The sequence below is a fragment of the Scyliorhinus canicula genome, chromosome 15 (assembly GCF_902713615.1).
Source record: "Scyliorhinus canicula chromosome 15, sScyCan1.1, whole genome shotgun sequence".
In the NCBI taxonomy this organism is placed as follows: Eukaryota; Metazoa; Chordata; class Chondrichthyes; order Carcharhiniformes; family Scyliorhinidae; genus Scyliorhinus; species Scyliorhinus canicula.
Genome location: NC_052160.1, coordinates 64676992 through 64748347, shown reverse-complemented (window position 1 = coordinate 64748347; position 71356 = coordinate 64676992). Strand labels below are relative to the sequence as shown.

General features: G+C 44.9%; 3 protein-coding genes and 1 non-coding gene across 4 annotated transcripts; 2 read left to right on the top strand and 2 right to left on the bottom strand.

Annotated features, from left to right (window-relative positions):
- The first annotated feature begins 11247 nt into the window (after positions 1-11247).
- On the top strand, positions 11248-31056 carry rnf151 (ring finger protein 151). Its single transcript, XM_038820891.1, has 7 exons — positions 11248-11422; positions 16541-16686; positions 18514-18610; positions 22269-22662; positions 23612-23749; positions 28366-28603; positions 29869-31056. Exons 1-7 carry the CDS (start codon positions 11384-11386, stop codon positions 29936-29938), a joined length of 1122 nt encoding a protein of 373 aa, XP_038676819.1. The 5' UTR covers positions 11248-11383; the 3' UTR covers positions 29939-31056.
- A 7998-nt stretch (positions 31057-39054) lies between these two features.
- On the bottom strand, positions 39055-39188 carry LOC119979164. The gene has a single exon (XR_005463666.1). It is a non-coding gene; the product is annotated as a small nucleolar RNA ACA64 (small nucleolar RNA).
- An 805-nt stretch (positions 39189-39993) lies between these two features.
- On the top strand, positions 39994-45465 carry rps2 (ribosomal protein S2). The gene is made up of 8 exons (XM_038820436.1): positions 39994-40018; positions 41703-41834; positions 41956-42045; positions 42148-42255; positions 42585-42758; positions 43194-43353; positions 44279-44370; positions 45343-45465. The coding sequence occupies exons 2-8, from the start codon at positions 41706-41708 to the stop codon at positions 45421-45423; spliced, it is 834 nt and encodes a 277-aa protein (XP_038676364.1). The 5' UTR covers positions 39994-40018; positions 41703-41705; the 3' UTR covers positions 45424-45465.
- A 2789-nt stretch (positions 45466-48254) lies between these two features.
- On the bottom strand, positions 48255-62975 carry ndufb10 (NADH:ubiquinone oxidoreductase subunit B10). The gene is made up of 4 exons (XM_038820619.1): positions 62757-62975; positions 53839-53977; positions 50299-50438; positions 48255-48501 (listed from the first exon to the last, which is right to left on the bottom strand). Exons 1-4 carry the CDS (start codon positions 62902-62904, stop codon positions 48404-48406), a joined length of 525 nt encoding a protein of 174 aa, XP_038676547.1. The 5' UTR covers positions 62905-62975; the 3' UTR covers positions 48255-48403.
- Positions 62976-71356: the final 8381 nt, after the last annotated feature.

The following is a 71356-nucleotide window of genomic DNA, read 5'->3' as shown; positions in this document are numbered from 1 at the left end:
GTCACAGAGCCAACAGACTGGGTCAGTTCCATGGTCTGCATAAAGAGGCCGCCAGGGGAGCTTCGCATTTGCATTGACCCGAAGAATCTAAACCGCAACATCATGCGGGAGCATTACCCGATACCAAAACGTGAAGAGTTGACCAGTCAGATGGCTCATGCCAAATTCTTTTCAATTCAAATTCATCCAAACTCTGGATGCCTCCAAGGGTTTTTGGCAAATACAGCTGGATGCGTCCAGTCGCAAGCTCTGCACGTTCAACACCCCGTTCGGTCGCTACTGCTACAACCGGATGCCTTTTGGTATCATCTCTGCCTCATAAGTATTTCACCGCATCATGGAGCAGATGATGGAGGGCATCGAGGGGGTGCGAATATACGTTGACTACATCATTATCTGGTCCACAATGCCCCAGGAACATATCGCTCGCCTCAAGAAGGTATTCCAGAGAATTCATGAACATGGTCTCCAGCTCAACAGGGCCAAGTGCTCATTTGGTCGATCGGATATTAAGTTTCTCGGTGACCACATCTCGCAGCAGGGCGTGCGGCCAGATGCCGACAAGGTCTTGGCAATCAATGCCATAAAGACCCCGGAGGACAAGAAGGCGGTCCTCCGCTTCCTCGGGATGGTCAACTTCCTCGGGAAATCCATTCCCAATATGGCATCCCACACCATGGCCCTCCGCCATCTCGTCAAGAAATCAACGGAATTCCAGTGGCTGCCCACGCATGAAGCAGAATGCTGTGAGCTGAAAGCAAAGCTCACCATAGTCCCGGTTCTAGCGTTCTTCGACCCAACCAATGAAACCAAGATATCAACTAATGCAAGCCAGGACGGCATTGGGGCGGTGCTCCTTCAGCGAGATGACTCCTCATCCTGGGCTCCAGTTGCGTATGCCTCCAGTGCCATGATACCCACTGAGCAACGGTACGCTCAGATTGAGAAGGAGTGTCTGGGCCTCCTGACAGGGATAGTCAAGTTTCACGACTACGTTTATGGCCTGCCAAAATTCACGGTGGAAACGGACCACAGGCCTCTAGTCCACATAATCTAGAAGGATTTAAATGACATGACACCTCGGTTACAGCGCATTCTTCTTAAGCTACGCCGCTACGACTTCGAATTTGTCTACACTCCAGGCAAAGAGCTGATCGTTGCAGACGCCCTATCCAGGTCCATTACCACACCGTGTGAACAAAGTGACTTCATCTGCCACGTAGAAGCGCAAATGCAGTTGTGTGCCACCAACCTCCCAGCCTCTGACAAACGGGTGGTCCAAATTCGTGAGGAGACGGCCAAGGATCCTCTGCTGCAGCATGAGATGCAGCACCTTACCAATGGCTGGCAGAAGGAACTGTGGTGATTGTAGATCTGAGTAGATGCAATACAACTGAGCAAGCACTAGATGGAGCACGGGAGAGCTACATGTATACACAGGGACAGAAAGTAAGGACACACTTCACGGAAGGCAGAACTCGTAGCAGGACACAGACACACAAGCAGGCAGCATTTGAGGTAGCCGTAAGTTAAGCTCTGAAGAGAGAACAAATTCACAATAAAGCATCTTCTCCAACTTTGAGACTACGAGCTTTATTAAGACACGAGGAACAACACTTGGTACCAAGAGTGGCTTCAGACGCTTACTACAGGACAACTCAGCTGCAGACACAGAAAGAACAAAATGGCATGGAAATCTCCTACTGGACATTCGACTTGGGAAGACATCGCTAATTCGAGGATGTGGCTTGGATACCCACCTCAGCTGGACCCGACCGGCAATGTAAGAAATGTCTGGAAAATGTTTAAACAATAGTTCGATTTATATATCATAGCTAATGATGTAGCAGCAGCCTCAGACGGAATTAAAATAGCAATGCTCATCGCAGGACATGAAGCTAGGAAAGTATATAACGGATTTAAATACTCAAAAGATGAAGACAGCAACAGCTTACAAACAAAACTAAACAAATTTGAAGAGTACTGTATGAAATTTGAACAGCACGGTATGCTCAGAGGCCAAACTGCACAGAGACTGAGTGATGCAAAACTCTACAAAAAGAAAGGGTTCAGTCATGAAATCGCGAGTGAAAAGTACAGATCAAAAAGAAATAACTTGAATTTTTCACAAAGCCAAAATGCTGAAATCCAGTCCAAATCGAAAGGAAAAGGTAACTTACAACTTTTAGAACATAGAACATAGAACAGTACAGCACAGAACAGTAACTTCAGCCCTCGATGTTGTGCCGAGCAATGATCACCCCACTCAAACCCACGTATCCACCCTATACCCGTAACCCAACAACCCCCCCCTTAACCTTACTTTTTTAGGACACTACGGGCAATTTAGCATGGCCAATCCACCTAACCCGCAAATCTTTGGACCGTGGGAGGAAACCGGAGCACCCGGAGGAAACCCACGCACACACGGGGAGGACGTGCAGACTCCACACAGTGACCCAGCTGGGAATCGAACCTGGGACCCTGGAGCTGTGAAGCATTTATGCTAACCACCATGCTACCGTGCTGCCCACTTTTAGAAAGAAAAAACGCTGAAATCCGCGATAAAATGGCGTCGGACCACATTTTGCAGTCTCGGGCAGACAAAGAACTACAAACTGCATCTGCGCATGCGCAGGAAACGGAAGCCGCGCATGCGCAGTTGCAATCACCCGTTTTGCGTTCTGCGCATGCGCAATGCGCGCATGCGCAGTTAAAAGAAGTTTGTGTTGCTGATCCTTTACTGTGCGATTTTGTGTCCAATGCGGCAGTCTCAAAACGTTTTGGTCGCGGATCGTTATGCGCATGCGCGACACAAAATCGCACAGTAAAGGAAGGCCGAATTGCGCATGTGCAATTGATTCCTACGCATGACGTCACAAGCGTCATGACGTCTGAACATCCGGACCACGCCTACTTAAAAGGGAAATGCCCGAAAATTGAAAACAAAATACTTAAAGCGGTAAAACCAAACTTTCTTGCCTCAGAAGACAAAAAAAGCCTGAACTTAAACCAGCAGTTAAAAACAACTCACACAACACCCTGGAAAAAGCAATCTGCACCACCCAAAGTGAAGAGAACAAAAAGAAATCAAAAACAACAAAAGATGATTTGTTTTTCGAAGATCACTACTCAGACATGGCTGAGTTATTCGGATATGCTGATCACAGCATCAGCGACACGGTCGCAAAGCTCAACATGAATCAACCCGTGGTAGATGAATCCAACCATGATGATATGGTTTTCGAAGAATACTACTCGGACATGGCCGAGTTATTCGGATATGCCGATGACAGTATCAGCGACACAGTCGCAAAGCTCAACACGAATCTACTCGTGGTAGATGAATCCAACCAAGATGATTTAGTTTTCGAAGAATACTACTCAGACATGGCTGAGTTATTCGGATATGCTGATCACAGCATCAGCGACACGGTCACAAAGCTCAACACGAATCTACTCGTGGTAGATGAATCCAACACCATGGTGCCATGGCAGATCGTCGATACATTGGATGACAGCAATACCCAAGATGAAGACGATGCCACACAGAGAGCACAGAAAGACTCCACAGGGCGAGCGATGACAGGCTCCACAGTGTGAGTGATGAAATACTCCAAAAGGGAAGCAAGCAAACACTCCCTGGCGAACACCATGCATGAACAAGACCAGGAATGTCAACCCGCTGTATCTGAGCAACCGCAAGCAGACTATGAAAGTCTACCAAGCTCACATAATCAAAAAAAAGACACTGTACATCTACCCACTGCATGCGAAAACAGTGACAAGGTGATCACACTTGACATACAGGAGGTACAGGATCACAGCGAGACTGACAGTTCTCAGCTTGTCTGTACAGAAGCACAGAGTCGGGCCACCCAAGAGTCCAGTGAGACAACATCAACAGAAACCATGCAGATTTTGACTCCAGAAGAGGAGCACCAACAGTCCAGTGAGACAACATCAACAGAAACCATGCAGATTTTGACTCCAGAAGAGGAGCACCAAGAGTCCAGTGAGACAACATCAACAGAACCATGCAGACTTTGATTCCAGAAGAGGAGCACCAAGAGTCCAGAGAGACCACGTCAATTGTAATCATGAAGATTTTGACTCCTGAAGAAGAGCACCAAGAGTCCAGAGAGACCGCGTCAAATGAAATCGCGAAGAATTTGACTCCAGAAGAGGAGCACCAAAAAAGCAAAGATGAGGAATCAAATACACCACAAATGACTGATGTCACCAGCATCAATGCAACATCAGATCATTCTCACCATTCTCGAGACGAAACGTTCAATGACTCAAATTATCCACACGGGACACTCATTGAGCATAACAAGAAAAACAAAAGCCACAAGAGGCACAGCAGAAACGAGAACAACAACAGCAAGAACAAAAGCAACATGAAGCGCGACAAGAACAACAAAAATCACAAGAAGCACTGAAGAAACAAGAACAACAGCAGCACCAACAAAAACTACAAGCACAACGACAAAAACTACAAGAACAACAAAACCAACAAGAAGCATAACAAAGATAGCGACAACTATTGCTAGTTGTCAACGAAAACAACAAAGACAGGAACGACAGAAACAACAGCAATGAAACAACGGCTTGTACAAAATGGTACAACTCTGCACATGAAGGACAATGCCACAGCACACTGCAAAACAATGACAAGACTACAAACATGCCATGGGATGACAACGAATCGCACAAACTCACATCTGCTCCAGAACAAGCAAGCACACCAGCGTTCAAGGCAGATGAAATAATAAATCGATACCACAAGCACAAAGAAAAAGTCCATGTCAGTCAACATCAGTAGTTCGACCATGCAAAAAACCATGGGATGACGTATTGGTTACTTAAAATAACAAGGAACACCAACAACATTCACAACGGAGTTGCAATATCAATATCACCACGTCAACAACAACAAAAGAAAAAAAACTCTGAACAAATTCATCAAGTTTAGACTCATAAATGTTTTTATTAAGATTTGACTCATAAATATAAATTGGCTTTGTAAAATATGCAATAGCACCATCACTTGTATAGATACACATAACATAAGTAACTGTTTTGTACAATTTTCTTTAATGATGTACAGAAAATATGTAAAGAAAAAAGGGGGGATGTGGTGATCGTAGATCTGAGTAGATGCAATACAACTGAGCAAGCACTAGAGGGAGCAAGGGAGAGCTACATATATACACAGGGACATGATGTGAGGACACACTTCACGGAAAGCAGAACTCGTAGCAGGACACAGACACACAAGCAGGCAGCATTTGAGGTAGCCGTAAGTTAAGGTCTGAAGCGAGAACGAATTCACAGTAAAGCATCTTCTCCAACTTTGAGACTACGAGCTTTATTAAGACACGAGGAACAACACACCTCTGCTGCAGCATGTGATGCAGCACCTTACCAATGGCTGGCAGAAGGAACAATGTCCCCAGTTCAGTAACGTAAAAGACGACTTGATGGTGGTGGAGGGAATCCTTCTGAAACGCGACAGGATCGTAATTCCTCAGAGCATGCGGGCTATGGTGCTGGGCCAACTCCATGAGGGTCACCTTGGGGTCGAGAAATGCCGACACAGGGCTCAGGAAGCGGTCTATTGGTCGGGCATCAGCCAGGACATTGCTAACACAGTCCTCAACTGCCCCACCTGTCAGAAGTTTCAACCAGCTCAACCCAAGGAAACGCTGCAACAGCACGAGATTGTGACCTCTCCGTGGTCCAAAATAGGTGTGGACCTTTTCCACGCCAAGGGGCGTGACTACGTACTCCTGGTCGGCTACTTCTCCAGTTACCCAGAAGTGGTGAAACTGTCCGACCTCACGTTGAAGGCGGTAATCAAAGCCTGCAAAGAAACGTTCGCCAGGCACGGGATACCGCTCACGGTAATGAGCGACAATGGTCCATGCTTTTACAGCCAGGAATGGTCTGATTTTGCACAGTCCTACAATTTCTGTCACGTTACCTCCAATCCCCACTACCCACAATCAATCGGGAAGGCCAAGAAAGGGGTCCATATTGTAAAGCGGTTGCTGTGCAAAGCTGCAGACTCAGGCTCCGACTTCAACCTGGCGATGCTGGCATACAGGGCAACTCACTGTCCACTGGGTTGTCTCCAGTGCAGATGCTCATGAATTGCACTCTGAGGACCACAGTTCCAGCCACCCATGTTCCAGACCTTGACCACCTCACTGTCTTACAGAAAATGCAGCAGTCACGGGCCCAACAGAAGGCCACATACGATGCTCATGCCACGGATCTACCCGAGCTGGCCCCTACTGATCATGTTCGTGTCCAGGTGCCTGAGGGCGGCTGGTCAGCTACAGCTGTTGTGATCAAACAAGTGGTCCAAAGATCGTTCCTTGTCCGCATAGCTGATGGCTCCCTGCTACGGCGCAACAGACGGGGCATTGTGAAGAGTTCCACGACCGCTACCTGACAGAAGTGCCACACCGCCTACGATGCTTCCTCCGGATGTACCCTGCCACGAGGCCACCGATCTACCAGCAATCCTGCCGGCCCCCGTGACCATCGCGATGGCAGCGATCCCGCCTATCCACGTGCAGGCGGCTCCTGATCCACCTCTGCGGCGATCTACAAGAATTTGTCGCCCACCACAAAGACTGAATCTGTAGACTGAACTTTTGTACGTTTTGTGACTTCAATGAATTAACCGCTTTAAATATTGTTTTGTTTGCCATGTATCTGCACTATCGACACCTTCCCATGTATATACGTTCATTTAGACACGTTTTGTGTATCGTCAGACATATGTACATATATATATCGCACGCACACCTTCGTATTTATTTATCTAAAAAAAAAGGGAGATGTCATAATATCCACTCATGTATATAATGAGGTGCAGGCAGGCCGTGATTGGCACATAGGATAACCAGTAAGCACACAACACAATGCAGCCAATCACCAGAGAGGACACTACCACTATAAAGCCAGAGGGCACTAGGTTTCCCGCTCTCTCTGGACCCAGCCACTGAGACAGTCAGAGTCCACGTGCTAGCCAGTGCAAACACCATACGGTAGCTAGTAAGTCTGGTCAGGCTACTACAAGGTCACCAGTCAGTTCAGTATAGTGTCGACCCACAGCTGAATATGTTTATCAGTTCTATCGTTGAATAAAACAGTGTTGGATCTTCTCCAGTGTTAGACGTCTGCTTCTAGCTTCCCTGCATCAAGTGCAGTCCACATCGAACCAACCTGCTTAACACATCAAACTCCTTCCCACCACTTTAAACGGCAACTCCCCCAGTCTCCTCTCCTGCCCCCTCGCCTGGATCACAAAAACCTCACTCTTCAATTTGTACCATGAGAACCGGCCAAATTCCCCTAAGATCCGCATAATCTTTCCCATCCCCCTAGCGGGTCAGAAATGTACAGGAGTAGGTCGTCCGCATGCAATGAAGCCCTGTGCTCCACCCTCCACCCGCCTGGACTAGCCGCTTCCAGTCATTTGACGCTCTCAGCGCCATCACCAATGACTCTATAGCCAAGGCAAACAACAGTGGGAGAGTGGACATCCATGCCTCGTCCCCCTGCTCAGGCTAAAATAGTCCAAACTGACTCGGTTAGTCCGCACACTCGCCACCGGAGCCTGGTACAACAACCGGACCCCGTCTACAAAGCCCTGCCCAAACCCAAAACCCCCCCAGGACCTCCAACAAATACTTCCACTCCACCCGGCCGAAGGCCTTCTCCGCGTCCATAGTGACCATCACCTCCACCTCCCTCTTCTCGGAAGGCACCATGATGACATTCAAGAGCCTTCTAATGTTGCCCGTTAACTGCCTACCTTTGACAAATCCCGTCTGGTCCTCCCCTATCACCCCCGGTATACAATCCTCTATTCTTGAGGCCAGTATCTTGGCCAGCAATTTGGCGTCCAAATTTAGCAGGGAGATTGGCCTATATGACCCGCATTGTTCTAGGTTCTTCTCCACCTTCAGGATCAATGAGATCGAAGCCTGTGACATTATTGGGGGAAGAACACCCCGCTCCCTTGCCTCACTAAATGCCCTCACTAGCAGCGGACCCAGCACCCCAGAAAATTTCTTATAAAATTCCACTGGGTATCCATCCAGTCCCGGGGCCTTACCCAACTGCATTGTCTCCAATCCCTCTAATACTGCTACAATCCCGATCGGGGGTCCCAGCCCCTCCACCAACCTTTCCTCCACCTTCGGAAACGCCAAACCCTCCAAGAATTGCCTCATCTCCTCCACTCCAGCTGGGGGCTCCGACTCATACAGCCAACTATAAAATTCCTTGAACACCCCGTTTACTCCTGCTGGATCCAAAATTCTGTTCCCCCCTATATCCTTCACTCTTCCTACCTCCCTTGCTGCCTCCCTTTTCCTGAGCTGGTGTGCTAGCATCCTACCGGCCTTCTCCCCATGCTCATACACCGCCCCTTTCGCCTTCCTCAACTGCCCCACCGCCTTCCCTGTGGATATCAGACCAAATTCCATCTGCAGCTTCTGCCGCTCCTTCAACAGCCCCGCATCCGGGGCTTCCGAGTACCTTCTGTCCACCTGGAGTATCTCCCTAACCAACCTGTCCATCTCTGCCCGTTCCACCTTCTCCCTATGAGCCGTACCGAAATCAACTCCCCCCTAAATACTGCCTTCGGTGGCCCCCCATACTGTTGTTGCCGAAACCTCCCCTGTGCCATTTATCTCCACATAATTCTGGATGGCCTCCCTCACCCGCCCCCACACCTCCTCATCCTCTAACAGTCCTTCATCCAATCTCCTGTGCGGGCGCTGGCCCCCCTTCTTGCTCACCCGTAAATCCACCCAGTGTGAGACATGGTCCGACACACTACAATTGCCGAATACCCAGTATCCACCATCCCGCCAGCAAAACCCTGTTCAAAACGAAAAAATCAATCAGGGAGTACACTTTGTGTACATGGGAGAAAAAAGAAAATTTCTTCACTCTTACTCGTCCGAATCTCCACGGATCTACTCCCTCATCTGGGAGGGGCTGGTTTAGCTCACAGGGCTAAATCGCTGGCTTTTAAAGCAGACCAAGCAGGCCAGCAGCACGGTTCAATTCCCGTACCAGCCTCCCCGGACAGACACCAGAATGTGGCGACTAGGGGCTTTTCACAGTAACTTCATTGAAGCTTACTCGTGACAATAAGCGATTTTCATTTCATTTCATCTGTTCCATAAACAATTTTAGTTCCTTCACTGCAGCTGGCACCCTCCCTGCCCTTGAACTCGACCGAAACAATCTCGGATCTATAACCGTATTCATGTCCCCCCCCCCCCCCCCCCCCCCCCCCCCCCCCCATGATCAGTCTATGTGAGTCCAGATTTGGAATCTTCCCCAACACCCGCCTCATAAACTCCACGTTTATGCATAGACATTCCCTCCAGCTTCCCACTCACCATAACGTACCTATCCCCGAGTCCGCCACTATGCTCCCTACCTCAAATGACACCCACTTGTCAGTTGTCTCAAACCCCTCATTGGGTGATGAGGTTTTATCTCTGATTTTTCATATTTATTTCTTTACTTTTCTTTTCTTATTCAAAACTTCAAAACACTGAACGATTGTGGTGAACAAAAGGCTCTTGTCATAGGTACAATCATTATAAAGAGTGAACCGGGGCTTCCTTGGAGAGCTCAGCTACTGAAGAACATATTTATTTGTAGAAAGTTGCAAACGTTAATTTTAAGATAGAATAAGCCCATACATTTTGTTCCTGCCGAAGTCTGACACTGCTTCTGTGCATGTGCACGAGGTGCTCCCCTTGTGGCACAAATAAAGGCAGCCTATTACAAAAGGGTGACCCCCTCGATGATCTCATATAGTTCAGTGACGCTGCTTGGGTATTCCCACGGTTCTGGCCAATTCCCAATACGTAGACCTGACATGGGATGTAGCCAACATGTCTGCTATAGTTTCTCCTCCCATTGTACAGGCCAATAACTGATGTTAGCACAAATTCAAATTCTGATGATCACATCGAGATGTGATTAACTATAGGACTCAGGCATGTTCTAATACTTATCTTTGCAAAAATTATTTTTTATTTTATTAGTGATTCTGTATGTCGCTATGACAAAGTGACACTGAGTCTGAAAGCTGTATGAAGAACCTTCCTTCATTGCATACCAGATACGTGGAGGTAGAAAGTATTTTTTTCTATTAGCAAATATGATAAAGAATTCTTGTCAAGAATAATATATATGAACTCCAATGCATGGTGGTGGGTTTGTTATTGGATTTTGTTATTCTGGGATTTTACCAGACTGAACTTCTTTTAAACAATGATAACTATTAATAATGGTATGTCTAATTGTGAAGGTTTTTTAAAAAAGTAGAATAAAAATCTATATTTTTATATTAATATTTCTACATTAGAAATAAAACAGTTCTTCATCTTCTGTCCAAGTAGCTATTAAAGAAAACACATTTCAGCCCTGAAGCAGATTTTTTTTAAAAACATGGATCAAAGCAAAATGTACCCCAAAGGTTTTCTATGGTTCTCGCCCAAAAAGCTGTTGAGGCTGGGTCAATTGAAAATGTAAAAACGGAGATTGACGGATGTTATTAAAGAACCAAGGCAGGTAAGATACAGATCTGTCAGGATCTAATTGAATAATGAACAGGCTCCATGGGTTGAATTTATGGAATCCCTGCAGTGTAGAAAGAGGCCATTCAACCCATCAAGCATACACCCTCTGAAAGAGCACCCCACCTCGGTACACTCCCCTGCCCTATCCCCATTACCCCACCTAACATGCACACCTTTGGACTGTGGGAAGAAACCAGAATATCCGGAGGAAACCCATGGAACACGGGGAGAAAGGGCAAACTCCCACAGACAGTGACCCAAGGCCAGAATTGAACCCAGGTCCCTGACACTGTGAGGCAGCAGTGCTAACTACTGTGCCACCGAGCCACTTGTCCCTACATTCCAATGAAGATGAGGACTGATTTTAAATAAGAAGCGCTTATTCTTTTTTCAAAAGTGCCTTTCACTGCACTATGTTTCCAGTGCAATCCACACAGTGCAGGGCATTCACTGCAGGCCTATTCAACTCTGCTGTTTGGAACCAAATTCCCATTCATCCATTATCATTTCAGTGCACTCCATGGCCTTCTGTATTGTGCTTACTTTTGATAGACAGCACAAAGCACACCCTCCAGGGTCAGCGTCACAACGGGATGGTAAAGTGTCCGGAGGCAGAGCTTTGTTGGGTGGAGTTTTGCAGCAGATCCCACCTGACAGTCCGAGATGTGATTGGAGGTTGGGGCGTGACCATCCGATTGGGCGGGAGGAAAAAGGATATATTTGCAAGTGGCTGTTTGATACACGGTGACTGAATGTGGAGCAACATGGAGGGGAGTGGAGAAGAGTCGCAGGTACAATTCTGTAGAATAAGTTGCACCAACAATCGATATGTCTAGCCTGTTAATCATTCAAAGTCATGCCTCCCTGCCCCTTTTTGCTCGATACTGAGTAACTTTCTGCCCCTCCCAATGTTACCTTTTGGGGGGAACTTAAAGCAAGGTCTGTAAAGGGTTTTTTAAAAACCGCGTGAGGCCTGGTGTTTTGACACATGGAAGACTCCTTCCATTTGCATAAGCTTCAATTTCTAAGTGTTCCAAAGCAAAAACTTTTTCAAAGGCAGTTATTGAGGGTAAGTAGTCGGGTAAGATTTTGATTTTGTTAACTTGAGGGGTAGAAAATTACAGATTGTCATGCTCTCTGTTTCCCCCTCTCACTATTTTGTGTTACAAATTCGAATGTGTCCCCTGGAATTATAAGGAACTCTTGATTTGCCTCCTTTGGACTGTTCACATGAGGTGCCTTTTACTGGTGTGCCCAGAGAAAGCTCAATGTTACTTCTTTAGACCCCCCCCCCTCCCCCCACTAGGGTAACCACGAGCAGTGTATTGGGGATCTGCCAGATTTTCCCGTTCTTGTATCAATTTTTGAATTTGAATATGCGATTTGGTCCAAATCTACTCTGAATATGCATGTGAATGATTCGTGCTCTTGGAGTGGATTTGTACCCTTTGGGATAAGGGATGTGCTTTATAGGCATCAGTTTCAGAACTCAATCCTTCAGCATTTCCAAAATCTCTTGAATTTGGGTATGTTTTCAACAGGAATAAGGACTGAACGTTCAGCCTGAGCAAACCTGTTGAAATAACTGATCTACCATTCTGCTCCTTTAGCTCTGCTTTTTTTTTAACTGCCTGCCATTTTGTTTCTGTTGCATCTTAAGTTTGTTCCCAACCAGTCACACTGAAATCATGTGCCTTTTATTAATTACCAAGAATAAATTTGAGCAATGGAAGGAAAGTTAACTTTCCCACATGGCCCTGCCACAGCTCTGACAGACATTGATCACTGGTAGGAGCAAAACCTTCAAATCCCTACAGTGCAGAAGGAGGTCATTTGCCAGAGTCTACACTGATGCTCTGAAAGAGCATCCTTCCTCTGACCCTGTCCTAGCCCTGTAACCCCACCTAACCTACCTCAGACCCTGTCCTAGCCCTGTAACCCCCACCTAACCTACGCACCTTTGGACACTAAGGGGCAATTTTAACATGGCCAATCTACCCTACTGTACTGTGGGAGGAAATCAGAACACTTGAAGGAAATCTATGGAAACACTGGGAGAATGTGCAAACACCACAAGTCACCCAAGATTGGAATTTAACCTGAGTCCCTGGTGCTTTATGGCCGAAATGCTAAAATCCAAGTGTCGATTGCAAAATGGTTTGATTGCTGTTTTGGTTTGATTGTTGGTAGATGATGGGTTGGCAGAAAACAACTTGACAAGTCATTGAACTGTGCGTAGTTATTATCTGTTGCCTACAATTGGATTCCAGCTCGCTCCAGCCAGGACTCCAGCTTGCTCCAGCGAATCACTTTCCCATTGTGATTCTAGCATCTCAACCCAGCTTTGCCAATGACCTCAGAACTTCCTCATTGCTAAATGTTCCTACTGCAAAATTGTGCACCTCTCCATGATGAGGAATGCACCAAAGTAGTCTACAAGGATCACCAACACTGGTTGGTAACTCTTATTAAGAGGTGTCATGGTTTGCTTGCCGATGGGGGATGAGCTTGGATTGGATTTTGTTTTGTCATGTGTACCGAGATATAGAGAAGTATTTTTCTGCGAGCAGCTCAACAGATCATTAAGTACATGGGAAGAAAAGGGAATAAAAGAAAATACATAATGGGTCAACACAAGGTATACAATGTAACTACTATAAGCACTGGCATTGGATGAAGCATACAGGGTGTAGTGTTAATGAGGTCAGTCCACGTTGGGTTCATTTAGGAGTCTGGTAACAGCAGGGAAGAAGCTGTTTGAGTCTGTTCGTGCCTGTTCTCAGACTTCTGTATCTCTTGCCCGATGGAAGAAGTTGGAAGAGTGAGTAAGCCCGATGGGAGGGAACTTTGATTATGCTGCCCGCTTTCCCCAGGCAGTGGGAGGTGTAGATGGAGTCCATGGATGGGAGGCAGGTTTGTGATGGACTGGGCTGTGCTCACGACGCTCTGAAGTTTCTTGCGGTCCTGGGCCGAGCAGTTACCATACCAGGCTATGATACAGCCAGATAGGATGCTTTCTATGGTGCATCTGCAAACGTTGGTAAGGGTTAATGTGGCCATGCCAAATTTCCTTAGTTTCCTGAGGAAGTATAGGTGCTGTTGTGTTTCCTTGGTGGTAGTGTCAATGTGGGTGGACCAGGACAGATTTTTTTGGAGATGTACACCCCTAGGAATTTGAAACTGCTAACCATCTCCACCTCAGTCCTGTTGATGCTGACAGGGGTGTGTATAGTACTTTGCTTCCTGAAGTCAATGACCAGCTCTTTAGTTTTGCTGGCATTGAGGGAGAGATTGTTGTCGCTGCACCACTCCACTAGGTTCTCAATCTCCCTCCTGTATTCTGACTCATTGTTATTTGAGATCCGGCCCACTATGGTCGTAGCATCAGCCAACTTGTAGATGGAGTTGGAACCAAATTTTGCCGCGCAGTTGTGTGTGTGTGTGTGTGTGTGTACAAGGAGTAGAGTAGGGGGCTAAGTACGCTCAGCCTGTAAGAAAGGTCATTCTGGCTTCCTGACTCTTCTAAGGCAGTGTCCATGTCTGGGTGGCTCTGGAGGGAGAACATTTAAAAACAAAAACAAATTTTAAATTAAGGGGCAATTTACTGTGTCCAATCCAACTACCTGCACATCTTTTGGGTTGTGGGGGCAAAACCCACGCAAGCATGGGAGAATGTGCAAACTCCACACTGACAGTGACCCCGGGTCGGGATCGAACCTGGGACCTTAGTGCAGAGGCAGCAGTGCTAACCACTGTGTTGCCCTAGAGGGAGAACATTAGAACAGAGTAGGCTATTTAGTGATTGAAGCTTATTCCATCATTCTGTGAGATCTCACTTTTAGACCATGTTCCCTAGGCCTAGACTCCCCAACTAGCAATCTTAAGTTTTGATAAGATAACCTCAGAATACAATGCTTGTTTGTGTAAACTCTCCTTGGTAATTTAACACCCTGGAGTCTCTGATCAATCTATTTTGCTCCGTAGCCAGTTTATCCTACCTAAGGTGTGGCACCCCATCACTGAACACAGCACTCCAGGTGTTACCTAACCAGAGCTTTTTAGAGTTGTAGCTCGATTTTAAAAATTATGCTACAATTTGGAAAATGTTGTTTTTGGTTCTGGCTACGTGACTCAGTCCAGCTCAGCTGTGACTGTATCACATGATGTGGGTGCTTGGCAATGCCAGCTCAGGTGAGCACCTCAGATATTTTCATCCTACCATCTGATCTTCAGAAACTTCTGAATTGAGCTTCTTGCCATGATGCTGATACAAGTCCAAGTTTCATGTGTAGAATAAAGTGGACCAGACTATTGTTTGGTAGGCAGACTTATTCCTGTTAATTCCCACTCTGATGTTAATTCTGCCAAAGGCTACACTTGCTTTGACAATTCCTGCATGTGTCTCATCAATACAGATGGCCCCAGAACGTGTACTGCTGAGATAACTGCTTCATAGGTCATGGACTGAAACCATGTGCAGAAAATAGGGCTTTCCTGGGGCAGCTTGGTACATTACTTCTAAGCTTGCTACTGAACTAATTAGTTGCTTAATTAATTGCCTTGGGAAAGGTGGAGAAATTCTCCTTTTTCTGGTTGCTAGGGATCAGTTCAGCCTTCAAAATGGTGTCACATCTCAACCCCCCAACCCACTTCCACCCTCCCGACTCACTCTTAACTCCCCTACCCAAGCGCACACCACTTTCTCTCCTTGCACTCTGTGATCGGCAAAGTTAAAAGAATCAAAATGGCATCGCAGTGGGAAAATGTTTGGGAAGCACTGGGTTAGAAGATTATCCATCATCCAGGACATGTGTGAGCATGCCGGCTTGGAATTGTTAAATCATTGTGGTGAATTCCTCAGGGCAGCTTGGATTTTGAAATATTTCTCATCATCAAAGCAGTTAATGACCAGTTGAGGCTCAATAGAGGTGCATGTGAAACACCACTAATCACATACTGTCCATTGTCTCTCCTATTGCTCAGCCAGTTTCCTCACTAGGCCAATAATTTATCTTAAACTTTAGTTACAGACCCTTATGAGGGACCTTATCAAATGCCTTCTAGAAGTCTATATAAATAATACCCATAAACATTCCCTTGACAACTGTCAGCTCTTCTTTTTTTTTAAAAAAAAGAATCAGTACGATTCATCAGATTTGACCTGCCTATTATAAATCCACACTGGTTCTCTAACCAGCTGAAAATTAATTTATAGACTCTAATCATTTAGGCTACCTGGTTTCTTCTCTCTTTTTATAAAAAAAATAGTAAAGTGATCTGCACCATGAAGTAGTAGCTCCTGAACTGAGAATTTTTTGAATATTATCATTCTCACATTTGCAATGTTCTCACCACTTCCTTCAAAATCCTGAGGTGGGTGCCTGCTGTTATTATGCTGTGGTAATGAGTGCCTAAGTCAATATTCATGTCCCTTCGAATGTCAAGTGTGCTGACCTCTTCCTCCATGGTATACAATCATAGTAATTATTTAACAAGTTCTACGTATCCTTTTCGCTTGCAGCAATGTCATTTTAAGAATATTGCTCCGGTTCACTCCCCGCCCTCCTGTATATCTTCAAAATGGCCCCAATCTTGTTTGCACAATTTTTACAAAGCAAAAAAAATTCCATTCAGGGCTCATCAAATTGCACACCTGAGGAAAATGGTATTGAGAAAGAGCAATTGATCCATATTGAGGAATCTTCATTTAGTGTTATTGGAGGTGAACCGCCAGAAGCAACCAATTTCCTGACAATTGATGTATTTGTGAGATTGCAATTTCAACATTTTTCCGTCTCCTATTGAAGGGGGTGGGGGGAATTGTTATTTTCCTTGCCTTCCTTTTCCGACGACTACAAGTTGGAATGAAATGTGAAATTCAAATTTTCATTGTGTATTTCTTGATTCAGGATTCTGGATACGATATTGAGCTGTTTGAAAATGCCCCTGACCCTGAATTCATCTGTACCATCTGTCATGGTGTGCTCAAACATCCTATGGAACTTGGCTGCCAGCACGTCTTCTGCAAAAGCTGCATCACGAAGTGGCTTACAGAGTAAAGACTTCTTGCTATTTAAAAAAAAAAATATATGCACAGTTCCTAATGTATTCCAATGGGGTGTAAAGTTGTAACTAGAGACTTCTGTATGAAATTCTGTTTTTGAAACTTTTGAAAGTGGGGGTTTGTTATAAACTTTGGTTGAAAATAATGAAATACTGTTTTCACTAAAGTTTCTATTGCTGAACTTCGATGCATCTTGCATTTATATTAATTTAATTGAAATATCTAGAAATATTTTCAGAAGCTGCTTTTTAAGAGTACACTGAGTTGTGTTATAAGATACTTGCTGTGAGTTTGCAGTCAAATAGAAAACTGCTGGTATTTGTGGGGCCGTTTTGTATTTAAACATCTTTCCTTTCTTGCATCCACCCCACAAACAAAACAGTTCAAAATGGAATCATCCTAAAAATATTACTTTTGGGGTTTTAATCCATGTACGACTTCCACAGTGGAATATTTTTAGACTTTGGCACATCCATCAACTCCAACATGATGCACGGTGCTTTTCTCTGTACTTTGGACAATATCTATGGTGTAATCCACTGAAGAATATAAGCATGAGATCCGTATTGAAAACGGTCTTTGCAGCTTCTTTGAAAGCTCTGTGCTATGGTCTTATCTACTAGAATCAGATTCTGGATTGTTCCATTCAGGAGGTGGGAGAATTATTTCATATCTGATTGGATTTGGATTCAAGGTCAAATAATACTCTTCTAAGTTGTGCAGTTCCCCTCATCAACATTTAACAGTAAATCACATATTAATAGGAAATTGTCTTTTTTCCAGTAGATACGCATCTTCCATTTCCTTTCTTGAGCATTTCCCCCCCCCCCCCCCCATACAATTTAATGGTTTTAAAGTAAATCTAAATCGCCTGTATGAGTATTCTCTCCAGCCCCTTAGATGTTTATGATGCAGAGTGTAAGCTCCTGTTAGTATGGCATGCTTCCCTAAATTTGCTGATTTGGAGAGAACGGGTTTGGAAGGAGAAGCAATCATAGAATCCCTACACTGCAGAAGAAGGCCATTCTGCCCATTTGAGTCTGTACTGACCCTCTGGAAGAGCACCCTACCTAGGCCCACCCTATCCCTGTAACCCCCACCTAACCACATCTTTTGAACCCTTGGAGGAGCAATTTAGCATAGCCAATCCACCAAACCTGCACCTAACTGTGGGAGGAAACTAGAGCACCTGGAAGCAACCCACAGACACTGGCAGGAAACCCACACAGTGGGAGAATGTGCAAACTCCAGTCTCCCAAGGTTGGGATTGAACCTGGGTCCCTGGTGCTGTGAAGTAGCAGTGCTAACCACTGTGCTGCCCCAACATACTCTTCAACTTTGCTTCCAGCCTTGGGGCATGGGATAATAAGTTGTCTTTGGTTTATTGCTAAGCAGTAAGTGCTGCATTAGACACAACTAGGTACAGTTTGTTTATCCTTACAAATGAATTAGTATAATAATTCTCAAATAGGAACTGTCTAGCTGGAAGAGGCAGTTTTGCTTATTCCATTTCCTAAATGTAGCATCTGTCTGAGGGGAGAGAGAATGAGAAGGATAAATGGATGGAGGAGGCAAGATTTCTTTTTTGCCATGTAAAATAACTAAGATTGGGTGAGGACTGTAGTACATTAGTAGCATGCGTTAGAATGTATTTTACAAGACTTGGTGTTAACTGAATTTTGTGCCTCATATATAAAACAATCCAAACAAATGGTTTGCAAATTATATAATAGTTCTAGGTGTCCTGTGGAATAATGGGCTATCTGTGGGTCAACTGGTAAATGTTTATTTTGCTTAATGTAATACAATTCTCTTCAGGAAGCAGGAATGTCCTTATTGCAGGAAGAAGGTGCGAAGTGTGGCTCGATCTGTGCTACCGATGATCCACAACATGATTGATCGGTTGATCATGAAGGTAAACTATGAGCATTAAATTTACACGTGCTTAAGCTTAAAATCTGACCCAATTGAAGGCAGCCCAGTGCACAGCACTGTAATTGGTTTTTGTCCTATGATTTCTCCTCTGTTTCTCAACTCTGCAGTGGTGAAAATGCTGAGGAAATTTGCCATCGGGTAGGGGGTGCAAGTAAGAAACTTGGTATTCTGCTATCAGTTTGGTTTGCACCATAAGGGTTAAGAACAGGTCTTCAGATTGTCTCTTTTATTTGGAAAGCAATCCTAACCCTTTCAGACTGCAATTGGTGCTCTTTCAAAAGCATATCATAGAATGTAGCACAGTAAGAAGTCTTACAACACCAGGTTAAAGTCCAACAGGTTTGTTTCAAACACGAGCTTTCGGAGCGCAGCTCCTTCCTCGGGTGAATGGCGAGGTATGTTCCGGAAACATTTATATAGACAAAGTCAGAGATGCTGGACAATGCTGGGAATGCGAGCATTTGCAGGTAATCAAATCATTGCAGATCCAGGGAGAGGGATAATCACAGGTTAAAGAGGTGTAAATTGTCTCAAGCCAGAACAGTTGGTGGGATTTTGCAAGTCCAGGCCAGATGGTGGGGGGTGGATGTAATGCGACATGAATCCAAGATCCCGGTTGAGGCCACACTCATGCGTGCGGAATTTAGCTATAAGTTTTTGCTCGGCAATTCTGTGTTGTCACGTGTCCTGAAGACCGCCTTGGAGAACACTTACCCGGAGATCAGAGGCTGAATGCCCTTGACTGCTGAAGTGTTCCCCGACTGGAAGGGAACATTCCTGCCTGGTGATTGTCGCACGATGCCCGTTCATTCGTTGTCGCAGTGTCTGTATGGTCTCGCCAATGTACCACGCTTCAGGACATCCTTTCCTGCAGCGTAAGAGGTAGACTACATTGGTCGAGTCGCACGAATATGTGCCGCGTACCTGGTGGGTGGTGTTACCACGTGTAATGGTAGTATCCAAGTCGATGATCTGGCATGTCTTGCAGAGATTGCCCTGGCAGGGTTGTGTGGTGTTGTGGTCGCTGTTCTGAAGGCTGGGTAATTTGCTGCAAACAATGGTTTGTTTGAGGTTGCGTGGTTGTTTGAAGGCCAGTAGTGGGGGTGTGGGGATGACCTTGGCAAGACACGCGACAACGCAGAATTGCTGAGCAAAAACTTGTAGCTAAGTTCCGCACGCATGAGTGTGGCCTCAGCAGGGATCATGTCGCATTACATCCACCCCCCCCCCCCCCCCCCCCCCACCATCTGGCTGGACAAAATCCCACCAACTGTTCTGGCTTGAGACAATTCACACCTCTTTAACCTGTGATTATCCCTCTCCCTGGATCTGTAATGATTTGATTGCTTGGAATGCGAGCATTTGCAGGTATTGTCCAGCATCTCTGACTTTGTCTATATAAATGTTTCTGGAACATACCTCGCCATTCACCTGAGGAAGGAGCTGCGCTCTGAAAGCTCGTGTTTGAAACAAACCTGTTGGACTTTAACCTGGTGTTGTAAGACTTCTTACTGTGCTCACCCCAGTCCAACGCCGGCATCTCCACATCATAGAATGTAGCAGCACAGAAGGAGGTCATTTGGCCTTTCATGCATGTAGCAGCTCTTTGAAAGTATTATCCAATTTGTGATCCCTCCTTGCTTTTGCCTAACCACTCCCACAAAGTTTTCCTTAAGGGGAGAAATGGTGGTGTAGTGGTACAGTCACTGGACTAGTAACCCAGATAATGCTCTGGGAACATGGTGTTTGAATCGTGCCACCCGGCAGCTGAAGGAATTGAAATTTAGTTAATATATTGAATGTAAAATCTGCAATTAGAAGACAATGGTTGTCTATGAAACTTTTTTTTTCAAAAAAAAACCTACCTGCTTCGCAAATGTCCTTTAGGGAAGGACACTACTGTCCTTGCCTGTTCTTGCCTCAAGACCCACAGTAATGCAGTTGACTCTTAACTGCCCTCTGAAATGACCAAGCAAGTCATTGAGTTCAAGGCAACAAATGTTGTCTTTTCAGCAGTGCCCACATCCTAACGAAATAATAAATAAATGTGTCCAATTCCATTTTGAAAAGTGAGGTTTGAATCTTTCCATCAAACTGTGCATTTCACATCACAGCTTGGTTGTCATCTCCCTACTTGTTTCTCGCCTTTTAGCTTTCCTCTTACCTGAGCGCACAAACTGACACTTTGTTGTTGTAGTAGTAGTAGAGGACGTGCCATGCTGGTGTATGTTCCTCGTTTTCTCTGCCCCCTCTCTTTAAAGTAAGCAATTTATCATTGTTCCTTGTATTACAACAGTTACGATGGCTGGCATATGAAAGTGTCATATAAATGCAACTTCTTAGAAACGAGGGTGCCATTTATTCAGGTAGGGAATCTGGATGGGAACCCTGGATTCCTTCCCACCCTGTCACCAATTTAGGCCTTTAATTAGTCAGTGGGGGGGGGGGGGGGGTTGGTTTCGGGCTCCTAGGGTGGGGATCCAGGCCCCTTGATCATGCGTCCCCACCTTTTGCCTCTAACTCTATATTTAACCCATCATTCTCTACCATTCCTGTCTCTTCCCGTACCAGCCTCTCCGAACAGGTGCCGGAATGTGGCGACTAGGGGCTTTTCACAGTAACTTCATTTGAAGCCTACTTGTGACAATAAGTGATTTTCATTTCTTCCTGCATGATATCACTGCCAAATGCATCAGCCTTTCTCCTTTGTGTTCCATGGGGACTGTTCCCTCCAGAACACCCTGGCCTGCTTGCCAATCACCCAACCCCTCTCCTTCACCCAGGATCTGTCCCTGTAGCTCAAGACCTGTAAGACCTGCCCTTCCACCTACTTCTCCCCATCTACAGCCCCAAACACTCCTTCCAAATTAACCATTGATATGTGTTCTTCCAATTTAATATCCTGTATTTGCTGCTCACAATGTTGTCTGCTCTAAATTGGGAAAACCAAACACTGATTGGGTGGCCTTTTTGCAAAATAACTTTGTTCAGTTTGTAAGTGTGACCCCAAATGTCTAGTTGCCTCCTGTTTTTAATTTTCTGCCTCTTCCTGTGCTGACTGCGTCTTCCAGCAATTTTCCAAATCAGCTCAACTTTTGATCAAACACTTTTTGCATCCTTCTAATATAGAGTTCATCAATTTCAGACTAATCTCTGCCCCCATTTTATTTCCTTGGGATTTTTCTCTTTTGGATGACAGTTCATCAGTCTGCCATCACACCTGGTGGCATCTTTTTTATTTTCCCTACTTATCCCATTACCATTCCCTTTTGGCTTGCACCCCCAACTGTCCTGTCATTGTTTTAATGTCTCCTGTCTGTCCTATCACAAACTTCCCATTTATTTTTCCACCCTACCTCATTTCACCTGCTTAAAACTTATTGCGTTTCCAATTTCTATCTCCGTTCTGGTGACGGGTCTGTTTTTCTCTCTACAGATGCTGCCTGACCTACTGAGCAGTTCCAGCTAAATCATTGTCCTCTTATTGTTTTAGGATTAGTTCTAATATGCTGCTTAATTTTTTCTGTATTAGTATCTCATCCAAGACCTGTGACCTGTTAATTATTATACTGGCTTTGTTAGAATAAAATTAATATTTCCCCTGTTTAAATGATAACAGCTCTTTGCTCCTACAATAGTGTGAAAACCAAGTCTACGGCTGCCAGGAGACATTTCCACTTGAACAATTCCTGCACCATAAAACTGCTTGTGAATTTAGGATGGTAAAATGCAAGTACGAAGCCTGTGCCACCGAAGTCTTTCAGAAGAACCTTGCTGCTCACGAGCAAGTTTGTGAGCACTGGAGCCAGCCATGCAGAATGGGATGTGGAGTCCAGCTTACCCAGAATCAACTGGAGGAGCACAACTGTTACAGGGACATAAAGAGACGATGCATGGAAAAGATAGCTGTTCTCGAAAGCCGCTTGCGTAGGATGCAGCGTCACCTGAAGCTAGTTGAAGGAATTTTTCAGAATTTTGACTCTGGCGATCATCACTTTCAGTTTCCCGACCCTACTGTCTATGAAGATGATGGTGAGTATTCACTGCTCCACACAAAATTAATTGGTCTCTTGTGGGTAAAGTTGCAGGAATCGAAGCAACATCGGGTCGCAGATATGAAATTGAAATCTGACCCAACTTGAGTGATTTATCGCAGAATCTTGTAGAAAGACTTCGAGACTCCAACATTGTTCTCCAAGCAGTGGCCTAGTTTTTAATTCACTATAAGGGTGTATGTACTTAAAATCCCAAAGCCACTGCAGAGTAACTAAATTAGAATGGTCTTCCCATGCACAATGGCACTTGAATTGTCAAGTGTTCCAACTGGGCTGAACAAGATACTATGTAAGCTAATGAAAAGCCGCTGATTGAAATTGCAGAAATCCTTTTTTCATTTGCCAGACTACATAGTAAATGTTGGCATACTGACTAGTTGGGCAACTGAGTTAAATAAGGCTGGGACCATGACTCTGCCTTTTCATAAAAGCCAGTAATACCCTTCAGTGAAGTGAACCTGCCATCCTTATCCAGTTTTGCCCATTTACTCTTAATGCCCTAGAAATGTGCTTGCAACCACTTGGCTGTGCAACAATCACTTGGGGAAAGGACTTTTGGGCAAGTTGATGTCTCCCACATCCTGAAATCAAAGGTTTTTGTTTTGAGGGACAACATTTTGGATGGGAGAGAGTGCTTTCACTGTAAACCGACTAAGCCAGAAACTTGGGTAGAAGTTTTAATTGGCAGCTGATTCAAGCCTATGCTGTGATTCTTAACCGGGTCTCAGAGCTGCAGTTGAACTTGTTTGAGTGAAGATAAAAGTTTCCTTGGGCCACTTACCCAATTCATGTGAGAGCACTTGCGTTTGTTCTGAACTACGACTGACCGTTCCTGTTCAATGCTCTCAACAGCCAGTAAAAAGACACCATCTTTTGAAAAGATGGTACAATAGAAAAATATGACTGGAGATATTTCTGTCTTTCAGAAAGTGAAGACTTGATTGCTGAAGACCAAGAAGATGACAGCAACACATTGGATGCAGAGCTTAGTGAAAATGAAAGCCAGTATTCCTGGAACTCGAGTGACATAGAAAATGGCGATGGGCAACCAGCAGATGATGAAGGTAAGTTGGGAATGGTGGGATGGGTGTGTGCAGAGAAACTGCTATTGAATTTGTAGGTTATGATCATGATTTGCTAACGGCCTAATAGTAATCGGTACAGTCGAGTCTGGTTAGGGTTAACATTAATATTGCATATAATATACAAGTGCATTACAAAGCACTGTCATGAGAGAACCAGAAACGTTCTTGTTTCTTACTGTCAAATGGGTTTCAGGGTTATCAAACGTGCACCAAGGCATGCTCGATTTAGGTGGGCTTGATGGACCAAGGTTGCTGTCTTGTTTGGGTGTGTTATTGTTGCATGTTCGATGTGACTAAGGCCCACCTATCTTTTAATACTTCTATTTGCTCAAATATGTTTCACGAATAGCACTTGTCATCCAGTACAGGTGGACATTAGTGGCTTTGAATTGGGTAGTTACCGACTATGCTTCAGGTGCCATTACAATATTTGTTAAACCCGAAAAAAGAAACTATAGTCAAATGCCAATTGGGTCAATAAGTTACCCCATGAGCTATTCTTCACTTTCTGTAATGTCAAGCTTTGGCTGTGTCTTGCCATTTTTGTGTGTATCGCTACTGATCCACTCCTACTTTTAAATATATGTGACAGGAGCTATTGTTTGCCATGTGGTCTCTGTTCCATCTGTCCCTGCTAACTTAAAGGATCCTGAAAACTGGTTTATGTATGCATTATAAGTAGTCTAGGTCCCAACGTTGATCATTGCAGTCCTGTTGTTAGTCTGGCAATGTGAAATTTTCCCATTTATAGCTAACCTCTGCTTCCTGTCCACTAACTGATCCTCCATCCAGGAATGAGACCTTATAACCTTTTTTTGTATAGCACTTCATCAAATACCTTTCGGAAATCAGTTAAATCTACTGGCTCTGCCCGAAGTTGCATTCTCAAAAATCCTTTGGTTACAAATTTGTCAAACACCATTTTCCTTTTGTAGAATCAGATCATATGACTTCACTATATGCAACCCTTCTTCCCTAATAAACTATGATGGGTCTAGTTTTAATAGAAGGTATTTTTGTTGAACATTTGAATTGTTTCTTTAAATGTTACCCATTTTTTTATCGTCATATCTCTTTCACCCAATTGGTCTTTGTCAACGCTCTCTCGCGCGCTCTCTCTCTCTCTCTCTCTCTCTCTCTCATCCCATCCCATAAGATATAGGAACAGAGTTGGGCTATTCAGCCCATCGAGTCTGTTCCACCATTTTTGATCATGGCTGATGTGCTTCTCATCCCCATTTTCCTGTCTGCTACCCATAATCCCAAGTCCCCTTATTAATCAAGAAACCAGGAGCGGAATTCTCTGTTCCTGGAGCTAAGTGTTGATGCCATTGTAAACGCCAGAGCATTTTACGACGGCGTCAACAGGCCCCTAGGATCAGTGATCCTGCGCCGCATGGGGTCAGCACGGAACTGGAGAGCCTCGCGCTGCTCTAGCTGCCATTACAGGCGCCATGGATCCGCACATGAGCGCCACAGCCAGCATGAGTTTGTGCATGTGCGTATGTTGCCTTCTCCGTGCCGGCCCTGACACAATGTGGCAGAGACCTACAGGGGCCCGGCACGGAGGAACAGAGGCCCCCACCAGGATAAGCCTGTCTACCAATCGGTAGGCCCTGATCGCAGGCCAGGCCACCATGGAGGCCCCCCTGGGGTCAGATCCCCACCCCCTGCAACATGAACGGCGAGCTCCCGCTGGGCATATGAGAACAGTGCCGGCGGGCACTCTGCCAATCGCACGGGGAGAATTGCCAGGGAGGTGGGGGCTGCATTGAGCCGCTTCTGGCCGGCACCAATGGTGCTTGCTGACTCTCCGGTCACTGGAGAATCGTCTGAGCGGTGTTGTGATTCTTCCCCCCCCCCCCCCCCCCCCCCACATTGCTGGGTCGGAAAATCCCACCCCAGATGTGTGCTTGAACTGCTGTTACCTACAGGGCTACAAACCAAGAGTTGGAAGGTGGAATTAGACAGAATAGTTCTTCATCGGACATAAGAACTTGGAGCAGGAGGGGGCAATTTAGCCCCTCGAGCCTGCTCCACTGTTCCGTACAATTATAGTTGATCTCATCATGGCCTCAACTCCACCGCCCTGCCCCTTTCTCCACAACCCTTAACCCATTACTAATTTAAAAATCGGTCAACTCCTCAAATTTACTTGCTGTCCCAGCATCCACCACATGCTGGGGTAGCAAATTCCACAAATGTGAGACCCTTTGGGAGGACTTGGCTCATCTCTTTGCTATCCCTTATCTTGACTATGACCTCTCATTCTGTAATGCCCCACAAGAGGAACCTCAATTTGATTCCTCCTCATTCTTCTAAACCCTATAGAGAGTATAGTCCTAAACTAGTCAATCTCTCTCATCAGATAACAAACCCCTGAACCTCCTCTGAACTGCCTCCATTGCCACTTGCATCTTTCCACAAATAAGGGGACTAAATACTCCAGGTGCACTCTCCTCAATGCCTTGTATAGTTGCAAATACTTCCATATTTTATTCCTTCCGCTATAAATGCCAACATTCCATTCACTTTTCTTTATTACCTAATGGAATCATCAAATTTGCAATGCGAAAGGAGGCCATTCAGCCATCAAGTCTGCATAGCTGTTGGAAAGAGCACCCCACACCTCCACCCTATCCCTGTAACCCCAGCTAACATTTTGAACACTTGAAGAGCAATTTAACATGGCCAATCCACCTAACTTGTACGAGTTTGGATTATGTGAGGAAATTGGAGCACCCGGAGAAAACCCACACCGCCATGAGGAGAACGCGCAGACTCTGCAGTGACCCAAGCTGGAGGCAAACCTGGACCTCTGCTAGCCACTGTGCTAACGTGCCACCCACCTGCATCTAGTTTTATGCGACTCTTGCATGAGGACACCCCGATCTCTCTGCACTAGAGCACCCTGAAGACTCCATAATTTGCCTTTCCATTTTTCTGACCACGTTCAACTCCATCTGCCACATTTTGGTCCAATCACCTAACCTATCTATATTCATTTGTAAGGCTCTTTTTTTATTTCCTCATTGCAACTCACTGTCTAACCTGGCTATGGAACCTTCTAACTCTGTATCCAAGTCATTAATATAGATTGTAAATAGTTGGGCCCCAAGGACTGCACCCTTTGGCACCCAGTTATAATGTATATTAATCTTTATTGTCACAAGCTTACATTAACACTGCAACGAGTTACTGTGAAAAGCCCTCAGTTGCCACATTCTGGTGCCTGTTTTGGTACAGAGGGAGAATTCAGACTCCAATTCCCCTAACCTGCACGTCTTTCGGGACTTGTGGGAGGAAACCAGAGCACCCGGAGGAAACCCATGCAGACACAGGGAGATATAGTACTGGATCCTTGTTTGAGATTTTATTTTTTGTCTAATAGCTCTTGAATGTAATGTGGTATTCAATTGAATAATGATCAATTTCTGCAAAAAGGACTTTTCACTGAGCACCACACTAGATGTAAAATAGCTTTGTCTTGTTTTTCTAGGAAGCTGCCAGATGAGCATTCTGTAAAATCTTCCAGACTGCCTTTTTCCAAGTTCATTTTGTCTGGTCTATTAAGTTCTCCATGATTATTTCTTTGCCTTTGTTCTGAACTCCAATTATTTCTTGTTAATGCTCTATCCAATGGTATAACTACAGTTAAGGGGCCTATAAACTACTCCAGGATTATTTTCTTCCCTTGATATTCCTAATCTCTGCACATACTAATGCTACTTCCTGATTTTCTAAACTAAGATCCTTTTTGACTATTCTTTTTATCATCCTTTACTATAAGGGTTAAAGTCTGAAGGACTGCATTCTGAAATGGTGACCTTCTGAATGGACATGGACTGAGCTTCAAATGCAAAAGTGCAAAATCTGTTTTTTGAAAATGATGCTGTTGGAAGTTAGCATTTCTTTCATCCATTTTGCAGTGTAAATTTACTATGCGATAAACCTGTTCTGCCTCTTGTGCTGACATGCCAGCTCTTGGGGCATCCTGTCGATGGTATTTTTTTCTTTTCCCACGGGGAAGGAATTATAGGCAGATGACAACATTAATCCAGTCTGTTCTTATTTTTTGGTTTGAACTCTTTTTTTAGTTTAATTGAAGAACTTTGAGGGGGAAAAAACAAACCCAAAAACTTTTTTTTTAAATAAGGAACAATTGAAATGCACCAAACCAAGCAGGGTACAATACAAAGTTTTTTTTTTTTTTTTTTTTTTTTCCTTCATTTCATTTCTCCAGATGCTGCTCGCCATGTTTGTTTTTCTTGTTCCTCAATAGTAAGAGCTTTTGTACTTCTGGCTAGCCATGTCCTCTAATTCCTGAATGTTGCAATGCATTCTAGTAAGAGAGGCTACTGCTGTCAGCATATGTTAAGAATTTGAATGAATTATCAGATCTTGCTGGTCAGGATCCATTCATGTTTGCCATTCTAATTAAGTAAAGTGGCTTTTGTGCAATTTCAACAAATAGCTTGAATAAGCAACTAAATTAAAGAGACTCCGAAGTCTACATGTACAATTATAAGTGTTTTAAATCTATCAGATGAATCTTCTGACTTGGACTTGACCTATTAAATTTGTACTTTGGCCAGGTGAATCTGATATTGAGGATGAAGAGGAGGTGGATGAAACGGTAGCTGAGCAGATAACCGAAGACACTATTTCAGTCAGTTCCAGCACTGAACAAGAAGCCAGCTGTACTGGTTCCCAGACCCATTTATATTTTGAAACCGATGATAGCATGGCTTCAGAGAATGCCAGTTCCTTGTCTGCTCAAGATGCTTCCAGCAGGAAAAGGCTGAGGCCTTGTATGCTGCAATGTTCCCTCAGGTAGTTTACATTTGTTTCTCTTTTCTCCCCCCCCCCCCCCCCCCCCAAAACAGATTCCTATCTTTTTAATTCTTTCATGGGATTTGCTGCTGTAAAGTTGCAGTGCATCACCTGCTGCTGTATGTCGGTGGTGGAAGGAGTGAATGTTTAGGTTGGTGGATGGAGTGTTAATCAAGTGGGCTGCTTTGTCCTGCATGATCTCAAACTTGGGTTGTTGGAGCTGCACTCAGTCCATCACACCCCTTTTTGCCTTGTAGATAGATGATGGACAGGTTTTTTTGGGGGGGGGTGGTGTGTGAGAGTGAGTTAGTTGCTGCTGAATTCCCAGCCACTGCTTGGTTGCAATATTTGTATGACTATTCCAGTTTGGTTCCTGGTCAATGGTAATCCCCAGTATGTTGATAGTGGGAGAATCATTGATGGTAATAGCAGTGAATATCATAGATTGCTAGATTCTCTCTTGTAGGCTATTACCTGGCCATTGTGTGGTGTAAATATCGTCGCCACTTGTCTCGAGTGTTTCTGCATCTGGACAGGGTTGCTTCATTATCTGCAGAGTTGTGAATGGCGCAGAACATTGTGCAGCCATCAGTTCTGACCTCATTGGCTGAAGATGGTTGGGCCTGGGCCACCCAAGGAATTTGAGATATCCTGGGATGGAAACAATTGGCCTCCTATAAACCCAACCATCATCTTTTGTGCTAGATATTACTCCATATGGAGGGTTCCCACCACCTGACTTCCATAGACTTAAATTTTGCCAGGGCAGTTGATGCTCGCTGCAAGAAATGAACCGGTTACTAAAATGTCTACTAGGGTCACAATTTGGAATAAAATCCTTGAATAAAAAAGCTTAATATCTTGTTCAAACACATGCCATTGAAACAATGAACATTTGACCTCCGTAAAGGTTTGAATAGGATTAAATTGAGTCCATGTGCTTTGGGCATGTTTATGGAAAGTACTGGCTTAACACACACTGTTTTAATTACCATTGTCAATTAGTGCTGTTTAAGGTAAATGCAGCTTACATTTTCAGGGAGCAGGAGGTTGTCCTTTTATGAGAATAGAGTATGTATAATGGGGGGGGGGAAGGAAATGATATTTGCAACATTCCACCAAGGAAAAATTGATGTTTCCACTAGAACAGTATCATACATTCTGCCCAACAACTAACATTGGGGTGATTGCATTTGTCCGAAAGCAGTAGTCCAAACAACTGGTGGTTTTTAAAAATCCATTCCTGTTTCTTTTACATCTTATAGGTGCCGGAAATCCATTTGGAAGCGCAGCAACCTCAGTTTAAAAATTTTTTCCCGAAGACGACCACGTTGATATTGTGCTTCCTTTTGTCAGATGATCAAAGATGAAAAGCTTGCACATAATTACTGAAAATGGGTTAATTTATTGCTTGCTTCTAAATTCATGCTGTTACATTTGAGAAGCTTTTCAATAGTTGTCAAAAGCCAGAACTTTTATAAATCGGTTTTCATTCTTGTTGTTCAGAGTTTTCATCTCGAACTGCCATTTAAGTATGTTAATCCTCCAATGAAGGACTGGGTAGCACTTTTTAAGTCATGCCCTATACTGCCCTAACACAACTCCATGTGAGCTGCACCCTTTTCCATGCTAGCATGTTAATCAGACTGACAATCATGAGCATTTCCTCAATGGGCCTGCAGCCAGCAGGACCTGGATTGAGGCTGGTCTATCCCAGTTCACACAGCTGGCTGCAAAACATAATCTATCCATCTCCTTGTGTAAGTCCCTGACAGAATTGCTCATTTTTGATCGACATCTGAGCAATTGATGCCCAGAACGGACATGCTTTATTTTGCCCAAATCCATGTTATTTTCCTTGCAATTAGCCACCATCAAGTATATGCCGTACCAATCTTGTCATTAAATATTTATCAAAATTAAACTAGTCAGTAAAGATGATGTCCATTGTCTGTTTAGGCTACGGGGTTAAGCAATGACCTACGAAATCCAAGTACTGTTTTGTGCTTGCTGAAAATTATGAATGCAAGGAAAATCTTCCAGCATTTATTTCTGTAGCAAAAGCAATTGAAATGCATTTGGCTAATCGAACCGATTTTCAATTGTGAAAATCTGATTGTGACTAACAGAACATTTTCTATTATTGGTCAGCATTGACTATTCAGTCATGGATTCAGACTTGGCGGCAGTTTCATACAGCAGGAGACAACCCTTTATCAATAATTGTATATACAAAAATTAAGAGCACAAAATACTAACTTGGCCACAAGTTAAGTATACCACTCCAATTCCAATGTTTTTTTTCAAAGAGGAAGGCAGAAACAGAAATTAAATCCGGCTCTCTTTCCAGTGTGTTTTTACTATCCTGGGTTTAATCTTTGTCACATCTTTTGCCTTAAAAATTTGCATTGCAATATTTCCTATTCTGTAACCGATAAAATCTAAAAGGACAAATGAAGTTTGTTTTTTAATTGGGGGGGGGGGAATAAAACTAAGTCTAGTGGAAATGTAACAATACACTTTTTTTTTTTTTTTATCATTTTCGTTATTGAATCTTGTGCTAGCTACCTAGTTCTGCTGTCCTGTTAATGTGATAGAATATTTTGCTCTTCGGTTTGCAGCATCTAGTTGTATTTGACTTTTCTATCTTGTAAGCTGAATTTTTTTTAAAATGAAATAAAGTGTTGGCAAGTTTTTCATTAATGCATTTATCCTTAATGAAACATGATTTCATCACTTTGACTGACTTTAAATGCCCTGCACTAAGCTAGTATAAAATTGTTTGCATCCCTACATAATGAGTTGTCCTCGTGTTTGGGAACATTCATTTCAGTAACTCTTGCCTATAAAAGATATTTCAATAAGTGTTGGTGAGCCACTTTTAAAGCAGATACACCTGCAAAGCTGGTCGCCATTCCACAATTTTCACCCAGTGACAGAAGTGATTTGGGTACTACCAGTGACATGGGAACTACCTGCCAAGTTCCCATATATCTTCTGCCCTTCTAGATGGTAAAGGTCATAAAATTGCAACAGTGCTTGAAGATTCGAGTTGCTGCAGTGCATTGTGCAGATGGTGTGCATACTACCACTGAAGAGTGAATGGTTTAGGTGATGCATGGGTTTTGAGATTTGTATAGTGTTGGAGCTGCACTCATCCATATGTGGGGAGACTATGCTGAACATTCCTAACTTGTGCCTTGGATGGTAATTTCTGACTATGATGGATGGAGTATTCACTGCAGCAAAAAATGGTTGCATTTGGGACATTACAAATGCAGTGATGGTGGCTGTGATGGAGTAGGAAGCCACACATTTGGGAGCTCCCATTTTAAGTGACTTTTCGGCTCTTTTGAGAGCCCAAAACGGAAATTTTTCGACGTCTCCCGGTGGAGGAAGGTGTGCTGAATGACTTTCCCCGCAGTCCATGCCTCGAACTCTGAGTGGAAAGAGGGAAAAAACAGCAGCAGCTCCTCAGAAAAAACGGGGGAAGGATCCAAGATGGCCACCGACAGAGCTCCAGAGGAATGGAGGCTCTGGGTCCAGGAGCAACATACTGATCTCCTGCGCTGCTTTAAAGAATTCAAGGATGAGGTACTGAGCTCTCTGCAGGAAACTAACAGAAGGCTGTCAGAGATTCGGTCCACCCAGGGTGCTGCCATCAAGGCGTTGCAGATGCAGGCCACTGAACGAGAGGAGGAGGCCGTAGTCCTCGTGAGTAAGGTGGAGGGGCACGAGGCACTCCACAAGAAGTGGCAGGAACGCTTCGAGGAGCTTGATCACCGCATGAGGCGGAAAAACCTGTGGATCTTGGGACTTGTGGAGGGGCTGGAGGGATCGGACCTGACGGCCTACGTGGCTGTAATGTTGAATTCGCTAGTGGGGGCCGGGTCTTTCCATCTGCCCTTGGAGCTGGAGGGAGCGCACAGGGTGCTGGCCAGGAGGCCCAAGGAAGATTAACCCCCGCGTGCGGTGCTGGTGGGGTTCCACTGGTTCAGTGATCGGGAGTGCATGCTGCGCTGGGCGAAGGTGAAGAGCAGCAATTGGGAGAATGGGTAGTACGGATCTACCAGGACTGGAGTGCGGAGGTGGCTAAGCGGCGGTCCGGATTTAATCGAACGAAAGAGGTGCTTTATAGAAAAAAGATAAAGTTCAGAATGTTGCAGCCCGCGCGCCTGTGGGTAACTTATTTGGACCGGCACCATTATTTCGATTCCCCGGAGGAGGCGTGGGCCTTCGTCGGGGAAACTGGACTTGAACTAGGGGTTGGGGGTTGCGAGGTCGGCTGTAAGATATTAACAAATGTGAGGTTATCCAGTTTGGTAGGAATAACAGCAAACGGGATTATTATTTAAACGATAAAATATTAAAGCATGCCGCTGTTCAGAGAGACTTGGGTGTGCTAGTGCATGAGTCACAGAAGGTTGGTTTACAAGTGCAACAGGTGATTAAGAAGGCAAATGGAATTTTGTCCTTCATTGCTAGAGGGATGGAGTTTAAGACTAGGGAGGTTATGCTGCAATTGTATAAGGTGTTAGTACGGCCACACCTGGAGTATTGTGTTCAGTTTTGGTCTCCTTACTTGAGAAAGGACGTACTGGCGCTGGAGGGTGTGCAGAGGAGATTCACTAGGCTAATCCCAGAGCTGAAGGGGTTGGATTAAGAAGAGGTTGAGTAGACTGGGACTGTACTCGTTGGAATTTAGAAGGATGAGGGGGGATCTTATAGAAACATTTAAAATTATGTAGGGAATAGATAGGATAGATGCGGGCAGGTTGTTTCCACTGGCGGGTGACAGCAGAACTAGGGGACATAGCCTTAAAATAAGGGGAAGTAGATTTAGGACTGAGTTTAGGAGGAACTTCTTCACCCAAAGGGTTGTGAATCTATGGAATTCCTTGCCCAGTGAAGCAGTTGAGGCTCCTTCATTACATGTTTTTAAGGTAAAGATAGTTTTTTGAAGAATAAAGGGATTAAGGGTTATGGTGTTCGGGCCGGAAAGTGGAGCTGAGTCCACAAAAGATCAGCCATGATCTAATTGAATGGCGGAGCAGGCGCGAGGGGCCAGATGGCCTACTCCTGCTCCTAGTTCTTATTAGTGCTGGATTCTGCTGTTGCTGTGTTCTCTTCTTTTTTTTTTCTTCTTGTTTTAGTACTTTTGCAATTTTGATATGGTTATTTACGGAGGGGTTGTTCTGCTATGATCTTGTGCTGTAGGGCATTGTTTGAGCTGTGTATCTTGAGGGGAGGGTCGGGGGGTCTGTTATATTCTATGTCGGAGTGGGGCTGATATTTGGGAGCTGCGTCAGAAGGGTGTGGTGGGGCAGGGCGAAAGCGCGGGCTTTCCTCTGGTTTCCCACGCTGGGGGGTGGTGACGGGGGAGGCGGGGCCTTAACTGGTTCTTCCCCGCGCTGGAGGAGGGATAGATTGGGGGATGATCCCACTTCGGGAGGGGTCGGGCTATTGGCGGGAGTTTCCGGAGTCAGCAGAAGTTAGCTGACCCACGGAAGTACAATGGAGGACGGTTTGCGGCTGGGAGGGTGCCTAGCCTGGGGGGAAAAGGGGAATACCGGGTTGCTGCTGGTAGGGTCAAGAAGGAGCTGGTGGGGGGGACAGAGGTGAGGTGTTGTCGCTATGGGGTCGGGCAGGGGGTGCTGGCCTGGGGCGGGCAGTCGACGGGCTATGGCTAGCCGACAGGGGGCGGGACGCCCTCTGATCCGGTTGGTCACCTGGAATGTGAGAGGGCTGAATGGGACGGTGAAGCGGTCGAGGATACTGGCTCAGCCGAAGGGGCTAAAGGCAGACGTGGCAATGCTTCAGGAGACCCACCTGAGGGTGGTGGACCAGGTCCGCCTGAGGAAGGGATGGGTGGGGCACGTTTTCCACTCTGGCTTGGATGTGAAGAACCGGGGAGTGGCGATTCTGGTGGGCAAAAATGTGTTGTTTGTGGCATCGGAGGTGGTGGCGGATAAGGGGGGGGTAGGTATGTTAGGGTTAGGGGCAGGCTACAAGGAGAGATGGTGGTACTGGCTAGTGTGTGCCCCAAATTGGAACGATGCGGGCTTTATGAGGCGTATGTTGGGACGGATCCCGGATCTGGAGGCGGGAGGTCTGATCATGGGGGGGGGGGGGGGGAGACTTTAATACGGTGTTGGATCCTTCACTGGATCGGTCCAGCTCTAGGACGGGTAGGAGGCCGGCGGCGGCCAAGGTACTGAGGGCTTATGGATCAGATGGGTGGAGTGGATCCATGGAGGTTTGTGAGGCCAAGGACACGCAAGGACTCTTTCTTCTCCCACGTACATAGGGTCTACTCTCGGATAGATTTCTTCGTGGTGAGTAGGGGACTGATTCCGAGAGTGGAGGAGGCAGAGTATTCGGCCATTGCAATCTCTGACCACGCTCCGCGTTGGATAGAGTTGGAGAAGGTGCGGGACCAACGTCCGCTGTGGCGGTTGGATGTGGGGTTGTTGGTGGAGGAGGAGGTGTGTAGGAGGGTCCGGGCAAGTATTGAGGGGTACCTTGAGGTGAATGATACGGGGGAGGTTCAGCTGGGGATGGTCTGGGAAGCCCTGAAGGCAGTAATTCGTGGGGAAATGATATCCATCCGGGCACACGGAGAGGAGCGAGCGGGATAGACTGGTGGGAAAGATGCTGGAGGTGGACAGGAGGTATGCAGAGGCACCAGAGGAGGGACTGTTGGGGGAGAGGCGCAGCCTGCAGGCTAAATTTGATTTTCTGACCACTGGAAAGGCGAAGGCACAAGGGGCAGTGTACGAACATGGTGAAAAGGTGAGTAGGATGCTGGCTCATCGGCTCCGTAAGCGGGATGCGGCTAAGGAGATTGCTGGAGTGAGAGACAAGAGTGGGAATGTGGTGCGGAAGGGGGTAGAGGTGAATGAGGTCTTCAAGGACTTTTACGAGGAACTGTAGCGGTCGGAGCCAACGGGGGAGAGGGGAATGGAGAGCATCCTTGACAGGCTTTCTTTTTTCCGAAGGTGGAGGGGCTGGGTGCGCCGATTTGAGCTGGAGGAGCTAGTTAAGGGGATCGGGCAGATGCAGTCAGGGAAGGCACCGGGGCCGGATGGGTTCCCGGTGGAATTTTATAAAGTTTGTTGACCTAGTGGGCCCCTTGCTGGTGCGTACACAACGAAGCATAGGAAGGGAGGACTTTGCCCCCGACGATGTCTCGGGTGCTGATCTCGTTAATTTTAAAGAAGGACAAGGACCCCCAGCAGTGTGGTTCATACAGGCCCATATCTCTCCTCAACGTGGATGCTAAGGTGCTGGCAAAAATCCTGGCCACCAGGATAGAGGACTGTGTGCCAGGGGTTGTGCACGAGGACCGGACAGGTTTTGTGAAGGGAAGGCAGCTGAACACGAATGGGCGGAGATTGCTGAATGTCACCATGATGCCGGCGATTGAGGGGGAGGCAGAGATAGTGGTGGCGCTGGATGCGGAGAAGGCCTTCGATAGAGTGGAGTGGGGGTACCTATGGGAGGTGTTGGGGAGGTTTGGATTTGGTGAAGGGTTCATTAGATGGGTAAGGCTGCTATATGAGGCCCCGATGGCGTGCGTGGCCACGAATAGGAGGAGGTTGCAGTACTTCCGGCTTTACCGAGGGACCAGGCAGGGTTGTCCCCTGTCCCCCTTGTTGTTTGCACTGGCAATTGAGCCGCTGGCGATGGCGTTGAGAGATTCAGAGAGGTGGAGAGGCTTGGTGCGAGGTGGAGAGGAACATACGGTGTCGTTGTATGCTGACGACCTGTTACTGTATGTGGCGGACTCGGTGGGAGGGATGCCGAGAGTGATGGAGTTGCTCGCCGAGTTTGGGACCTTTTCAGGTTATAAATTAAACTTGGGCAAGAGTGAGGTGTTTGTGGTGCATCCTGGAGACCAGGAGGAAGGAATTGGTAGGCTCCCGCTTAGTCGGGCAGGGGAGAGCTTTAGGTACCTGGGGGTGCAGGTGGCCAGGGACTGGGGGACTCTTCACAAGCATAACTTCACCAGACTGGTAGATCAGATGGAGGAGGAGTTCAGTAGGTGGGACACGCTGCCATTGTCGTTGGCGGGGAGGGTGCAGTCCATCAAAATGACGGTGCTTCCGAGGTTCTTGTTCCTTTTTCAGTGCCTGCCCATCTTTATCCTCAGGGCCTTCTTTAGGAGAGTGACCAGCAGTATTCTGAGCTTTGTGTGGGCACATGGGACTCCGAGAGTGAGGAGGGTGTTCCTGGAGCGAGGAAGGGATAGAGGCGGGCTGGCGCAGCCCAACCTTCTGGCTGCCCAATTGTACCCCAATGTGTCAATGGTGCGTAAATGGGAGATGGAGGGGGGGAGGGGCGGCGTGGAAAAGAATGGAGATGGCGTCATGTAGAGGTACGAGCCTGGGTGCCATGGTAACGGCACTGTTGCCGCTCTCCCCTAAGAGGTTTACCATGAGCCCGGTGGTGGCGGCAACCCTAAGAATCTGGGGACAGTGGAGACGGCATCGGGGGGCTCGATGGAGGCTCCACTGGGTGGCAACCATCGGTTCATCCCGGGTAACACAGATGGGGGATTCAGGGGGTGGCAAAGGGCGGGCATCAGCAAATTGAGGGACCTGTTTATTGGCGGGAGGTTTGCGGGCCTGGGGGAACTGGAAGATAAATTTGGCCTTCCCCAAGGGAACATGTTCAGATTCTTGCAGGTAAAGGCATTTGCTAGGCGACAGGTAGAGGGATTCCCTCTGTTGCCGTCGCGGGGGACGATGGACAGAGTGCTTTCGGGGGTGTGGGTCGGAGAGGGGAAGGTGTCTGACATCTATAAGGTAATGCAGGAGGTGGAGGAGTCGTCAGTGGAGGAGCTGAAGGCTAAATGGGAGGAGGAACTTGGGGAGCAGATAGAGGACGGGACTTGGGCGGATGCCTTGGAGAGAGTCAACTCTTCCTCCTCATGTGCGAGGCTTAGTCTCATCCAATTTAAGGTGCTGCACCGGGCCCACATGTCCGGGACTAGGATGAGTAGGTTCTTTGGGGGTGAGGACAGGTGCACCAGATGTTCGGGGAGTCCAGCGAACTGCGCCCATATGTTCTGGAAGGGGGTGGCGGGGACGGTGTCGAGGGTGGTTGGATCCAGGGTGGGGACTCGCGATTTTTGGAGTTGCGGTAGAGCCGGGAGTGCAGGAAGCGAAAGAGGCCGGTGTCCCGGCCTTTGTGTCCCTAGTAGCCCGTCGAAGGATACTGTTACAATGGAAGGATGCAAGGCCCCCAAGCGTAGAGACCTGGATCAGTGACATGGTGGGATTTATACAATTGGAAAAGGTCAAATTTGCCCTGAGAGGATCAATACAAGGGTTCTATAAACGATGGCAGCCTTTTCTGGACTTCCTGGCTCAGAGATGGGTAACTTTGTGTGTGTGGGGTGGGGGTGGGTGGGGGGGGGGCATTATTGTATTTATTCTGTAACTTTATAGTGTGTTAATTTGTGTTGTTAAAATGCTGGGTTGTTCATGGGGATGGGGCAAATGTATATGATTGTTAATATTGTTATTTTCGGTATTTTACTAAGGTGTGTCAATGTTGTATAAAATCAAAATTTTTCAATAAAAATTATTTTAAAAAAAAACAAATTCAGTGATGCCCTAGGACTGAGAATGATAAGCCAACAACAATCACATCTATTTCCTTTGTGCAAATTTCCAACCAACATCAATTTTGCTCAGACTCCTTGATGCAAGAGCAATTACACTTGCATCTTTTGCTCTCCATATGAAGGACTCATGCAGGAAGTTCTTCCACTCCTCAACAATTCGTAAGGGGGATTATATTTGAGTAGAGCTGTAGCATAAGTAATGAATCACTCAAGATTTTCAAACATATATAATAGTACTTACAGGGAGTAACATTAGGAGTCAGACTACTTTTCCATTTAGATTGTGCAAGTGTGTTAGGGGGGTGGGAGAAAGTGAGTGAAAGAAGAATTGATTTGGCATCACCATTTTAGACAAAATAAATTGGGTCTTATGAGGTAAAGTCCAATGTAGCTAACTTTTTATTTCAGATTTCCAGTATCCACACCATTGTGCTTTATTTCAAATTTTAATTTTAAGCATATCCTTTGAGGCATTTAGGAAATGAAGATTGTTTTTGATTAAGGGAGCAGTTGGAAAGAAAACTGGACAGGAGATAGGCTGAACCAGACCATTCCCATGTTTTGAAGCTAACACTGCAATGTGAAGTGTTCCCCGCCCCAGCAGTTGTACCTCACTGTAATTCCACTAAGACAATGCCCAGACTTCAAAGATTAGATCACTGAAGGTTCATTCCCCTACTTAGATGCCATACTTTCAATTCTTGACCATTCACTACCTGTAACCAACCATGAAAATTAAATCACAATACAGAAACTATTGCTGCTGCTTTCATGCAACACCAAGTAATGATGCTTTCTTAGAGGATATTGCAAAACACAAAATTATTGGCACACGGGTTTTATTGGCCACATGCAATACAAAAGTGGGCAATAAGCTTTTAGTGTACCTTTTAATGTGGGCACCCTTATCTTACCGACAGTAACTAATAATGCTGTTGGTAATTTTCAGAGGGTGCCAGTCCCAGCTACCCAGTTAAGAGCACGTGTTCCGAAGTGCTGAACTAGGTCACTGGTACCAGTTATATTTCATGGCAATAATCTCTAATATAAATCAATATTGGGCTCCAGCTAGTTCTGACAGTAGTAGCACTCAATTTAAACATTGCAAAGATACCCATGGTAAGCAAAAAAATAAATTGCTTTGAAGGCCAGGTCTCAACATTTGCCAGGTTGGCCGCCTTCCCTCAAACAAACTAGGTTAACGTTTAGTAGACTTGAACCAGGATAAAATTAACAACCGTCACTTTTTAAACATGAAGAACGACATAGCATTGCGAAATTTAAAAAATTCAAAGTTCTCGGAAATAAAAAATGCTTGAGCTTAAAATTAAAAAAGATTAACAATAATTCGCCACGTCTTTTTCAAAAAATATACTTTTTATTCACAAAAACGTAAAACCACATTACTGCACAATTTCACTCCATCGATACCGTGCACCGTTTTTGCCTCCGGAACGGCAGCAACTGCTTCTTATAGGGCGGTGAAATGCGCACCCCAAAATCTGAATAACGCAGATTGACAAGGCGCTTCTTGGACACGTGGGTAATGATCTATGCTCGATCTGGGGTCGCCATTCCTGCCTGGAAACCCCTGAATCTGCATTGTACAGATAACAGGCCACTTCTGCGGGGGGAGAGAGAATGATACATGCTCTGTCTGGGGCGGGGGAGGAAACCTTCCCCTTCCCCTACCCGGGCGAGATCCGGTTTGGGGTCTCGCGAGATTCCAGAGGCTTTAAGAAGGCCGCACGCCGGCATCCGGCCTTCTGATTGAAAATCATCACGTAAGTGGGCCTAGTTAGGAGCGTCGGCAATCAGTGTAAAATTGGAGCCATCCGCCTTACAGCGGCTCTGACAAAGGCGGCTAACTATCAAACCAACATTAATAAAGTGCCTCTTGTGGTTATTTCGTATGTTTAATGTGAAAAGGCTGGATTATGAGTGAGTTTAGTTTTAGGGGGAGGGTGGGTTGAGATGCGGGCGGCCTAGGGATGGCGATCTGAGTCCAGCTTTGCCCGGGATTCGCGGCTTGGCCCGCATTTACTCGGATAGACCCCCCCCCCCCCCCCCTTTCTCTGCAATGAATTCCCCGGATAAACTTCACCTTAAACCGACCCTGATCCGAATGAGAATGGGGGTTAAGCCCAGACTCCCACATGGGGTTGGGTCTCGGGCTAACCACACACGGGGGCTGCTGCAGCCTGTAGGACAACCTGCACTCAAGCTGCAACTTTGCTTCTCCGCCTCATTGTGTGTGAAGAGGTAATAATTCAACCAGAATAAAACGCAGGATGGGGGATCCTAAATTACTGAAACCCAGTGCCGGAAGAAACTCATTGTGTTCTGGGGACAAAAGTTGACCTGCAGTTTTGTCTTCCTGAACTGCTTTGGTGTATGTGCAGGAGTGGTTGTGCTTTCAGTATGTTGAAGACAAAAAGTGAAATTTGTAAAATGACAACCAGCAGAATGGAGGCTGTAGTAAGATTTGGGCCAAGTGTTCTCTGGTAATTGGCTTGCCTCAGGAGTTCACCTTACACCTTGGAAACTGCCTTGTGTCGGACTGCTGGCACTCCAGTGCAGTGCACCCTGTAGTAGGGGGATATATTTCAGATGAGATGTTGAATGAGGCTGGATTCCATTGCACTACCTCATAGTAAAGCTGGGGTGGTCTTGTCGGTGTCCTGCCTGATTATTGTCCCTTAACCGGCATCAGTATAACGGATTGGCTCGTGCACATATTGCAAAACGACTGCCAAAGAGCTGAATAGGATGATGGATGCAAAAGATCAGTGTGTTGTGCCTTTGTCGCTTTCAGTTATCCAGTTTAAGCATCTGTTAGGTTTTCCTTTCAAAATATCCAATTCTTCATTGAAAGTTAGTTTTGAATGTGCTTCCATCACCCTTTCAGGCAGTGCAACATTATAAGAGATTATGATTATTTGAAAGTCTTCAAAGTAAGGGTAATTTCCACTGATATTTCCAACATGATCACGGTATATAAGTAACCATTCAGGCTGTCACAAAATGTTTTGCGTTTTCGTGCAATTACAGTAATAATTAATCCCAGTGTTGTGGAAACAGCCATGGAGTAAAGGTGGTGATTTGCACAGCAATGGAGTCAGAATTTTTATTTATTTTTTATTTTTTATAAATTTAGATTACCCAATTATTTTTTTCCAATTAAGGGGCAATTTAGCGTGGCCAATCCACCTACTCTGCACATTTTTGGGTTGTGGGGGCGAAACCCACGCAGACACGGGGAGAATATGCAAACTCCACACGGACAGTGACCCAGAGCCGGGATCGAACCTGGGACCTCAGCGCCGTGAGGCGGTTGTGCTAACCACTAGGCCAGCTTGCTGCCCTCAATGGAGTCAGAAATTAGTGTCGCCCCAAACCGCTTCTGAAAATATAAATGTGCTGTGACTAACATTTGATCCCTTAATAAATTTCATCTTTGTGTTGCAGCAAATGGCGGACGACGCCGGTGGTAGAGGAGGTTTCCGTGGTGGCTTTGGCTCCCGTGGGCGGGGCCGAGGTCGCGGTAGGGGACGTGGCAGAGGCCGTGGTGCCCGTGGTGGAAAGGCTGAAGATAAGGAGGTACGATGCAATGTCAGCTTAAATTTATGTTGCGAGACTCCGAATTAATGGACTTAAAATCACAAAATTAATTGTTGTGACATGAGCCCTTGAAATATGTTACTTTTCATTTCCCTCTCAGTGGGTGCCAGTAACTAAGCTTGGGCGTCTGGTAAAGGATATGAAGATCAAAACGCTGGAGGAAATTTACCTCTTCTCCCTTCCTATAAAGGTAATGTTTGCAGATAATTCCACCATGTAAATGCCTGCCTGTAGGAGATTAAGCAGATCAATCAATTTTTATAATCTCTCGTATATTCCTTTTTCCGTATAGGAGTCTGAAATCATTGACTTTTTCCTGGGATCGGCTTTAAAGGATGAGGTTCTCAAGATCATGCCAGTACAGAAGCAAACTCGTGCCGGTCAACGCACAAGGTTCAAGGTATGTTATTGTCTGGCTACAGACAATATTTCAATTCCTCATAAGAATCATAGAATCCCTACAGTGCAGAAGGAGGCTAATCACCCCAATGGGTTGGCTCCGACCCTCCGAAGGAGTGCCCACATCCTATCCCCGGCACATCTTTGGACTGTGGGAAGAAACCGGAGCACCCGGAGGAAACCCACACAGACACAGAGAATGTGCAAACTCTACATTGACAGTCACCCAAGGTCGGAATCGAACCCTGGCACTGTGTCACTGCTGCCTGCTTTCCCCCGCAGAAAATATGTTTGGTATGACATTGTAATTTCACTCTTAAATTTTTTCAGGCTTTTGTTGCTATTGGTGACTATAATGGACATGTTGGATTGGGTGTCAAGTGCTCCAAGGAAGTGGCCACTGCCATTCGCGGAGCTATTATTCTGGCAAAGCTGTCGATCATCCCTGTGAGGCGGGGCTACTGGGGTAACAAAATTGGAAAGCCCCACACTGTACCATGCAAGGCAAGTACAAATACAGGTGTTTGGTTGGTGTATACTATGTAAACTTATCAGCAATGCCTGTGAAACAAAATAAAGTTTCATTTAAAGGAGCTTCAGTTTAAGTATTGACCTGTAGAAAGAATATAGAGAATACATAGCATTACACAAATAAACAATTGCCTTGATTCTTCATTTTATACTTTGGCTGCATTCAGTGACAGTAAATTAATGTGTACAGTGTTCCCGATCATAGGAAGATTTACTAAAATCTGTACTGCTGTTTATGGCTTGTGCATTATTGGTTCTGCATTGATCGGAATTGCTTGAAATGTGAACTGCCCTGTTATAGGGTGTCTTGTTTACCTGAGAAAATGTTTGAATTATGTTTATTTGTCGGGGTGGGTTGGTTTTATGACACGTTGTCTCAGTGCTCTAACTGTTTCTCAACCTTTCCAGGTGACTGGCCGTTGTGGTTCAGTCTTGGTGCGTCTAATCCCTGCACCTCGTGGTACTGGTATTGTCTCAGCTCCTGTGCCCAAGAAACTGCTACAGATGGCTGGTATTGACGATTGCTACACCTCAGCCAGAGGCTGCACGGCCACACTGGGCAACTTTGGTAAGTCAGGTTTCTAACTACAGTGCCAGGGAAACGATGTATGTAATGATAATCTTTATTAGTGTCACAAGTAGGCTTACATTAACATTGCAATTAAGTTACTGTGAAAATCCCCTAGTCGCCACACTCCAATGCCTGGTCGGGTAAACTGAGGGAGAATTCAGAATATCCAATTGAAAATGAAATTAAAATCGCTTATTGTCACAAGTAGGCTTCAAATGAAGTTACTGTGAAAAGCCCCTAGTCGCCACATTCCGGTGCCTGTTCGGGGAGGCTGGTACGGGAATCGAACCGTGCTGCTGGCCTGCTTTGGTCTGCTTTAAAAGCTAGCGATTTAGCCCTGTGTGCTAAAACCAGCCCCTACAATTCACCCAACAAGCACATCTTTCAGGACTTGTGGGAGGAAGCCGGAGGAAACCCATGCAGACACGGGGAGAACATGCAGATTCCACAGGCAGTGATCCAAGGCAGGAATCGAATTCGGGTCCCTCGTGCTGTGGAGCAATAGTGCTAGCTAATGTGCTCTGCTCACAGCAATGTTTGTATTTATTCTTTTTGGACTGGAGGTTAAGAGGGCTGTATTTGTCTTTTGTAATTAATTGTGTTTGAACGTAGAACAAGAGATTAGATTTATAGACAAATCTAAAATTGTCAGAAAAGGTGATTGGGTAGTACTTGTAAGGCCATTCTGATTGCATCTGGCTCCTGTTAAGTTACCGAACGCCCCTCAGCTCTGCACAATTTAACCTGCCTGTGGTGTAATTGGCATATTAAGAGAGGAAAATAAATGGAGCATTGCACGGCAGCTAGATCTTCTATGGTGTACCTGTTCCATTTTAAGCTCAACAAGGTCCTTGAAGCTTAATTTTGATAACATACTAGTTTAGTACTTGTCCTATAACTTGCTATATCTGCTTTTCTACAGCTAAAGCTACTTTTGATGCCATCTCTAAGACCTACAGTTATCTGACCCCGGATCTGTGGAAAGAGACTGTGTTTACCAAGGCCCCATACCAGGTACCATGCTGAAAACTACATTTTCTTACAGAAACATGACTTCTTAGATGTATGAAGAGATTTGAAAATTATTTTCATTAAGTTTACTTTAACAGCACCACAGCTGTTGATATTTATTGTAGCACATCACCTGTCCAGAGTTCACAATCTTTTTTGCTTCTAAGATCCTGTTCCCCATGTTACAGAAATCCCAAGAGACCCCTAATATCATGTTTTTTTCTGTCTAAAAACAATTATCAAACTTTTTGGTGCTAGTTCTCAAATTTCCCCATGATCCCTTCCAGCCCCTGCAACAAGCCAAGATCTCTGCCATCATTGGCAGCCATGTGGAGCAGGCTTGAAGGGCCAAATGGCCTCCTCCTATTTTCAATGCCTTCAGCTTCCTCGGCCCTCAGTTCTGGAGTTTCCTCTCTCTACACATGTTTCATACCATGTTCTCCTTTGATGCAATTAAATTACATTTCAGTAAGCTGGAACTACTTTTTCTTGTTCAATGTCAAATTTCATTTTGACAATTACCTCTCCCTTGTTCCCTGAGATCTGATGAAATACTTTTCTCAATAAGGATGGCTGCAACTCCTGCAACGTCTTATTTCCCCAGCAGCTCCCCAATGGAAACCTGACTCCACTAAGTAACAACCCAATTCACTTACTCAGAAGCTCCTCCATGGGCTAGAAGTTGGCCAGTTAGGAGAGGGGTTTAGAGATTATTTCAATTGAAAGAGGCTTGCACATGGAACTTGGTCAATCAGTTTAAATTTATTTTTTCAGTTGTTGCTAATCTTTGTCCTTCTGGCATGTTTTTGAAAACAAGTAAGGAGCTACTGAGAACCCCGGAGCCATAATATTTTTATCTATTCTGTACGACATTCACATCCTCTTTATTTTTCCTTTTTGGCTTATCAGTTTTTTCCCCCGCAGTATTTTATATTGTGTAAAGCATGCTGTAAAGTTTTCTCTATTCCCTTTCAGGAATTCACTGATCATCTGGCCAAGACCCACACCCGCGTGTCAGTCCAACGGTCCCAGTCGGCTGTTGCTCCTGCAACATAAAGCGTTTATGCAAAGAATGAAATAAAGATCTGTTGCCCATGATCTTGTGTTTGTGATCTTTGTTTTGAATAGGGCTGGATTTGAAGGGGGAAATGCATAAACAGGTCAGAAGTTGGCACTACAATCTTTATTTTTGTCACAAGTAGGCCTACATTAACACTGCAACGCAGTTAGTGAAAATCCCCATGTCGCCACATTCTGGCACCTGTTCGGGTACAATGAGGGAGAGTTCAGAATGTCCAATTCACCTAACAAGCACGTCTTTCGGGACTTGTGGGAGGAAACCGGAGTGTCCGGAGGAAACCCCTGCAGACACGGTGAGAACGTGCAGTGACCCAAGTCGGGAATCGAATCTGGTACCCTGGAGCTGTGAAGCAACAGTGCTAATCACTGCTACCGTGCACCACGAATGAAAGTTGCTGGATCTTAAGGCCAGAGCATTTTTGATCTTGTAAATTCCCTTAACCCTTTAGTCAATGACCTATGCCATCACATAGAAATATCAATAATCACTTACCTTTGTGCTCCAGTCTGATCTACTTCCATCACTGCCTCAGCTCAAATCCTCCACCTTTTTTAACTATAGGTTCAGTTATTGCAATGTGCTACTGATTAACTTCAGCTCATCCAACTGTTGTCTGTATCCTAATTGAAATGACCCATTGAACCATTACCCTTGTCCTCACAACATTGGCTTCTGGCCTAGCAAGGCCTTAATTTTGACATTTTTCATCCTTACCCCTCTGACAGCACTGAATCATCTGAAATGGCATTCTCTGGACTCAAGGATTGCAAATCTTCCACCCGTTTTAAAAAAGGGATAAACTTAACTGCTGAGCAGTCAGCCTAATGGTAGGGAATCTTTCCAAGAGACAATCATACAGAACAAAATCAGTTGGCATTTGGAAAAGTATGGGATAAGTAATGAAAGTATGATTTTATTCAAGCAAGTTTTTGATCAATGGGATAGTTATTCAAAGTAATGTAGTGCTGAGAAGTGTGGATCCCGACAAACCCACCCCAACAAATAAACATAATTCAAACATTTTCTCAATGCCCATCCCGCATTGCTCTTCAGAAGGTTGAGGTGAGTTGCCTCCTTGAACCGCTGCTGTCCCTGTGGTGTAGGTACACCCACTGGACTGTTAGGGAGTTCCAGAATGTTCCCCCAGCAACAAAGGAACCGCAATATATTTCCAAGTAAGGGTGGCGAGTGATTGGAGGGGAACCTCCAATACGTTGGTTTCCCAGTTATCTTCCGCTCTTGCCCTTCTAGATGGTGGTAGTCGTGTATTTGGAATGTACTGTCTAAGGAACTTTGGTGAGTTACTGCAGTGCATCTTGTAGATGGTACACACGACTGCCACTGTTAGTCGGTGGTGGAGGGTTTGAATGTATCTTGTGGAGAGTAATCAAGCGGTTGCTTGATCAATGGTATCCCCCCCAGGATGTTGAATATGGAAGATTCAGCGATGGTAATGCCATTGAATGTCAAGGGGCAATCGTTAGATCCTCTCTTGTAGGTGATGGTCATTGTCTGGCATTTGTGTGGCATAAATGTATCTTGCCACTTGTCAGCCCAAGACTGGATATCGTCCAGGTCAGGGGTGGGCAAACTTATCCGTGCAAGGGCCACATTCAGAAATTCACAATTTTAAAGGGCCGCATAGTATATTAAGTAAAATAATTACTTCACCCGGTTATGATTCTGGGCACCTCATATAGAACAGTACAGCACAGAACAGGCCCTTCAGCCCTCGACGTTGTGCCGAGCAATGATCACCCTACTCAAGTCAACGTATCCACCCTATATCAGTAAGTAACCCAACAGCTCCCCCCATTAACCTTAAAAAAAATTTTAAAAAATTTTATTTTTTTTAAATGACTTGGTGGGCCGCATAAAGATCTTTGGCGGGCCGTAGTTTGCCCACCCCTGGTCCAGGTCTTGCTGCATTTGGACATGGACTGCTTCATTATCTGAGTCGTTGCGAATGGTGAACATTGCGCAGTCATCTGCAAACATCCCCACTTCTGACCTCATAATGGGAGGTCATTGACGAAACAGCAGATGATGGTTGGGCCTTGGGCACTACCCCGAGGAACTCCTGCAGTGATGTCCTGGAGCTGAGATGATCGACTTCCAATCACCACAACCAGCTTCCTTTGTGCCAGGTATGACTCCAACCAGCGGAGATTTTCCCCCAATTCCCATTGACTCCAGTTTAGCAAGGGCTCCTTGATGCCGTACTCGATCAAATGCTGCCTTGATGTCAAGGGCAGTCACCTCTGGCATTCAGCTTTTTTGACTATGTTTAAACCAAAGCTGTAACGAGGTCAGGAGCTGAGTGACCCTGGCAGAACCCAAACAGAGCAGGTTTTTGCTGAGTAAGTACCGCTTGATAGCTTTGTTGATGATTTCCAACACTTTGCTGATAATAGAGTAGACTGATAGGGCGGTAATTGGCTGGGTTGGATTTGTCCTGCTTTTTGTGTACAGGACACACCTGGGCAATTTTCCACATTGACAGGTCGATGCACTAACAGCTTGGCATGGGGTGCGGCAAGTTGTGGAGCACAAGTCTTCAGTACTATTGTCGGAATATTGTCAGGGCTCATGGCCGTTGCAAGTATACAGTGCCTTCAACCTTCGCTTGATATAACATGGAGTGAATCGTATTGGCTGAAGACTGACATCTGTGATGCTGGGTACCGCTGGAGGATGCCAGTGTTTTGCCTGCTATATGCCAACAAGATTCTTAATTTTAATGACTAACAACCTATCACTCCCTGCAGCAACTACAGGGAACATTTAATCAAAAAAACATAAGTTATGCATTTATATGGTTTAATGGGTCCATGTATTTTAGTCACATCCATGTGAAATTCAGCATTTTGCACAATTTAAGCACATTCAGACTGTACATAAGGTTTGTCACAAACTTAATTTTAAAAAGTGATTTTCCAATGAATTCTGGCGCTTTTAGACTTCAGATGATGCTTTCTCTCTCTCCTCAATCATCCGATGTTTTTGTTTCATTAGACAACGTCTTGCACTGCCATAAGCTCCCAGATCACCATCTGCAAAAAAAAAGGGAAAGCAAATTAAAAAGGAGAACAGATGTCAAATTTCCTCCACTCTCCACATGTAATTTTATACCACAAAAACACAGCACCTGTGTTCTTTACCAAAGATATCCTTACCAAAAGACCTATTTACCCAGCACCTTGCATGACAATCACAGAATTGTTACACTACACAGGGTGGTAAGTTGGCCTGTCCCATCTGCACCAGCTCTCCAAATAAGCATCATGAATTGGTACCAATCCCCTGCCTTTTCTCCATACCATTGCACATTGTTTGAATACAAACAATCAACTAATGCCTTCTTGAATGCCACGATTGAACGCGTCTCCACCACACTTCCTGGCAGTGCATTTCAGACCCGAGTTACTCGCTGTGTGAAAAAGCAGCATTTGCTTCTTTTGTAAATCACTTAACATCTGTCCTCTTGTTCTCAATCCTTTTATGAGTGTCCAGCCCCCTCATGATTTAGAACACCTCCAACAAATATCTTGACCTTCTCAACAACCTTATTTTCATAACTGAAGTTTCTCAACCCTGGAACCATTTTTGAAAGCCTCTTCTGCACTCTCTCCAATGTGTTCACATCGTTCCTATAGTGGAAGCAAAAGGCTACCAATCAAGATGTAAGTCACAAGAATATTGTTGCCCAGAGCTGTACACAACAGTCTGGCTGAAACCTAACTAGTTAGTGCCTTATACAAGTTCAGCGTAACCTCCTTGCTCTTGTACTCTATGCCTCTATTAATTAAGCCCAGGATACTATATGCTTTATTAACTGCTCTCTTCACCAGTCCTGCCACTTTCATTAAATCTATGCACATATACACCCAGGATCCTCTGCTCCTGCACCCTCTTAAGAATTGTACCCCTCATTTTCTGTCCAGGAGCACTTCCCAGCACAAACATATACATCAATATGATCCTGCAGTTTCATAATATATCAGCAAACTACAGATTATTTCAAGATTTACAGCGCAAAACACTCTACTCAAATATTAGCAAGAGGGGAGCAAACCATGGGTGGGTGCTTGGAAGAGTTGTTAGATGAGATACAATTCCAATTTTTATGCCACATTTGATGGAGTATTGTTTTATTCATATAGGTGCTAGTTGAATGCATGTAGCCAAGGTAAAATTATTTAAAGTGTCTTGACTATGGGAATCCAGTCATTGTTTTACATAATGTAGTCCAGTGTATTCAGCACTAAGAATGTATTGTTCTTGGTCTAATCAACTAATCAGTTACACAAGGTCTCCGCCGAGCTGTATAACATGGCAAGCATGGGAAACATATCCAGTAATTTTCCTAAGACTGTGCACACAAATACTGAGCTGGTTTTGATCGGCACCAGTCAATCTTAAGTAATGTCCAATGTTTGATTAACAAACCACCTTCTAAGTAACAGACACAACGAGGAGGTCTCAGCTGAGAATTAGATGCCAATGAAAATAAATGAGGGGTTAAACCAGAGATAAGAAATCCCTTAAAAGTAGGACCTCGTGGTCAAGGTCTTTGTTCCCGAATTCCTGAATCATCAATCTGTTTGTTTGTGTTAAAGTGATATATATAATGCTTTTTGCCACGTGCTTGACCTTTTTAATGTATTATTCGATATTTTGTTTCTAAGTTTTGATCCGATCCTTATTCAAGTGAGTAATTAGCAATAAAGTTGTATTTTTCACACTACCAACCAATCGGACTACCGACTCTTATGAGAAGGTAAAATAAGAGTCCTGTTAGGCTGCTTATAAGATTATTCGTGCAAAAAAAGTCTGCAAGTGTAACTTACATCTTGATTGGTAGCCTTTTGCTCCCAGCTTGAACTGCTCCAACTCCTTAGCACAGTTCTGTACGTAGCTGTTACCTTCCCTCTGCTGACAGGCCCTTAGTCGCTCCTGAAGAATTCCCATAATTTCCTGATCAACCTTGCTACAAAAAACAAAGTGCAAATGTTCATAAAATTACAAAAATAAAGCAAGTGCTGCTTGATAACAATCAAACTGTCAATTCGAAAAAGTCTACAGTCCTTGGCAATGGATGAATACTAGGCTTCCGTCAACGCAGGGAATGTCTGAACTCGAGCTTCAGTTGTTGATCCATTGAGATTTTGTGGATAATGAAGTTTTCAGTGAAACAATGCAAATAAATGGGTACAGCAGCTTCCGAAAACCACGTAGAACTTTGTCTACAAAGCAGAGACATCAGTTGAGGAAGCACTGAAGACAGGGCAGTACTCAGCTTTTCATTGGTATTGTGGAGCTGATTATTATACAAAATAATCTCAAGTGACCGAGTTACAGACCAATTGCTTATTAACCAATGCATTGGGAGAGCACAAACTTCAAAGGAGTATCTCGAGCTAACTCTGAAACCAAAAGAGAAAATGCTGGAAAATCTCAGCAGGTCTGGCAGCATCTATAGGGAGAGAAAAGAGCTAATTTTTCAAGCCCAGGTGACCCTTTGTCAAAGCTAAAAGGCATAGAAAATGGGAGATATTTATTCTGTGGGGTGAGGGAATGAAAGATGAGTCATAGCCACAGAAACCAAGGGAAAAGAGTGCCAATGGCAGTCCCCAGAGAGAATAAAAGGTATGAAAGGCCAAACAGCAGAGAAACTAAAATTAAAGGGTTAGCTGTGCCAGATGTTTTGGGGGGGGGGGGGGGGGGGGGGGGGGGTGGAGGGGGTGGAGAAGCAAAGGGGAGAAAAGGTAAGGAGAGGGGGATAAGATAGGGGGGGGGAATATATGTATAAAGAAAGACAAGAAAGAAATAAAAAGTAAGGCAGTTAAAATAAAATGGAATGAAAACAAAGGGATCGAGGTGAGGTAGAGCTAATCATCTGAAGTTGTTGAATTCGACATTGAGATCGGAAGGCTGTGCAGCGTGCCTAACTGGAAGATGACATGCTGTTCCTCCAGTTTGCGTTGAGCTTAATTTATTTTCATAATCTTTATTGTCACACATTAACATTGCAATTAGGTTACTGTGGAAAGCCCCTAGTCACCTTAAACCAGCGCCTGTTTGGGTACGCAGAGGGAGAATCCAGAATGTCCAATTCACCTAACAAGCACATCTTTTGGTACTTCACTGGAACATTGCAGCAGGCCAAGGACAGGCATGTGGGCATGGGAGCAGGGTCTTGTGTTGAAATGGCAAACAACGGCAAGGTCAGGGTCCTGAATGCGTACAGACCGAATGTGCTCAGCAAAGCGATCACCCAGTCTACGTTTGGTGTCTCCGACATAGAGGAGACCACATTGGGAGCAGCAAATGCAACAGACCAAATTGAAAGAGGTGCAAGTGAAAGGCTGCTTAACCTGGAATGAGTTTTTTGGGCCTGGGATGTTAAGCATTGAAGAGGTAAAGGGGCAGGTGTTACACCTTCTGCGATTGCATGTGAAGGTGCCATGGGTGACAGAGTTATGATGAACTGGAATGAAAGAAGACTTTTAATAATAACTTTCAAAGGGAACTTAGATAAATAATTAATTTAGTCTACAGCACAGGAGCAGGCATTCAGCCCAACTAGTCTATGCCAGCGTTGATCCTTCACCAAGCATCCTCCCATCCCTCCTTAAATGCTTCTATTAATTTTTCTCTCATATGTTTATCGAGATTCCCCTTAAATTTATCACCGTTATTTGCCTGAACTGTCCCTTGTGGCAATGCATTCCAGATTCTTACCGCTCAAGACTGACACCCCAGAGACCCAGGCCCCGTCTGTTCCCATGGGTGGACATACAGAAATGAACCCCAGTCCAACTCTAAAGGTTGCTTATTTTCTGGCCTTATTAACTTTTTTGTGATAAATCTATCTGTACCGTTAGATCCCTTTGCTCCTCTATCCCATTCAGACTCATAATCAAACAGTACCTGAAGGGAAAATGCATTGCAGAGGTGTGGGCAAAGTGTAGGGGAATGGGACAATTTAGATAGCACAAAGAGTGGGCAAGGGTACAATGAGCTCAATGGGAGAAAGGGAATGAGTGTGAGAAAGACAGAAGGTAAGAAATAATGTCAAAGGGATCGAACTGATAGAGAAAAATAAAGGGAAGAAATTAGTGTGGGAGAATCTGAAGTACAATCTGATTTCAAACAATTAGTTGGAAAGCTGACATTTTAAAAGTCACATTGATGGCCTGCATGTGAAAATTACCAACACGATGTAGATTAGTTACAGATGATCCTATTTTCTATTATACTTATGGCAAGTATACAATTATCTTTCTACATCTGGCCATTGAAAGGCTGGCAATTCCCGGTCCATGTGAATTTTACTGGGTACCTCTGACAAGACCAGCATTTGGTGCATAGAGCGAAGGGTCCTTGAGACGGTGATGGTGAGCCACCTTTTAAAGTGAAAGTCGCCATAGTCCCAGAGACCATAGGCTGCTCTCCACTTTGAGGGTGTGGGGGGGAGAAAGAGAGCTGATTGGTGGTCATTTAACCCGAGGGTTACCACACCTCAGGCATGGGGCAAGGTTGAGAAGGCTATGAATTCATGAATAACCCCAGCCGGGGACAGCACGGTGGCACAGTGGTTAGCACTGCTGCCTCACTATGCCGAGGTCCCAGGTTCGGTCCCGGCTCTGGATTTATTTTTTAGAAAATGAATAACCTTAGCCGGTACGAGAACTGAACCCATGCTGTTGGCAACGCTCCACATCACAAACCAGCCATTCAGCCAACTGAGCAAACCGACTTCAAGCTACCTTTTTGAACCGTTGCAGTCCATGTGGTGTAGATACACCCACAGTGCTGTTAGGAAGAGAGTTCCAGTATTTTGACCCAGGGACAGTGAAAAAACGGCATTATAGTTCCAAATCAGGATGGCATGTGACTTGGAGGAGAACTGACAAATACTAGTGTTCCCATGCATCTGCGCCCTTGTCCTTCTAGGTGGTAGAGGTTGTGAGTTTGGAAGGTGCTGTTAAAGGAGCCTTGGTGAGTTGCTGCAATGCATCTTGTCGATAGTACGCACTGCTGCCACTGTGCATTGGAGGCGGGGGAAATGAATGTTGAAGGTAGATGGGTGCCAAATCAAGCAGGGCACTTTGTCCTGGATGGCACTGAGCTTATTGAGTGTTGCTGGAACTGCACACACACAGGCAAGAGTATTCCATCACACTCCTGACTTATGCCTTGAAGATGGTTGTGAGGCTTTGGGGAGTCAGGAAATGGGTTACTCACCACAGAATTTCAATTGGGTTGGAGGAGATAATTGCCACAGTTCAAAGTGGAAGCTTCTACATAACATCACGTTTATACTGCCAGTATAAAATAACACCATCAGAATTTTATTCAATGGCAATTTAAAATAAAATACATACTAATCTCTTCTCCACTGCATCTCTGCCTCGTAGTAGCAGACATAATCACCAAATTGGCAGTCGGTTATATCCGGCACGCGTCTGAAATGCTGATGGTAATAATAGAATTTGTTCTTTTCCCGCTGGCGTTCCACCCATTCTACAAATTGATTGGGGGGGGAAAAAAAAGGAAATTTTATGAAACAAACCCATGGTCATCATCACGCAAAGCGGTTGAACACAGGCCGCTCGTACTGTTACGTAATACAAAGTGGGATGGATAAACCGATTGCCGAGCACGAGAGGAGATGATTAAATGATATCATCTAAGATTCACCTAAATAATGTATTGCACTGTAAAATATTTTTCATTACACAAATTAGTCAGTTGGCACTGTTTCACATATTAGGAAACACTAAATGACAATATGTTTTAGCTACAAACTCTACATGAATAAACAATGTCAAATTAACAAATTACTCAGTGTGGAGAACAATGTTCCCATTAGCAACTGTACCATCTGCAGTGTCCACACACAGTAAATTGACAGATAAAGTCGAACAGCAAAAGTTGTTTATACAACTGTTTGATTAATGCCCGATACCAACTTGCGAATTGGATGCACAACAAAGTAGCAGGTCGCACGTGGTTAGCACAACTGCCTCACAGCTCCAGGAACCCAGGTTCAATTTCAGCACTTATTCCCCATGTCTGCATGGGTTTCCTCCGGGTGCTCGTTTCCTCCCACAGTCCAAATAAGTGCAGGTGAGGTGGATTGGCCATGCTAACTTGCCCTTTATCAAATAATTTACAGTGCAGAAGGATGCCATTTGGCTCATCAAGTCTGCACTGGCTCTTGGAAAGAGCACCCTACTTAAGCCCATGCCTCCACCCTATCCCTGTAACCCAATAACCCCACCTGACCTTTTTGGACACCAAGGACAATTTATCATGGCCAATCCACCTAACCTGCACATCTTTGGACTGTGGGAGGAAACCCACGCAGACACGGGGAGAACGTGCAGATTCCGCACAGACAGTGACCCAAACCGGAAATCGAACCTGGGACTCTGGAGCGGTGACACAACTGTGCTAACCACTGTGTTACCATGCTGCTCCTTTCGTGTCCAAAAGGTTAGGCGAGGTTACAGGGATAGGTTGGAGGCATAGACTTAAGTCAGGCGCTCTTTCCAAGGGCTGGTGCAGACTAGATGGGCTGAGTAGCCTATTTCTGCACTGTAGGGATTCTATGATATCTGGGAGTGCTGAAGTATTAGCCCAAAACTTCCTGGTTCCCCAACGTCGCATGGAGGGGATCTCCAATGAAGCACTCGGAAATCTCTCTCGGGAATGCTAACTTCCTCTTGACAATTGCACTGGGCTGGGAACCATGACAGAAGTGATGTAAATCGCTAACTTTGGATGGTTCTGCCAGTTTTACCCTGATCAAAGAGTTAGAGAAAAATAAATCACTTCTAACTCCAGAGTAACTACTTAAAACACTCAGACCCAACCTCGCAGGGGATACCTCACACACAAAGGATCCTGCAACACCCCCCGTGCAACTCCCCACCATCCCAACTCGACCCCCACCCTTCTGATCCAGCCCGCACCCCTTCCCACCGATTGACTTACCTTCTCTCTTTAAATTGTCCCTTTTAACATCTTCTTTATAGCCACTAGTGCCATAAAAAAGGGGCATTCCTTTGTTCCCTCCACCCCAGTTACCCCTCGTCGATGCAGCTTCGCTACTCCTATTTCACCCGGGCTGATTGAAGAAGGTTGGGCAAGACAGAAGCTTTGGAATTGCAACGTGGTTCAGAGCATAAAGAGTGGCAATCCGCTGGAGATTGTCACTCTTGAGGAAGTTGCTGGTCAAATTGACAGACTGCTGACGTAAACGAGATTGTGTTTCAGGACACCCATAATGCAGTTCAAATGGGAAACTTATTCCTTTTCCAGTCTGATTCGTATCAGCTGCCTGGCAGCCAGTGTGTATTTAGCCTTTCAATACCCATTGATGGTTTAATAAATGTGATGTAACTACTGCATACTTTGTGATTGAAAATCAACAATTAAATCACTAAAATCTTTATAGTTAAAGCTCAATTTGAGTATCACTGAAAAAAGACAAGTCAAAGCTTTTCACCTTGCACTTATCAAGACTTTCACAAAAATACCCAGCATAAAGAGAACAACAATTTACAATTCATCAGAGGAGAGTGCTGATTGGATGGCAAGTGGATTCTGATTGGTAGAGGCATTGCCATGAAGAATTCCCCAGTTTAACTTTTGACCGACAAGTGACCCAGAATGATTCTCCCTCCCTCCTTTTGGGAAGCCATCCAGTCTCAGTTACTGCAGCACATGTATTTCTATCTCTTATTGGGTTGAGCAAAATAACTATTATTCCCAACTCAAAAGTTAAGAATCACAGCACTTGGTAGACCATAGGTTAAAAGTAAATGGCATGATCACTGTACTAACTGATAACACATGATTGATTTGATAGGGGTGTTCAAAACTATGAGGTGCCTGGACAATGTAGATGAGGAAAAACCCTTCCCATTGGTGGAAGGGTCAAGAATCAGAGGACACAGGTTTAAAGAAGGAATGGAGACTGGGGGAGAAGTCTTCACAGAGCAAGTGGTTAGGATCTGGAATGCGCTGTCTGAAAGTGTGTGCAGGTTCAATCGAGGAATTCAAGAGGGAATTGGATTCATTTCTGAAAAGGAAGGTGAAGGAAGGGGAAAGGATGGGGAATAGCATTAGGTGCATAGCCCATTTGGTGAGTCGGTGCAAGCATAAAGGGCCAAATGGTCTCTTTCTGTGAAGTAACATTTCTGTGATGCGGAGTCTACCCACCGATTAGACATTTTGTTACTGCTCCGCCATTCAATACCATTATGGCTGATCTTCAGCTGCAACTGCACCTTCCTCCATGATCCCTAGTATACAATAATCCATTCAAATATTGGACATTCTTTCACCAGGTCCATGGAATGACCCAATTCAAAAATGGGGATGACATAAATGTTCCAACTCTAAAAGATTCTTACACACAGGTTTGGCTGTTGTCTGCTGGGATGTATCACTATACTAGGGTCTTAGAATCATTCAGTACATAAGAGGCCCTTTGGCCCATTAGAGTCTGCACTGAAAACAACTACACTAAATCTGCACTAAACTCACTTTCCAGCACTTGGCCTACCTATAGCATTGAATGTTATATTTCAAGTGCTCATCTACATACTTTTTAAAAGTTGTGACGTTTCCTGCCTCTACTACCCTCCCAGGGAGTGCATTCTAGACTCCCACCACCCTCTGGGTGAAAATTATTTTCCTCAAATCCCCTCTAAACCTCCTATACCTCACTGTAAAATTGTGCCCCCTCATTACTGACCCTCAGCTAAGGTAAACAGCTGCTTCCTATCCATCCTGTCCATACCCCTCAGTCTTATACACAATCAATCAGATCCCCCTCAGCCCTCACTGCTTGAGGGAAAACAACCCAAGTCTATCCAACCTTTCTTCATAACTAAAATGCTCCACCCCAGGCAACATCCTGGTGAATCCCCTCTGCACCCCCTCCAGTTCAATCACATCCTTCCTACAATAAAGCAACCAGAAGTACTCCTGCTGTGGCCTAACCAAAGCTTTGTACCTCCCTGCTCCTATAATCTCTGCCACAACTGATACAGGCAAGTATCCTATATGCCTTAATGACCTGATTAACCTACCCTGTTGTCTTCAGGGATCTGTGTACAAGCAGCCCAAGATCCCTCTGAGCTTCCCAGTGTCCTACCATTCATTGTGTATTCCCTTGATTTGTTACTCCTGAAGTTCATCACCTTGCACTTTTCAGGATTAAATTCCATCTGCCACTGATCTGCCCATCTGACCAACCCGTCTATACCTTCCTCACTATTAACCACCTGCCAATCTTCGTGTCATCTACGAACTTACTTATCATTCCCCCTCACATTCCCATCTATATTGTTTATATATAAGGGGATCTAGCACTGATCTCTGTGGTACGCCACTGGACACCAGCCTCCAGTCACACAAACAGCCTTCTACCACCACCCACCATCTCCTACTACTAAGCCAGTTTTAGATCAAACCTGCCAAGTAATCCAAGTTACATTGCACATTTACCTTCTTTATCAGTCTTACATGTAGGACCTTGTCAAAGGCTTTGCTGAAATCCATTCACTACATCTACTGCACTATCCTCACCTACACATCCGATCACCTCCTCGAAAAATTCAATCAAATTCATTAGACACGATATCCTCCTGACAAAGCCATGCTGACCATCCCTGATCGTACTTTACTTCTCAAAGTGGAGATTAATTTTCTCCTTCAGCATTTTCTCCAATAGTTTCCCTACCACTAATGTGAGACTCACTTTTCTGTAATTCCCTGGTTTATCTCTACTACCATTCTTGAAAAGTGGAACCACATTAGTTGTCCTCCAATCCTTTGGCACCTCCTCTGTGGCCCGGGAGGAATTTGGGTCAGATCCCCTGTAATTTCCTCCCTCAACTCAAAAAGCAGCCTGGGATACAACTCATCCAGCCCTGGAGATCTGCCCACTTTTAAGCCCGGCAAAACCTCCAGTACCTCCTCACTCCCAATTTCAGAACCTCACAGTTCCTCTCCTCAAATTCTGTAACTATGTCATCCTTCTCCTGAGTGAAGACAGATGCGAAATACTCATTTAACACCCTACCAATATCCTACGACTCCATGCACAGACTGCCCCCTTGGTCCCTACTCTTTCCCTGGTTATCCTCTTCGCCTTATTAAACTTATAGAATATCTTGGGATTTTCCCTAATCATACCCACCAGCATGTTTTCATGCTCTCTCTTTGCTCACCTAATTGTTTAAGTTTCCCCTGCATTTTCTATACTCCACTAAGACCTCCACTGATTTGCTACCTTTGTACCCGCTAAAGGCTCTCTTTTCTTTATTATCCAGTCCTGAATATTCCTAGACATCCAGGCCCTCTGGGCTTGTTGCTCCTACATGTCACCCTAAAGAGAACATGTTGGGCCTGTACTCTCTTCATTTTCTTTTGAACACTGCCCACTGCTCTACTCTAGGTTTTACCACAAGAAGCTGTTCCCAGTCTACTTTGACCAGATCCTGCCCCATTCGAATAAAATCTACCTTCCCCCAATACAAAACTGTTTTTTTCACAGACCATCTTTTTTCTTTTCTGTAACAAACTTAAATCGCCTATGACAAGATCCCTCATGGCAGACTGGTATAGAAGGTGAAGTCATATGGGATCAGAGGTGAGCTGGCAAGATGGATACAGAACCAGCTCAGTCATAGAAGACGGAGGGTAGCAGTGGAAGGGTGCTTTTCTGAATGGAGGGCTGTGACTAGTGGTGTTACACAGGGATCAGTGCTGGGTCCTTTGATGTTTGTAGTATATATAAAGAATTTGGAGGAAAATGCAACTGGTCTGATTAGTAAGCTTGCGGAAGGTTGATGGAATGTGGAAAGCGATGAGAACTGTCAAAGGATACAGCAGGATATAGAGCAGTTGGAGACTTGGGCGGAGAGATGGCAGATGGAGTTTAATCTGGACAAATGTGAGGTATTGCATTTTGGAAGGTCTAATACAGGTGGGAATTGTACAGTAAATGGCAGAACCTTTATTGAAAGACAGACAGGGGGATCTGGGCATACAGGTCCACAGGTCGCTGAAAGTAGCAACGCAGATGGAGATCAAGGCAGCATACAGCATGCTTGCTTTCATCGGCTGGAGCACCGAGTAAACAATTGGCAAGCCATGCTGCAGCTGTATAGAACCTTAGTTAGGCAAACTTGGGATACATTGTTCAGTTCTGGTCACATCTCTACCTGAATGATGTCGAGGTTTTGGAGAGGGTACAGAAGAGGTTTAAGCAAGATGTTGCCTGGTGTGGAGAGCAGTAGCTATGAAGGGAGGTTGGATAAACTCAAGTTTGTTTTCACTGGAACGACAGAGGTTGAAGGGCAACCTGATAGAAGTCTACAAAAATTATGACGGACTAGGACAGAGTGGATAGTCAGAAGCTTTTTCTCAGGGTGAAAGAGTCAATTACTAGGGCAAGTAGGTTTAAGGCGCAAGCGGCAAAGTTTAGAGGAGATGTGCGAGGGAAGCTTTTTACACAAAGGGTAGTGGGTGTCTGGAGCTCGCTGCCGGAGGAGGTGGTGGAAGCAGGTATGATAGTGACGTTTAAGGGGTGTGTTGATAAATACATGAATAGGATGGGAATAGAGGGATACGGACTCCAGAAGTGTAGGTTTTAATTTAGACGGGCAGCATGGTTAGCGCAGGTTGGAGGGCTGAAGGGCCTGTTCCTGTGCTGTACTTTTCTTTTCTTTGTATTGCGTTGTGGTCGCTATCTCTAAATGCTTCCCCACTGCCACCTCGAACATCTGCCCAGCTTTGTTTCCCAGAATTATGTCCATCACTGCGATGTCCCTTGTTGGACCTTCTACACATTTACATAAAAAGCTCTCCTGAATACATTTGAAGAAATCAGCCCCTCTAAACTTTACACCACAACTATCCCAATTAATGTTGGGAAAGTTAAAATCCCTAATATGGTTACCCTATTATTATTTTTGTACATCTGCTATTCTATTGCCCGTTGACTGTTTTGGGGGGGGGGGGTCTATGATACTCTCCACAATATGACCGTCCCCATGCTATTCCTAAGCTCTACCCACAAAACATTATTGAAGACTCTTTCAAGATATTGTCTCTCCTTACTGCAGCAACGGACTCCTTCAATAATAATGCAACACCACCTCCAGTATGGATTTGACCAGCTGTCGCCTAGAGGCAGATTCACTGTTTGAACTGACTGCTGTCAAGTTCTCCACAATGGGAAAAGAGAGGAAGTGCATTTTGTGTCACAGCACTTACAGTTCAAAAATGGAGATGGATGAACATATGAGGAGCATGCTGCATTACAGGGAACTTGAGAATCTTAAAGGAAGGTAAAAATTGCAGCTTTGTTTTTGTAAAACCCACTTCCACTGTGTCTGCAGAACAGGGTTGTGCAGCTCAGGCTTTGGATAGGAGAAAAAATGAGGGGTGAGGTGACCATGTACAGCGGCAACATATAGAGGTGGGCACAGCTGTGTATGGAACCTGCGAGCCATTGGAGCATCTCAATAGATAAACCGTGTCCAATGTGCCGGCCATAGTTCAGTGCTAGCACACTTAATCTGAGCCAAAAACTTGTGAATTAAGTCTCATTTCAGAAATGAGCACATTATCTAAGGAGCGCAGTCGGAGGTGCTGTCTTTAGACTAATCTAATTTCCTCCCCCGTTTAATACAAAAGTCTGATCAACCAATTGCTGTGGAGGCACTAGAATGAATGGTGAGGAGCTGTCCACCAACAGCAATGAGATAATGACCAGATAATCTGTTTTAAGCACTGTCAGTTGGGTGACATGTATTGTGCAGGATACTGCGGGGGGGAAACTTACAATACTTCAAATAGTGCCAATGGATCTACTATGTCCATCTGAGAGGGCAGACAGTACCTCAGTTTCATTAGTCCCTGTCAGGAAGTACATTCCAGGTCATCATGACTTTAGAAAAAATGTTCCTCCTGTCTCCTCTGGTTATTTGGGCACTTAGCTTAGCTCAGCTGAGAGTGCAACACCGCCTCAGTTAAATACAGGCATGTTAGCCAACATTATGGTCTTGAATCACTGGAGTGGGGCTTGAACTTTCATCCTTTGAAAGTGGTCAGCACTGTTCTCAGTGCCAGGGACCCGTATTCGATTCCGGCCTCGGGTGACTGTCTGTGTGGAGTTTGCACGTTCTCATCGTGTCTGCGTGGATTTCATCCATGTGTTGAGTGGAGGTTTTCTCTCTGAGGGAGTTGAGTGGGGTTTTTTTTTCTGAGGGAGTTGAGTGACGGTTTTTCTCTGAGAGAGTTGAGTGGAGGTGTTTTCTGAGGGAGTTTAATGAGGGTTTTTCTCGGAGGGAGTTGAGTGGAGGGTTTTTCTCTGAGGGAGTTGAGGAGGGTTTTACTCTGAGGGAGTTTAATGAGGGTTTTTCTCTGGGGGAGTCGAGTGGAGGGTTTTTCTCTGAGGGAGTCGAGTGGAGGGTTTTACTCAGAGGGAGTCGAGTGGAGGGTTTTACTCTGAGGGAGTCGAGTGGAGGGTTTTACTCTGAGGGAGTCGAGTGGAGGGTTTTACTCTGAGGGAGTCGAGTGGAGGGTTTTACTCTGAGGGAGTCGAGTGGAGGGTTTTACTCTGAGGGAGTCGAGTGGAGGGTTTTACTCTGAGGGAGTCGAGTGGAGGGTTTTACTCTGAGGGAGTCGAGTGGAGGGTTTTACTCTGAGGGAGTCGAGTGGAGGGTTTTACTCTGAGGGAGTCGAGTGGAGGGTTTTACTCTGAGGGAGTCGAGTGGAGGGTTTTACTCTGAGGGAGTCGAGTGGAGGGTTTTACTCTGAGGGAGTCGAGTGGAGGGTTTTACTCTGAGGGAGTCGAGTGGAGGGTTTTACTCTGAGGGAGTCGAGTGGAGGGTTTTACTCTGAGGGAGTCGAGTGGAGGGTTTTACTCTGAGGGAGTCGAGTGGAGGGTTTTACTCTGAGGGAGTCGAGTGGAGGATTTTACTCTGAGGGAGTCGAGTGGAGGGTTTTACTCTGAGGGAGTGAGTGGAGGGTTTTACTCTGAGGGAGTGAGTGGAGGGTTTTACTCTGAGGGAGTGAGTGGAGGGCTTTACTCTGAGGGAGTTGACTGGAGGGTTTTACTCTGTGGGAGTCGAGTGGAGGGGTTTACTCTGAGGCAGTCGAGTGGAGGGTTTTACTGAGGGAGTCGAGTGGAGGGTTTTACTCTGAGGCTGTACCAGGTGAAGGACGTTTTGCCCGCGGCCCAGGGCAGCTGCTACCGAATCTGAGCCTCACTCACCTCTGAAGGTCGTAACCGGCAAATCCACTGAGTAATAGAAAAGTTTGCCGACAATGACCGCGGGGTTGGGGAGGCCAGTTTTCTTGTCCACTGCCGGGGTCCGGCTGGTCGGCTGCTGGTAAATGTCCTTGTCCCAATCATCCGGCATTGCTCCGACGAAGGAGGACAGTGTGCACTGCGCAGCCGCATTAAACACACAACATGGCGTCGCTCTCGAGACGCATGGACACACACAACATGGCGACGCCGCCTACCACGTAGACACACACAACATGGCGATGCTCTCTTCCCACAGGCACACACAACATGGCGCTAACTGGACGCATGCGTGTGTCCTGCCAACGCTTCGAGCCTGCGTAGTTCGAGGGAGCCACTTGCTCCATGACGTTAAGTAGAACATCTGAGCAGGCAGCGGCCAGGATTAAAGATGGCGCTGCTGAAATCAACACAGCGGGGCGCGACACTATGCAAAGAATGTGAAATTGTATTAATTTGTACTCATAAAATGTGGATTATTTAAATTGTAAAAGAAAGACACTGCATTCTCTCCGTCACGGATGCCAGCACGCTGGTATGAATTTGTAACCATGGTGTGCAAACTGATTTGTAGATTGATACTGGCAGTCTGGGTGCCACAAAATTACATCAATAGATTTCTGCACATGCCCAGACCAGTGCCCATGTGAGGACGGTCATGTTGCATTGGCAGGAAACACAGTACACGGGCATGCACAACACAGTATCACTCCCTGGGTGGCACTGTGGAACAGTGGTTAGTACTGTTGCTTCACAGCGCTCAGGACCCAGGTTTAATTTTCGGTTTGGGCCACTGTCTGTGCGGAGTCTGCACGTTCTCCCAGTGTCTGCGTGGGTTTCCTCCGGGTGCTCCGGTTTTCTCCCACAAGTCCCGAAAGATGTGCTTGTTAGGTGAATTGGACATTCTGAATTCTCCTTCCGTGTACCCAAACAGGTGCCGGAATGTGGCGACTAGAGGCTTTTCACAGTAACTTCCTGCAGTGTTACAGATCTGCAAAGATCTGTAGAGGGACAGGTAGTATTGAGGAAGCAAGGGGGCTGCAGAAGGATTTGGACAAGCTAGGAGAGTGGGCAGTGAAGTAGCAAATGAATTGCAATGTGGAAAAGTGAGGTTATGCACTTTGGAAGTAGGAATTTAGGCATAGACTATTTTCTAAATGGAGAAATGCTTCATAAATCAGAAGCATAGAGGGAGTCCTTGTTCACGATTCTGTTTTTCAAAAAATATTTTTATTAGGGTATTTGCAAGTTTTTATTATAATAACAATAACCAACATAAACATGGTACAATAAACATTTCCACCCCATCACAATCTTCACACACCCCAACCATAAAACAACAGTCCGGCCCTCTTCGCCCCCACTCTTTGGAATTCTGCTTCTGCTGACATTTTAATTTTCCCCGAGAAAGTCGACGAACAGCTGCCACCTCCGGGTGAACCCAACCATTGAGGTGAACTTTATTTTCAGGAGACCGAGAAACCCAGCCATGTCACTAACCCAGGTCTCTACACTCGGGTGCTTTGAGTCCCTCCACATTAATAAGATCCGACTCTGGGCTACCAGGGTGGCAAAGGCCAAGGCGTCATCCTGTTTCGCCCCCTGAACTCCCGGCTCTTGTGACACTCCAAAGATTGCCACCTCCAGACTCGGCAACATCCGTGTTTTGAGTCCCGTTGACATTGCCTTAGCAAAACCCTGCCAAAGCCCTGTTTCAGGCATGCCCAAAAAGTGGACATGATTTGCTGGGCTTCCTGCGCACCTCGCACACCTGCCCTTTACCCCAAAAAACTTGCTCATCCGGTGGACTATCTTCAATTGTATCAGGCTAAGCCTGGCACACGATGAGGATGTATTAACCCTGCTTAGGGCATCCGCCCACAGACCCACCTATATCTCTCCTCCTAGTTCATCTTCCCACTTGTCCTTAAGCTCTTCCACTGGAGTTTCCTCCAATTCCAAAAGTTCCTGGTAAATATCCGATACCTTCCCCTCTCCCACCCAGGTACGGGAGACCACTCTGTCCTGTATCCCCCGTGGCAGCAGCAGCGGGAAGGCTGGAACCTGCCTTCTCAAGAAGTCTCGCACCCGCAGATACCTAAACCCATTCCCTGCTGGCAATTCAAATTTTTCCCTCAAGGCTTTCAAGCTGGGAAAGCTCCCGTCTATGAATAGATCCCCATCCTTCTAATTCCTGCCTTCTGCCAACTCCGGAACCCACCATCCAGCCTACCCGGTACAAACCGATGATTATTATGAATCGGGGTCCAAACCGATGCTCCCTCCACTCTCTTGTATCTCCTCCACTTCCCCCAGATTCTCAAAGCCGCCACCACCACTGGACTTGTGGAGTATCGGGCCGGCGAGAATGGAAGAGGTGCCCTTATCCGTACTCCCAAACTGGTGTCTTTGCATGACGCCGCCTCCATCTGCTCCCATGCCGGTCCCTCCCCCACTACCCACTTCCTAATCATGGCTATATTAGCCGCCCAGTAGTAATTGCAGAAGTTAGGCACGCCAGTCCACCCTCCACCCGACTGCGCTCCAGCAACACTGTCTTCACGTGCGGGGTTTTACCCTCCCACACAAAGCACAAAATAATCTTATTCACCTGCTTGAAAAAGGCCTTTGGGATGAAGATGGGGAGGCACTGAAAGACAAACAGAAATCTGGGAAGGACCATCATTTTCACAGTCTGTACCCTCCCCGCCAGTGATAGCGGGAGCATGTCCCATCTCTTAAAGTCCCCTTCCATTTGTTCTACGAGCGGGGATAGGTTTAACTGGTGCAGTGCCTCCCATTCCCGGGCCACCTGGATTCCCAGATAGCGAAAGCTCCTTCCCACCATTCTAAGCGGCAGCTCTCCCAGTCTCTTCTCCTGTTCTCTTGCCTGGATCGCGAACATCTCGCTTTTCCCCAAGTTCAATTTATACGCCAAAACATTACCAAATTCCCCCAGGATTCGCATTACTTCCCCCATCCCCTCCAACGGGTCTGAAATATACAAGAGCAGGTCATCTGCGTAAAGCGAGACACGGTGCTCCACCCACCCCCTGAACCAGCCCTTTTCAGTTCCTAGAGGCTCTCAACGCCATGGCCAATGGCTCTATGGCCAGAGCAAACCGTAGCGGGAGAGGGGGCAACCTTGCCTCGTCCCTCGGTGTAGTTTAAAATACCCGACCTCAGCCGGTTCATACGCACACTCGCTACTGGTGCCTGATAGAGCAACCGCACCCAGTCAATGAAGCCCTCACCAAACCCAAACCTTCCCAGCGCCTCCCACAGGCAATCCCACTCCACCCGATCAAAAGCCTTCTCCCTATCCATCACTACCACCATGTCCACCTCCTCTCCTTCTGAGGGCATCATAATAACATTTAAATGCCTTCGAACATTGGCCTTGAGTTGCCTGCCCTTTACAAATCCCGTCTGGTCTTCCCCTATCACCCCCCGGATACAATCCTCTATCTTTGTGGCCAGTATCTTAGCCAGCAGTTTGGCATCGACATTCAGTAGAGAAATTGGCCTGTATGACCCGCATTGCTCCGGATCCTTCTCCCGTTTCAGGATCAATTAAACGAGGCCTGCAACATTGTTGCTCCTTCTCTCTTGCTTCATTAAATGTCCTCACCAGCAGTGGGCTCAATATCTCTGAAAACATCTTATAGAATTCCACCGGGTAGCTGTCAGGCCCCAGGGCCTTGCCCGACTGCATGTTCTCCAGCCCCTCAATTATTTCCTCAATTTCAATTGGGGCTCCCAGCCCTTCCACCAGATCCTCATCCACCCTTGGGAACTTCAACTGACCCAAAAACTGCCTCATCCCCTCCACTCCAGCCGGGGTTCCAACCAGTGGTGGACTGGGTCTAAAAATATTGGTTGCCAGGAGACAAAGGGGGCCCACCCACAACTACAATACTATCATTTAATTTTCATAACGAATAAATAAAATTTTCAAAAAATACATATGGAAAAAAGAGTACAATTAAAATTTTTGTGGAAAAAATATGTATTTCTTAGTAATTACAGTGTACATGTACTGTACATATTACTGGCAGTAGATACCAAATGTAAATACAGAATGTTATAATTGAATTATTTATTTATTTTTTTAAATTTGAAGTAATTGGTTGATATTTTTAAATAGTTTACTGCACAATTTACACATTAACAGATAGTTCAAAAGCACAATAGAGCATTGCATGCAGTCCACTATATTAAGAGCAATCGTTTGTGTTCACTAGCTGATTGTGCGAATCTGCCAATAATTGCTTCTGCATCCAATTCATCTAACAATTCCTTTTCAATGGATAGCAACATGTATGATTCCAAATTCTCCTCAGACAGCGAATTTCTTAACCTTGTCTTGATGATCTTTAGCTTTGAAAATGTCCTCTCACATTGGACTTGAGTAACTGATAGTGTGCAGATGACTTTATAAAGTTCATAAAGGTAATCATATGCCTTGTCATGAAGTCTGTTGGATGCCAGAGTTTTTAGTACACACGATGGGCAAGTGCTGCAAATTTTACAATTGTTGCAACTGGAATCCATATTCTCACCATCATTAAGCAATAGCTTTAATACATCAAAGTTTGAAGCAAAAGAAAACAATTCCAATATTACTTGATCTTTGCTGATTTGTGGAAACAGCTTAATAATACCTTCCAATGCTTCATCTTCAAGGCCCTTCTCTGCAATAATTTTAAACTTTGCTGGGGCCAAGCAGGACAAGTCTTTATACAACTGTTTGTGTTGTACAAAGCGTGATTCTAGTGACTGGACAATGTGATCCATTATTAGGTTAAACACATTTACTCGAAAATCAGCTAGAGAATCTGAGGAATTTCTTTCATCATCAATAAGCTCATCTGCCATTCTTTTCTTCTTCCTCTGCCTCTTAACTGGCAATGCTGTTTCCAAAGCATCAATTTCCAATGTTTGATTTTCATCCATATTCATCTGTGAAATCCTGTCATTACATTTATTTACAAATTCCAAAGCCTTGCTGTGAACATTATCAAATGTTCTTGTCTGTTCCTTCAACTTTGTTGTAGCTGAATCTACCAAACTCCATGCAGTAAACATATCTAAACCACTTGTCTGTAGACAACTTGATAACAGGGTTGTAGTTTCAAATATATACAAGTAAGTAAATGTTGTCAATATGGTTTCAAACTTTAGAAGACTTTGAAGTAAAACATTGGCTTCATGTTTTGTTTTTGCATCAAACTTTTCTGAATCTTGTATCATTGATAAGCATGTCAATCGATTTACAAAAGTACTGGCAGCGGCATCATCAAAACGTCCAAATATAGTTGTTGCTGCATTGGATTTTCCTGACCATCTGGTCTCACCAATTAGATTTAATCGTTTCATTTTTTTTCTTGTCCTAGATGTTTTCCAACAAGTTCTATCCATACAGCCATTCTCTTGTATGATGCTTTCACAAAAGTTGCTATATTCTGGAGCAAATTGAAAAAAGAAACTGCAGGCACACAACATTTTGTTGTTTCAGTTATCACCAAATTCAAGACATGGGCATAGCACCATATATGAACATGTTGATCAGCCACATCAGCAATTTTACTTTGTAAACCATTATACTGGCCATGGTAACTTGCAGCGCCATCTGTGCTATCAGATAAACATTTTTGGGGGTCAATTTTAAGATGCTGTAATGTTTCAATCAATAGATCAAAAAGTCCCTGTCCTGTACCATCATTACTTGGCACAACTGAAAGTAGTCGCTCACAGATAATACCTTTAAGCACATACCGAATAATAATGCTAAACTGATCAATGGATGAATTATCTTGCGTTGAATCAACCTGAATAGAATAATATTTTGCTTGAGAAACTTCATGACTAATTCTTTCTTGTATAATATTCTTCATAATTTTGATTAACATGTTTATAGTTGTTTTACTCAGGTATGTAACAAGTCCACCACGGCCTTTACTTTGAGCCTTTCCTTGTTGCTCTAATCGTTTGATTCTTCGTTTAGACTTGTTTTGCACTGCAGAAATGTGAGCTGCCATAATGGGGGTCATATTTTGCCATCAACTGCACTGTAGCTAAAAAATTGCCATGATTCAGAACCTCATTATCTAGAGTGTAGGCCGATTCATTTCTGTGACCTCGAAAAGGAAGTGCTTGTTTGCCTAACATCTTTACGATGTCTATAATCCTCATGACAATACTTCTCTGCTGCAATACTTCTTCTTTCCTTTTAATTAGTGATGCTGCAAAAAATTTATCTAAGGTGCCATCATTAACCACACTGATATATTGCTGAGTATTTCTGACATGTGTTGTTGTCGATTCATGTAAAGTCAAGCTCTGGCTAATACGCCTGTAGTCACTAAAGCCACGTACAAAGGGTGATGGATTACAAGTGTTGGGAAACTCAAAGGCTAAGCAGTATGAACAATATAAGCATCTATTTTCTTTGTTATATGTTAGCCATTTTCTTGGGACTGAGTCATTCATAATTTTCCTCTCATACAAACGAGCATCAAATGGCAGATCATCAAGTGGCTGAAGTGGATGTTCAGCAAAAAACTGTTTTAGCTTTGCTCGTGATGGATATTGGAAGATTCCAGTAATTGATCTTTAATTTCTTGCATAGGTTCATTTACAGGATGTGCTTCAGAAACCAAGTCATTTATGCTTGAAGGAATATCTGATTCCCTGTCACTAGTTGAAGCTATGTGTTCAGATGTTGCAACTACAGGCAGTACAGATACCGGAACAAGGAAGCCAGAAGAAATATTGGGCCTGGGTTGATTAGTAATGGATGCACTTGTATTTGTCTCTACATTCAAAGTAGTTCTTCTCTGTTCTTGTAACTCGCATGTCATTGCATCATCACCCTGAGCATTGTTTCTTGCTTCTTGATTATTTGTTGCAGAACTAGATATTGATGTGGATTGTGCTTGTGGTATTATAAACTCTGTAATAGGCCTGCATCGCTTGGCTGATTCCTTCCTTTCTGCTTCTTTTTGTTCTTTGTGTTTTAGTGACCCAGATTTATGCTTTTTCTTTTCCATGCTGGTAGGGGTAATATTCCTGAAATAAAAACTTAATTAAAAATAGCCCACATTGGGAAAAATGAATATTGATGATTGCAAGAATAACTTGAAGGAACGCCAGATAAACCCCTACTTGATAAAAAATATAAAATAACTTACTTACACTTCAATAGGCTATGTTCATTAGTCAATACTACTGTGGCCTATGCAGCTTCAGAAGAGGAGACAATCCACTGTCCAGTGTTCACACCAGCAAGCAACTGAGACAACTGTTGAAACTTACAAGTTTGGTCCGACTATAGTAAGACATTAAGAAAGGTCCCACGACTAAAGTTAACATGTCCAGTTTGATACCAGTGTAGTGTTACAAGTCGCAACCCTTTGAGTTTACCGATCATGGCTTATCACTTCAATATCTTTGACCTCATGATTCACGGTCAAAGGTACTGCTTCTCCTTTTCGGTAACCTCACAACCCTATGTACTGCTTGATATCCTTTCAAGTTGCGGACCATCTCAAATCACGAACTGTAACTTTATCTTTAAATTCACACATTCTTGCTGAAAACGTGGATTTCCAACTATGTCTGACCCGGGTGAACTAGCCCCCCCCCCCCCACTCCTTTTCACATCCGTTTAACACTGCTTCGTTCCTTGATACACTGAGTGATTATTTGTTTGTTTCTTTATTGCATTTTTATTTGGTATTGTTCTTTTTAAAAACAATTATATTTTATTAAGTTAGAATACAAATCTCAGGAAAGAAGTTGGAGATTTATTTATCTAATTAATTATAATTTTTAAGGGCCCTTCAGAGATTCACGGGCCCCTTCTTGGCTCTCTGGGCCCCGGACCGATGTACCGGCTGAACCAAGACTACTGCTTGATATCCTTTGAGGTTGCCGACCATCTCAAATCACGAATTGTAACTTTATTAAATTCACACACTCTTGCTGAAAACATGGAATTTCCTTAATTATGCCCGACCTGGGGCCCCCTATTCCACATCCTTCCACTATCTCCCCTGCTTCGTTCCTTTTCATGCACTGCTTATTTGTGTCCTGTTCTCTTTTTTTTCTTATTCCTTTTTATTACTAAAACAGTTGTCTGTGTTTGTTTCTTTATTGCATTTTTATTTGATATAGGGGGCCCACTTCATCAGGGGCCCACTTGCCATCGGGCAAGCTGACACCCTGGCCAGTCTGCCACTGGTTCCAACTCATATAATTTGCTGTAAAAGTCCTTAAACACCTCGTTCACCCCTGCTGGGTCCAGGACAATATTCCCACCTCTACTCTTTACTCTCCCTATCTCCCTGGCCGCCTCCCTTTTTCTGAGTTAGTGTGCTAACAGTCTGCTAGCCTTTTCCCCATACTCATAAATCGCCCCCTTGCCTTCCTCAACTGTTCCACCGCTTTCCCTGTAGTCAACAGCCAAACTCCACCTGTAACCTCCGCCACTCCCTCAGTAGCCCCGCGTCCGGGGCCTCCGAGTATCTCCAGTCCACCTGGAGTATCTCCTCAACTAACCT

Bases quoted from the DNA above. Each gene is read 5' to 3' on its own strand.
- rnf151 (XM_038820891.1), top strand. From the start codon at position 11,384: ATGTGGAGCAACATGGAGGGGAGTGGAGAAGAGTCGCAG. The intron at 11,423-16,540 runs GTACAATTCTGT...TTCTTGATTCAG, and splicing joins GGAGTGGAGAAGAGTCGCAG to GATTCTGGATACGATATTGA. The intron at 28,604-29,868 runs GTAGTTTACATT...TACATCTTATAG, and splicing joins ATGCTGCAATGTTCCCTCAG to GTGCCGGAAATCCATTTGGA.
- rps2 (XM_038820436.1), top strand. From the start codon at position 41,706: ATGGCGGACGACGCCGGTGGTAGAGGAGGTTTCCGTGGTGGCTTTGGC. The intron at 41,835-41,955 runs GTACGATGCAAT...TTTCCCTCTCAG, and splicing joins GAAAGGCTGAAGATAAGGAG to TGGGTGCCAGTAACTAAGCT. The intron at 43,354-44,278 runs GTAAGTCAGGTT...GCTTTTCTACAG, and splicing joins GGCCACACTGGGCAACTTTG to CTAAAGCTACTTTTGATGCC.
- ndufb10 (XM_038820619.1), bottom strand. From the start codon at position 62,904: ATGCCGGATGATTGGGACAAGGACATTTACCAGCAGCCGACCAGCCGG. The intron at 50,439-53,838 runs GTATGTATTTTA...TGTTTTTTGTAG, and splicing joins ATGCAGTGGAGAAGAGATTA to CAAGGTTGATCAGGAAATTA. The intron at 48,502-50,298 runs GTAAGTTACACT...TTTTTTTTGCAG, and splicing joins AAAAGGCTACCAATCAAGAT to ATGGTGATCTGGGAGCTTAT.